The sequence below is a fragment of the Ursus maritimus genome, unplaced genomic scaffold (assembly GCF_017311325.1).
Source record: "Ursus maritimus isolate PB19 unplaced genomic scaffold, ASM1731132v1 scaffold_26, whole genome shotgun sequence".
Lineage (NCBI taxonomy): Eukaryota > Metazoa > Chordata > Mammalia > Carnivora > Ursidae > Ursus > Ursus maritimus.
The window spans coordinates 25,623,502-25,694,388 of record NW_024425119.1 but is presented as its reverse complement, the minus strand read 5'-3'; the positions used below and the strand labels follow the sequence as shown (position 1 = coordinate 25,694,388).

The following is a 70,887-nucleotide window of genomic DNA, read 5'->3' as shown; positions in this document are numbered from 1 at the left end:
ATAATAATAATAATAATAATAATAATAATAATAATAATAATAATAATAAAAAGAATCCACGACCACACATATTCTCCAGATTTTTGCTGATATAATTTTTTAAATCTTACTTTATTGTTGTGTAACATTCTTCTCCCAAGTGTGAGTCTATATTTTGCCATACTGGGATATAACTTGGCTTACAGATCCAAAGAAAATAAGTGGTAGATGAGGCAGACATAAGGATAAATGGTTTCTCCTTATAATTAATCCTGTAGGTGAAAGAGTTATGTGACCTACAAAGGAACAGTCTTATCAGAAAATGGAGAAGGAACTTGTATGGGTGACATTTTCTATTGTCACTGTAACAAATTACCAAAATGTATTATCTCACAGTTCGGTAGGATAGAAGTCCAACATGAGAGGCGCCTGGGTGGCACAGCAGTTAAGCGTCTGCCTTCGGCTCAGGGCGTGACCCCAGCGTTATGGGATCGAGCCCCACATCAGGCTCCTCCACTATGAGCCTGCTTCTTCCTCTCCCACTCCCCCTGCTTGTGTTCCCTCTCTCGCTGGCTATCTCTATCTCTGTCAAATAAATAAATAAAATCTTAAAAAAAAAAAAAAAGTCCAACGTGAGTTTCACATAGCTTAAATCAAGGTGTCTGTATTCTCTTCTGGTGACTGTAGGGGAGAATCCATTTTCTTGTTTTTTCCAATTTCTAGAGGCTGTCCACATTTCTTAGCTTGTGGTCCCCTTCCTCCATATTCAAAGTCAACAGGACTGCATCTCTCTCTGACCCTTTGTCCATGGCTCTGTCTCCCTATGGCCACACTTGAGAAAGGTTCTTCACATTTAAGGATCCACGTGATTAGACTGGGCCTCTCTGGATAATCTCCACATCTCAAGGTCCTTAACCTCAATCATATCTGCAAAATCCGTTTTGCTCTGTAAAGTAACATATCTGTAGGTTCCAGGATTAAGACGTGGCTGGGAGTATTATTCTATCTACGACAACTAGCAAATGGAACTTACTCAAGGCTGGATATTCATTGCACCCTGACCTCTCTGGTCAATTCTCTGGATCCCGTTCTTTCCCAATGTACATCTTTATTATTAAATAAATGATCTGGTAAGTTCGCAGATTCAATCAAAGCTGTAATTTAGTAGAACCCAGACCAAATCTGTGTAGGCTATAGTAATCTCAGCTCTGTAGCTAAAGTAGATAAAAAATTATTTTTGCACAATCACAGAAATTCCCTAAATTTCAGGCTGCAGTTCTAAGCTAATAATTTAGGAGCCTGAACTTCACGTTCTTTTTCTTGAAGTCATCCAGGGCCACTAGAAGTAACTCTCTAATGTTTTGGCTCTTGAATTTCTCATGCCCATCATCCTGGTCTATGGCAGTGGCCTTCAGTGCACACTTTATTACCCATTGTATTAGTTATTTCTTCATTGTATTTTTTTTAAAGATTTTATTTATTTGAGAGAGAGAGAAAGAGAGCAGAAGAAGGGGGAGCAGCAGAGGGAGAGTGAGAAGCCGACTACCCACTGAGCAAGGAGCCTAATGGGGACTTGATCTCAGGACCATGAGATTATGACCTGAGTCAAAGGCAGACACTTAACCGACTGAGCCACCCAGGTGCCCCTTTTCATTTTATTTCATGTGCTACAGTTTGCCATCCCTTAAATTTTGCTGGATTTTTCACTGTTTTTAGTCCAACAAGACTCAAATTCACCTGCACTAATCTTGACAGTTTGTGGCCACTCCTTGTACTAATAGCTCGGGTGCTTTTTGTAAGCCACAGAAAGCACTTCTCATCTCAGCCAAAAATAAAAATGTATTAAGAGATAAGAGGTTGCCCCCAGAATTGCTGAAGAGTCTTGAGGACAAACTCAGTAAACTAATAGGAACAAAGAGTGCCAAAGCAGCCTGAATCATAGCTAGAATTATCCCGAGAACCAGTCTGGTAATGAAAATAATGGTACAGCAGTCAGCACCAGCACTGGTCAATGGATGCTGCCACTGACGTTCTTAGCACTGCAGTAAACCTGCCTAAATCGAATTCTTTCTTTCCTAGTTTATTTGCTTCACTAAATCAAGATCCCAAGTCCTGAGGGGAGATATCTGACTAGCCAAATCTAGACATTATTATGTCCCGGTTTCCTGGAAGAAAAAACAAGCAAGGAGCTGGCCTCTTTGGATCAACGCAGTGATGGATTCATACTTCTTGTTCATACTTCTAAATGGAGTTCTTATCACATTATACTATAATCTGTTCATCTTCCCCACTATACTGACACTAAAAGATAGGTATTATGTCTTAACTTGGTGTCTCCAGAATCAACCACAGTACCTGGCACACAATAGGCTCTCAATAAGTGAAATATCTGAAAAGGGAAATTAATTCCAGGATTTTCTTTTGACCTTTTTAAAAAAAGAACTGACCAGGGAAATAAGAAATCAAGGATGGAGGGTGTGGACACTAATAAGAAAAGGCAAGTCTGTTTGATGGAGGTGGGGAGGAGAAAAGGGAGAGGGATACGTGTATATGTGCACAGGTATCCTCAGATGGATGTGTTAGAGACGGAGAGAGGCAGAGACAAAGTAAGAGAAAGTAAGAAATTGAAAAGAGCAAATAAGCACTAGACTCAGCCAGCATGCTATGTATTAACACAGCTCCAAAGCCCAAGTGACCTGAAAAAAAGTACCCCAAACCTAAAAGAAATTATTATGTAGGGAATTAATAACAGTCCATAGCACTGATACACTTTGGGGGACTAATGCCCAATATCCTCAGTTGAGTTTCCCTAAAACAATGGTTTCATCATGTAACTCCTCACTCAGGAACTTTCAACAGCCCTCCAGTGGCAAAGACTAAAATCAGTATTCCTTAATGCAGTACTCAAGGGCCTACCCAATCAGCCTTCCAAAATGAGAAGTCAACTCTCTTTTCCAGAAATGCCTTTCTTGTTCCTATCTCTGTGATTTTTGTTAAGCTGCTTTCCCATTCTGAAAAGACCTTCCATGCCTCCTCAACTATACAAATTTCAATCATCTTTTGAGACCCCAATTAAGACTCTCTTTGTCCCTCAACTCCTTCAAGCCCTCAGCACTGTAAAGTTATTCAGCTTTGGGATTATGCACGTCACCACTGCCTTAAGACTAGAAAATCTAATTGCAAAACTGTGACTTTCTTTATATTCTCATGTTTTGATAATGCTAAAAACTAGCTTTAATAAACGGTGGTACTGATACAATTCTATTTTTTTTAAAAGATTTTATTAATTTATTTAACAGAGATAGAGACAGCCAGAGAGAGAGGGAACACAAGCAGGGGGAGTGGGAGAGGAAGAAGCAGGCTCATAGCGGAGGAGCCTGATGTGGGGCTCGATCCCGTAACGCCGGGATCACGCCCTGAGCTGAAGGCAGACGCTTAATGACTGCGCCACCCAGGCGCCGTGATACAATTCTATTTTTATACATGAAAAGGAGAGAAAATAATTCTTTACCTGGGAAGATGATTTAAACCTATATGTAAAATTTTGGTAGGTATAGATTACACAGTCTGAGAAATGATCATTCCTTCCAAGCTGGGCTGAAATTCCAACTCTCGCAGAAAGCCCAGCAAATCTCCCCTCACATTATCTTTGTATCTGGACCTAGGGATGGGGTGAGTATGCAGGTGAGAGGTTAAATGAACAAAATTAAGGTCTTTTGGGAAAGAGAAAGGAAAATGGTGCTGGGCAAGTAACTAAGAATGTCTGCAGCCTACCACCCCTCACTATGATTGATTCTTTTTGAACACTGAAGTTTGAGTTCCCAAGGATTATATTATAAACCCGAAAGACAGACCTTATTTCTAATCATAAGTACCCTAGGTCTTAAAACCTTTTCCTGATGTTTAATAAGATGTTTATTAATTTAAAAAATCAGAATTTCAAATAAAACATCCATTCTTTGTTTTTAACCAACAAGTCTTGCAATAATAAATTGTGACTCTAAGAGGCCACTGCCCAGCCCTGGAGTTCTCCTTTCTTTAATATGAGTAGTACCCCTGGGCTTGGCACAATGCTTGATAACTTTACATAAGCAAATCCAATTCTCCCACGATCACATTTTACTGATAAAGAAATTGATAGGGGATTTGCCTAGCATCCCATGACTAATAATTTCTGGGCCCAAAACTAGAATCCAGATCTTCTGATAGAATAAGAAGTGGAATGGAGGGGCACCTGAGTGGCTCAGTCATTAAGCGTCTGTCTTCAGCTCAGGGCGTGATCCCTGAGTTCTGGGGTCGAGCCCCACATCGGGCTTTTCTGCTGGGAGCCTGCTTCTTCCTCTCCCACTCCCCCTGCTTATGTTCCCTCTCTCGCTGGCTGTCTCTCTCTCAGTCAAATAGGTAAATAAAATCTTAAAAAAAAAAAAAAAAAGAAGTGGAATGTCAATAAATGGAGTTTGGAGTTTGCCTGACCTGGGTTCAAATCCCAGGTCTGCACTTAAACCGTACAATGTTCAGAAGTGACTCACCTCACCAAGCCTTTTCTCCTTTGTAAAAAAAGAATAAACGAGGTGTACGGAATAAGGACAGAGAGAGTAAGAGAGAGTATGTGAAAACTGCCTGGTACTCAGTGGGGTCTGATTAAAAGATAGATTTTTTTTTCCTCCACAACCTTGTGTTTCTCTCCAAAGTCACCTGCAGCCCACCACAGAGGGCTCATGTAGGGTGATCACCTAGGCCTCCAGAATAAGGAGAGACGTTCACTTAGTCTGGTGGCTATAGATGGTCAAAAAGCAAGACCCTAGGCCTCTCCACCTATCCCTACTGGCCTCCCCTCCAACAGCAACAAAAATCAAGAGGGAACTCTAGGTTTTGGCTTCCTGGAGAGTTTACTAGGGCTGTAGAAGGACTTCAAGATGATTCTCATAAAAGCTGTTTTCCTTGTGATTAAGTTGTATTTGCCTGTTAACTATGTGGTAAACAAACCCTCAGCTCCCACCTCATGGTTCTTGCATAGCCGCGTGTTAATTGGGACTTGGAGGGTAGCGGGTTGGCAAGGCTACCGGGGACAGGAAGCCAAGAAGCCCAATTTGGTTATCAGTTCTGTTGACACGAGCTGAGCCCTATGTGGTTGTGTGGCATGTCCAGCAGGTCTAGCAGGGGTTTTCCCAGCTATGAAAGGCCTGCTGTTTGACACGCTTGGCCTGCAGTCAAACAAGGGCTTCGGATCAGGATTCTCCCTGCCTTCAGCCCCATCGGCTCCACTAGCCCGGTCTGCCACTTGGGCAGGGGGAAGGGCAGACCAAACATGTCTGGTCCTATACTTGGTTAGGAACAGAGGAGGGAAGGCAAGAAGTGAAACAGCTGAACCTGGAGCTAATCTGCCCTTCTTAACACCGCACCACAACCCCAACCCAGACAGAAAACTATCCCTTTCCCTGCAAGAGGCATCACCAGCCCTGAAATCCTCTCCCTCTGTGTCACTTATCAGGGCTGAACTCAGACACACTCAATCCCTGAAATAAGACTGCCAGGGGATCAAATGGGTGGGAGAGGCTTGCTGGGAAATTCCTCCCAGCCAGTGGATACATGACTTGAGAAGAAATTGGGGCAGTTCCTAATGTAACTTGCTACCCCTCCCCCAGGGGCAATCACTGTCAAAAATGATTTATTTTAAACATTTTGTAATTATTTTAGCCAATGGGGTGTGTGTGTGTATGTGTGTGTGTGTCTACAGAGAGAGTGTGTGTGTATGTGTATTTAATCATTCGTGGTTAAGTCTGCTTTCACTAGAGTCTTTGAGTTCAGTAGAGTCCAACCACCAAACCCACACCCAAATATTTTGTAGATAACAGAAGAGCCATTGCTGGGTTATACTCGTATGTACACAGACAAGCTCTGTGGTGGAGTGGTGAGGACCCTGAAGTGGGGCTCGGGATGTGAGGACTTTGCAGTAAGAGCTCCAGCAAGTCATTCAGCAGCATCTCAGAGAAACAATGTTTTTGAAACTTCCATGAAAACCATTCATTCTGCTTCTTAGTAAATGAATATAATTAAGCACCTAATGGGTACCATAACTGAGTTAAGTACTGTTGAGCAAGGTTAGCATTTATTATTAGGGTGATGGTTGCTCTTATCCCCCATGTTAAATGCTTACAAGACCAGAAGTAATTATGTCAAGTGTTAAGTGGAGTTCATTCTGTGGGGTGGGACCCCAAAGGTTATTTTCTCCTTGTACATTTCTACAGTTTAGACATTCCTATAAATAATTTTGAATGCTTACTGTATGAATGAATGAACGAACAAACCCAGGTAGGTCCACTTAAAAATAGGCCTAGCTTCTGCTTTCAAAATGCTTCTATTCCTAAAGACATAGGATGGATAATAACATCCCAAGCATCTGTTTCTATGGGCTTTTTGTGTTTGTTCGCCTTCCACTTTCTTTTCTTTTTAGGGTATTAGAAGAATAAAGAGCAAGAGGCAACACACACATTTGGGATAGCTCAAAATGGGGGGAAAAGGTTGAAAAGTTGTGAAGAGAGAAGAAAGCCAGATGATAATCATTCAGTTTTAATAAATGGCTTCCTTTAAGGAACTTGGAAGGTTGCAGATGGGCAACAGAGGCTTCTGGCTGGTCAAATGCTCAGGTAAAAAGGAATATACTACAGAAGTCAACATTCACCAGAATGTACGTTCTATCAGACAGGGGCTCCATTTCTTTCCCACCCCATCTCCTGTCCCTAGAATACTGTCTAGTGCGCAGAGCATACTCAATCAATAACATTTAAATTATGAGTGAATGCACTTCCTTTGAAATCTAAAGAGAGGAGGAAATAGCTTTCAAATTGCAAGATTTAGAAAAGGTGAATAGAACATACTTCTGACTATGAACACTTTGCCCCATTATCAAGAGTATCAATGTAAACGATGAGATTTCTAACACCTAGAGCTTTGTAAGAAAAAAGACTAAGATATTACTATTAATGGTAGTGGCAGTAAGGTTAGAAAGTCCTATGTACAAACCAAAGAGACTTCTACATTCCTGTCCTTGCTCTTATTTTGGTTTAAAAGTGGTGCTACAGGGTGCCTGCGTGGCTCAGTCAGTTAAGTAGCTGCCTTCAGCTCAGGTCATGATCCCAGCATCCTGGGATCCAGCCCCATGTGGGGCTCCCTGCTCAGCAGAGAGCCTGCTTCTTCCTCTCCCTCTGCCTGCTGCTCTGCCTACTTGTGCTCTCTCTCTCTCTTTATATATATATATAAATAAATCTTTTTTTAAAAAAAAATAAATAAATCTTTTTTAAAAAATAAATAAATAAAAGTGGTGCTAGGGCTGTCTTGGCTATTGCCCAAATACTGGGGGCAATGACTGGTTCACTGCAAATTGGTTCTTCTCCCAACCCATATTTTGCAATGGGCCCCAAGTTAAATCTTTATCTTCATGAACTTGACAGAACTATTTCAACTCCAACAAGCTATACAGGATTAGGTAAGGTTTTATGATTTCTTTAGTCAGTAGAATGTGGTCAGTTATAAGTAAATGTAAAGCCATACAAGGCTAAGCTGTCAGAAATGTGATTGAAAGTTTTAAAATAAAGGCACCTGGTCACATGGTTTCCTAGACCATGGGACACGTGAGGACATTCTACAGTGTTCCTCTTAAAAGGTCTTGCCTGAGCAGTTCAAGTTTGTGAGGACCATATACAATGGACATGAGGCCTGCTGTTATGTCTTTAATAAGTCCCCAGGACCCACTTTGAAGTGATGACTCACAGAGAATATTTTGTCAGGCCAACTAGGCCATAAAAATATTAAGTGCGGTTTTAAGTGGTAAAGATTTTTATTATCCTGCTCACTTCCTGTCATGAAACATTGCACTAAATTGTACTTTAAAGGGATTAATGACCTGCATGCTATGTTTCACAAGAAATTCATTATTATAAATATTCTAGAAGCATTGATATTAACATGAGGGTTAGTAAAAAAAAAAAAATGGAGGTGCTCAAAAATATTCACTGATCTGAACTGGGACCCATAAAACATATCAGCATGATAATGTTGAAGTGAAAATTTATTTGAATTTGTTTTCAACCAGAAATTATCTGACATCACCCTGTCATCATGGAATTGTTGAAGCTAACATCAGAAAAGGACAAATTCCTTGCTTAGGACTTCTTACAGCTCTGCAAGGCAAGGTGCTTCGTTCCGGGTGGTTGCAACCCAAGGTAATCATCCCACCTCTTTTAGGCCACTTAGCTCACAAGACTGACCAAACCCCGTCTCAATGCTATTGCCTTTTAAAAATCCAGCAAGAAAAACAAATCTCTTTGGTACAATTGTGCTAACTGGGAAATCTCCCCGACCCTTAATCTACGTTTGTTCTTGGTTGAATTCAGTCCATTTCATTCAGGTCACATTATCTTACAAGGAGGGCTCAGGGGCCACGTCACATCCAATGGCAACCACAAACTGAAATCATTTTGGTGCCTGGCTCATTCCTTCCTTAGATTCGATACTTGTCTCTCATACTTTCCCTTGCTTGCTCAGCTTCCTCTTCTTGAAAGTGAGAATTAATACTATGGATTGCTTGGGCTATCTAAGATAAATAATGTTTTACAGCAATTTGCCAACAGCCAAATCTTTTGAAAACAGCTAAACTGGTCAGCGTGTATTACCATTCTCTAGCCCTAACTTCGGCAGCATTTCAAACGCGATATTTCTATTTGTATCTCAACTGCTGGTTGGCTGAAACATGTTCATTTGACTGGGGAGGTTTAGAAAAGAGACCAGGTATCTCTAAATTCATATTGTTTTATTCTGCCTTTTTGCAGAAAAGGTATTTAATAGTACTTCCAGAAGAGGGCAATGTTCCTGAGGTTAACTTCGCTAATAAATTTTCCAAACACCAAAAATTCACACCAACTCCAGATTATTTATTCAAAAGCGCTCTCAGGCTGAAGTCTGAGAACTGATGACTTTAGGAAAACACTGGATTTGTACAGATTCCCCTTATAAATATTACTGTAATTTTCCTTTTCTCAAGAAATCTGAAACTGTTCTATCTGTTTGACATAACTCTTCTCTGGGGCCTAAAGTTTCTGGGAAATGTCTTTGGACTATGCCAGACTCTTGGTTTAATTATGCTGACAATCCACAAATGTTTGAGACTGGTTTGCCCCTCGAGACTGAAATATTGATGTTATTTTAGATGGGTGCCTGGCTACAGAGATGACCATTTCATCTGTGAAGAGAAGGACTTAGGAAAACAGACTTGATTGTTCTTCCCTCGCTCAAGCACTTGAGTCAGGCCGACTCCTGAAGCTTTGGGTCATAAATTGCTCTGTTGGCTGCCCTGCAAACTTGAAATGCATGACCCTGAGCCCTCACAGGAACCTGGAGTAGAGAGCTACACTTTCTCCCCACTGAAAACTGTAAGATTATGTCAGGGACTCTTCCTAGAAACGAACTGTTCAAACTAGAGTGCAAAAATAATTAACTAACTAATTCAAATAAATCAATAAATCCGTTTCTTCCTAGAAAGATTTCTTACTTCCACTCCAAAGAATTCTAGCCCAAAACAGCCTATGGAAACCATTTCAAGAGGTCTTCCTCAGTGAATTCAGATGAGTTTTTGGTGGCAAGTGCACTGTGTCTCTAAGTTCACAGCCTGTAACAAGCAGGCACACTGTAATAAAAGTGACCTGCCAGTAGCCCTAGCACAGGCCAAGGAGAATTTTGCCTGAAAGATCTCAAAAAAGCAAAGCCAGCTTCCATTAACCTTTCCAACCCTATAAAATTATCACCTGGGTGGACATCTATTTATTTATTTGCTTTGTTTTGCCTGCCAACAACCCTTCCCCTTCTTTTGGCTAAGAATGCTCAAGCAATGGGCCTGTGATCCTGGTTTGGACAATTGGATTTTTTCTGCTTAGAATCTGACTCTTGAGTGAAGTGACAACACAACAGGGGTGGTTGGGGCGCAATCCTCTCAAAACTGCCCAGGAGCTCCTGCTACTTAGATGCTTAGCCCTTCCCTAGTCTCGGCCACTTCTGAGACCCGGCCGCTCAGCTTGTCCTTAGATTTTGTGAGCTTAAATTATCCATTCTTTGCTACTGAAAAGCCCGAACCAGAACATCTCTTGAATGTAAAGAAATCCTATGAATCCCTATGGATGAAGGACCACTTGGACCGTCGCACCATAGGCTGCAGGCCAGAAAATAGAAACAAAGCCTTTAACGGTATATAGTCAACGGTACTGTAATAGTGTTGTTTATGACAGATGGTAGCCACACTTGTGGTGAGCCTAGTACAGCACAGAGAAGCTGAATGACTACATTATGCACTTAAAACATTGTGTGTAAACTATACTTTAAAAAAAAATAAGCCTTTAAAAAAGTCTATAAAAGACATCCAGTTCCAGGTTGGAAGAACAAAGCTCCAATCACTTCTCAAAAATAATCTCAAAACAAGGCAAATAAAAAGCAAACTACTATATATTTTTGATGAAACTAAAATCACCTCTAGTCCTAAATCAGAACAGTAATGGTGAATAGGAGAAATGCAAATGACTTAGCAGGGGAGAAACATCAAACTCAGAGAAATGGTAAGGCAGGGGGCACGGAGGGGAGATATGGCTTTAAGAAAAAAACTCCTGGAAAACTTCAGAAATCAAGGCACCTGTTAGAGATGAGGCCAGTGACTGAAAAGAGAGGGCCTCGCTAAAAGTCTACATAAGAAACACTTAGGCCTTGGTGTTCCTGTTCCCACCCCACCCTGCCAGGGTGCTCTTCCCCTCCCATCCCTGCCATAGAAGATGCAGGTTGTACTCTGGTAATGTTTTCCCCTGGAGAAACTGACATGAGCCTCAAAGAAGCAGAGGGTAACGTACACAGTAAACCGATGCTGCCTTCAGAGCCTTCCTCCTCCAGTGGAGTTGAAAGGGATAGAAGAAAGAAAGTATCTGGCAGGGGCGACTGGGTGGCTCAGTCAGTTAAGCATCTGCCTTCAGTTCAGGTCACAGTCCCAGGGTCCTGGGATGGAGCCTTGTGTGGGACTCCCTGCTCAGTGGGGAGTTTGCTTCTCCCTTTCCCTCTACCCCTCCCCTTGCTTGTATGCATGCTCTCTCTCTCTCTCTCTCTCTCTCTCTCTCTCTCAAATAAAATCTTTTTTAAAAAAGTAGCTGGCAGGGTTACTATGCAGAAAAGGTAGTGATAAGCTTTCTGTGAAGCTATTGGGAGGTAGAGGGAGACTTCATCAGGTGTTCTTAGAAAACAAAACAGATGAAATTACATCATTATGATAATATTACCTCCGAGTAGAAGGAAAAGTTGTTCAAAAGGAAAATAACCATAGCATACTACTAGGCTTAGTGGACAAATATTAACACGGTCATAACAATGGAAAGACTGTTATATTTCCGCAGAAATTGAGGACTATACTGAAGGAAGTCAAATAATATATAAAATTGAGAAGACATTGAATTTTAAGATAATGCCAAAAAATCCATATAAAAGAGTTCAAAATTAATGCTTCTGGGGATCAGGACCGGGTAAGGGTGGAAAAATAAGCAACTACTATTTTCCATAATAAGCCAGCTAACATTATTTGACTTTTCAAAAGCACCTTTAGATAATATTTTGATAAAAAATTTTCAATCCACTAGAATTAATTGGAAGATTAATAATGTCATGAGCACTAATGATTTTTTATGAAATAGAAATTATAAATCATTAAATTATACCAATAACTATATAAACATGACCATTAGTATCCCAGATGTATCCCACAGATCCCAGTTTCCATATTGGTAATATGGTGATGATAAAATTCTTTGAACACTAATTTTACTGACAGTTATCTTTTTTTTTTTTAAGAGAGAGCACACATGAGCAGGGGGAGGGGCAGAGGGAGAGAGGATCTTAATTAGGCTCCATGGCCAGCATGGAACCACTAGGAGGACCGGATCTCATGACCCTGAGATCATGACCTGAGCCAAAAACAAGAGTCAGCCATGGGGTGCCTGGGTGGCTCAGTTGGTTGGCTCTTATTTTAGCTCAGGTCATGATCTCAGGGTCATGAGATCGAGCGCTGTGGAGCCTGCTTGAGATTCTCTCTCTTCTCTCTCCAGAGGCACCTGTGTGGCTCAGCTGGTTAAGCATCTGACTTAGGCTCAGTTCATAATCTCAGGGCCTTGGGATGGAGCCCCTCATGGGATTCCCTGCTCTGCAGGGAGCCTATTTCTCCCCTTGCCCCCCCCCCTTGTGTTCTCTCTTTCTTGCTCTCTTTCTCTCTCTCTCAAATAAACAAAATCTTTTAAAAATTCTTTCTCTCCTTCTGACCCTCCCCACCCCCCCAATCTCTCTTAAAAAAAAAAAAAAGCCAGATGCTTGCCCAGCTAAGCCACCCAGGCGTCCCTGACAGATATCTTTTTAAACTTTGAATGAAAATTATTTGAGTAGTGGATTGGACCAGAAATAATTTTTGAAGTCAAATCTCTTTTAAAAATCAAAATTATCATATTTGTGAGCATTAATCAGTATTGATTACAATATGGGACAAAATGACAACATCATATTTGTACTCAAATTATCTCCTGTAAAATGTCAGTAAAACTATAAAATACATTCAAATGAACATTTATAAACTAAAATCATCTCCTGTAAAAATTTATTTATATAAATGTAAACATTAAGTACACGTTATCATTCTAAAATAAAGTACTTCCAAATAAATTCATGCTCGAAAACAAAGTCCCTAACATGAAAATGAAATCATGTAAGGAACAGTAAAAAGTTAAGAAATTGCTATTATTTAATATTTTTAAATGCTATTTTTTAAAAAGCACCTTGTCATCTTTAAATCACACATCCATTTTCATGCAAAATTTTCCAGCTTCTGAAAAAAGCTTTTTCTGACTCTGGTAGTCTAAAGATTAGAGAGGAGATAATTATGAGCTAGCTTCACATATTTTCCTTTGGTTTTTACATCTTCAAAATACTATCTCCTGTTTTATAATTTTAAGTTCTTTTTTGAACTTTTTTTTTGGTAAAAATGTTTTATTGATACCAACCAATAGCTTTTGTTTCAAAGAATGAATTTGTGGCTTGTTTCAACTTCTTTGTTTCATCATGTTTAGAAATCAGTACTGCTGTGTTCATATTCCACTGGTTTAAAAAACCTTTCAACAAGAATCAGAAATATTCTTGCAACAAAAGTTTTCAACACAATACAGTTACTTATTGCATCTTGCTCAAAAAGATCTGTCTAGACTTGTAGACTGTGCATCAGATGGTCTTTTCCTTTCAATTGAAAAAGTGAGTCATTGCTCTTGATCTTGAGACAGAATTGATTCAGATTTCAACTATTTTAAATAATAACATACTATACCAAGTAAAATGTGATGATTTGGTACTTTGAAATAGTACAATACAACAGACTACTGAATACTAAAAACTGACATGTAATCCCTAGTAGAAAGTTCAAAGAATTCTATATATTGGTTTTCAGTTTATCAAAACAGTATTTGAACCATTCATCTTCATTCATAATCTAATAATTTTCAACAGCTGACTTATAGATATCAATTTGTATCAGATACAAATATCTGATATAATTAGAAATTCTCAGAATATACAAATTGGAGAAAGAAATATATGCTTAATACCTGATCATAATTAGAGAAAGCAGTAATTCAAAAGTCTTATAACCATAGTGGGAGTGCAGAGAGGTGATTTTGCCAGCGATTACTCAATACTAATTTGCCAACACCTCACTAAACGCCTTCATCTAAGAGAGTCTGAGATCCACTTCCTGGAAATCACCAAGTAGGTGTTGAGGTCACCCAGCAGAAAGAAATCGGCATAAAAACCAGTGATGGTGGCCAACAGACACATGAAAAGGTGCTCAGCATCACTAATCATCAGAGAAATTCAAATCAAAACCACAGTGAGATATCACCTGTCAGAATGGCTAAAAACAAACAAACAAACAAAACGTAACCAGCGCTGGTGAGGACGTGGAGATAAAGGAACCCTCCTACACTATTGGTGGGAACACAAATTGGTGCAGTCACTGTGGAAAACAGTATGGAGGTTCCTCAAAAAATTAAAAATAGAATTACCATATGATCCAGTAATTCCACTACTGGATATTTACTCAAAGAAAACAAAAACACTAATTTGAAAAGATATATGCAGCCCTATGTTTATTGCAGCATTATTTACAATAGCCAAGATATAGAAGCAGCCCAAGTGTCCATCAATAGATGAACGGATAAAAAAGATGTAGTATAAAGAGAGAATGGAATATTAGTCAGCCATAAAAAAGAATGAAATCTAGCCATTTTTAGCAATATGGATGGACCTAAAAGGTATTATGTTTATGCTAAGTGAAATAACTCACACAGAGGAAGACAAATACCATATGATCCCACTTATATGTGGAATCTCAAAAATAAAGCAAATTAATAAATAAGCAAAAACAAACCCATAAATACAGAGAACCTGTTGGTTGCTAGAGGGAATGGGGTGGGGCATGGGAGAAATGAATGAAAGGGTAGAAGGTACAGGCTTCCAGTTATGGAATGAATAAGTCATGGGGATGAAAGGCACAGCACAGGGAATACAATCAATGATACCATAACAGCATTGTATGGCGACTCACAGAAGCTACAGTTGTGATGAGCACAGCATAATGTACAGACTTGTCAAATCACTATATGTTATACACCCGAAATTAAAGAAACATCGTGCGTTAACTTCACTTCAGTTTAAAAAAAAAAGTGATGGTTTCCATGAGAAACTGAAAGAAACAAGGAAGGATTCTCCCCTAGAGCCTTCAGAGAGAACATGACCCCACCAACACCTGCTTTTGGACTTTGAGCCTCCAAAACCGTGAGAATACATTTCTGTTGTTTTAAGCCTCCGCCCTCAAAAACAAACAAACGAACAAACATCAGTGATGGTTCCTAGTCTCTTCTTAGTCTCTAAACTCAATTCCCTCAATTTCCTATGTCTTAATTAGTGGGGAAGTTGCCAATTTATTGTCCATCTTTATGTCACACTGAGAAATAAAATATATGAAGCTCTGACAAATGATCCGAGTGGACAATTCTCTAGTAGATCTTAGAACTCACTGAAAGTCTGCCCTTCAAACCACCTTTGTTGACTAAATGCCACAAGAATCAAAGTCCATCATTAGACATTTTCTGCTGGAGTTAAGCAGTGTCCTCTGCACTCAGTACTCTTTCTACCTCTGAGGCCCCTGGGAAGGAAGACACATTCCATCACTGTGACCTTAGGGTGAACTTGTTTCAAATGACGGCAGGACAGAGACAGCACACAGAACTGCTTTCTGTGTGAGAGGAACAATGCAGAAAGGTGGAGAAAAGAGACCAAAGACCTGGTTTTCAGGTTTTTTCCGTGGGCCCAGGTTTATCTCCAACTCTCTAGTTCCGTGCTGCTCTCTACCTTAAATCCTAGCCTTATTTATTCTAGGTTAATCTCCACTCGGGTTGTATTTGGAAGGATTAACTGCCTACTCCTAACTTTGAACCAACAAAACCCTGCAGTCAATGATCACGGGTCACAACAGGGAAGAGAAACCACTCTGAATACTAGAACTGACAACGCTGAGTACAGAAGGAAAGGACCACAAAATGAACAAATGTGCAGAGCAGTGAGTTCAGGGTTTGATAACCACACACTCGAAGTTTGGGAGTTAAAAATACTTCTCATGGATGTGCCCTGACTTCCAGTCTGTCTCAGTGCTTCCTGTTTTATACATTTAGGCTTTGGAACACCACCGTTCTCCTCAAGGAGGTATGGAAAGTTGGAGATACATCCTTTTAACCCTCTTCCAATTGAACACCCTGTCCAGCCTAAGAAGCTGTCCCACTGCACAGAGTTCACTTCTCGGGACTGGCCTGAAAGACAAAATGGAGGCTCACAAACTGATCCTGATTTCCATAGGTCAAAAGGGTGGCAAAAATTTGCAACAACATGGATAGATCCAGAGGATATAATGCTAAGTGAGATAAGTCAGCCGAAGAAAAGACAAATACCATATGATATCAGTCATGTAGAATTTAAGAAAACACATGAACAACAACATAAAAAAGACAAAAGACAGACTTCTACATGTAGAGAACAAACTTGTGGTTATGGGGGGTGGGGGATGGGTGAAATAGGTGATGGGGGTTACAGAGTGCACTCATCCTGATGAGCACTGAGTAATGTATAGAATTGTTAAATCATATTAATATGTGAAACTAATGTAACATTGTGTGTTAATTATACTTCATTTAAAAAAATGAATTTTTAAAAGGGTGGCAAAAGATTATAATTCATTTTGAAAAGGTAATTTTGCACAACAGACAAATCCATATGAAACATTTCCATCCATGGTGTATTCTTTGCAGCACTATGCATAAATCTCTCTGGGTATCCCCAAGTTTGTTGTTTATTATTCATACAGAGTTATATAATTTGAGTCTGAAATGAACACATCTCAATGAGATATTACATTCTGTTTCATCATGTGGTTCCAATTCTAGAAATAATTATCAGAGCATTTTACTAGAATCTTCTGAAGGGGATATGTGAATAAAAGGGGTGGGAGGGAGGCTGAGCAAGGTGAAGTATCAAGGAAGACCTTTAACCAGGGGGTTGGTCAGAAAGTACTCAGAGGAACTGCAGAACCCTGATGATGTAGGGTAATTTTATCTAAAGCTGGGCCAAATTCAGGGTCAAAGAATTATCCTGGATTTTAATTCTCTGGGACGAAAGAGAATCCAAACACAAGGAACTAGGGAGGTGTTCAGCTATCCAGCGGGTACCAGTGGGTATATGTCACCATATACCAAAGAGTCTCTTTAGACCCCATGGGTGAGAGGGGGTGGGAACACTGAATTACCCACATTCCCTTTCAGAGGAGAGACATCAGAGTTGTCAGAGTTACAGGAGGACTTGAGTTTCCCATATCAAATGTGGGGCATATATCCTAACCTCAATTACAGTCCCAGCAATATGGTTGTAACACACAGTGAGCCCCCCACCCCTGCACTGAATGATAGAAAACCAGTTTCCACCAGTTCTGATTTTCTTTCTTTCCTTCTTTCTTTCTTTCCTTCTTTCTTTCTTTCTTTCTTTTTCTTTCTTTCTTTCTTTCTTTCTTTCTTTCTTTCTTTCTTTCTTTCTCTTTTCTTTTCTTTTCTTTTCTTTCTTTTTTTCTTTTTTTTTTTTGGTTATTGTTATTGTTGCTGCTGCTAATCAGGCTTCCTACTTTAAGAATAATCAAAGCAAAATGAAAACTGGGTGGTCATGAGACATTTGAACTGCTTGCTCCTGGTTCTCCACTGGTGTTTTTTTGACAGCTTTCAAGGCTGTGGCCCAAATGTTGCGTTTCATCAACATCACTCCTTCCAGACCCAAGCTCTGAATTTACAAACTGGGCAGAAGTGTTTCTTCGTCTGGGGATTCTCAGGCTGCCAGGCTTGGCCAAATGGGAGCAGCTTTCCTTCTAGACCACAGTCTTGTGGCCCACCTTGGAGGCTGAAATAAACTTACTGTACTCAGCCTCCCAACCTCACCCAAGGCCCACTAATAACATCTGCTTTATAGCCGACGTTCCTGCAACCTGCTCTCTCCTTGGCTCTCCTGCCTTCTCGGAGAGGATGTGCTCTACTATGCGGCAGGTCTGGTGGAAAGTTGACAGTCTCCAAGCCAAGAGTGAAGCCAGCCAGCACTGGATAAATGACTTGAAGTGCTTTCTCAAGGGACCCTTTCCAGGTACAGGAGCCCTTCTTAACCAGATTTGGCCTGTGCTGGCAGACAGCCTTGTTCAGGAGCACATTAAAAATCAAAATACAGACACCGTTTGGAAAGCATAGAAAGCTTGACTCTAACATCTTATGTATTAAAACATTGTTACATAAAAATGACCGCAAAGCTCCAAATTCATACTTTCCTACCTTGTAAGACCAGTTGCCACCAGGAATAAACCCGTGAAAGTGTGAGGCTGACTGCGGAGCCTCCAGAGGCCTGGGGACAAGGCTGGAGCCACATTCCAAGCCTTGGGGGCAAGATCAATGCCCTGGCCCTTGAGGGCAGCCGAGCCTGAAGCGAAGTGGGTGAGCTGGTGCCCTCATCTCACCACCCGGATCTAGGGGCAAACACCCAGCCCGAGCCAGGGTGCAACTGATAGTCTCTTCCGAGGCCCCCTTTCATCTACCTCATAAAGCCCCAGACAAATTGGCACAGCTCACAGTTTTTAATGAAGCGCGGGCTCCTGGCTGGAGCCAAAGGGGCATTACAAACTCAGAATGAGGTTCTTTCATACCCTCTGAGATGGTGATATAGAAGGCCAGACTTCTGGAATAACTTTCTGCTGAAGAACTCAATAGTAGTCATGTAACTCATTTCATTTTTCCTTGTCAAATCTCCATGATGTTCAGAATGAATCATTTCCTCTTTGTTTTGAAGCATATCTAGAGCAGGGCCTTGAATATTTGAGGTAAACAGCCAGTCCTGGGGCTACCATACAAATCTCCTGAGTACTGACTATATGAGGACACTTACAGAAAGCTTACAACAGTCTGAGCGATGCTAAGCTTTATATGCATTGCCTCATTCACTCATGACAATACCCTATTTTAGAGATGAGGAACCCCAAGTACAAATAATTTAAGGTCATATATTTAGTCTCATTTTGTCCCTCCTTAGCGAACATAATGCTTTTGACATTAATTTAAATGTGAATGAATAAGGTGTGATGTGCTTGGTCGGACACTTGGAAGAAGACACTTGGAAGTCAGTTGAACCTTATCTAAATCTTGACTCTACTAATTCTTAGCTGTGTGATCATGAGAAATCTGAGTTTCTTCATTTATAAAATGGGTCAGCTATAGACCAGGGCTCTGCACTGAAAAATAAAAACAGTGGAATACAACTGTTTAATGGTGCCACCTAGAATTGTGTAATTAGATGTTCCTGTCAAGACTTCAGCAATTCCACATTGTTCATAAATTGTTTCCCTTTTTTCTTCCAGAGAGAGCATGGTACTATGAAAAGATGAGCTCTGGAGTTGATTATTCTTAAGTTTGAGTCATAGTGCTTCCACAACCTGGCTGTGTGACCTTGAGCAAGTCATGACCCCCTGAGTCTTCATTTCCCAAACATGTTGGGAATTGGGAATAAACATATTCTTCTGAACTGCTGTTACAAAGATTTTGTTATGGGGAAGTGGAGTACCAAAGCAAAATCTAAAATGTGGGAATGGCTTTGGAATAGAGCAGTGCTTGGAAACTGGAAAAGCTGTAAGGATTTTGAGGAAAGTGTTAGTAAAGAATTACAGTGCCTTGGGGTGCCTGGGTGGCTCAGTCGTTAAGCGTCTGCCTTTGGCTCAGGGCATGATCCTGGCGTTCTGGGATCAAGCCCCACATCAGGCTCCTCCACTGGGAGCCTGCTTCTTCCTCTCCCACTCCCCCTGCTTGTGTTCCCTCTCTTGCTGGCTGTCTCTCTCTCTGTCAAATAAATAAAAATCTTAAAAAAAAAAAAAAAGTGCCTTGAATACACCATTCACATCATTTTGGATTTTGAGGATACTGTCACTGAAGACTTAAAGGAAATTGAAGAAAATCTTATTAGAAACAAGATGACAGGAGAACTTTGTTAGGATAGTGGCAAGAAGTTTAGCAACACTGTCTCCTGCAGCTACAGGGGAAGTAGAAAAGTACACAATGAAATGAGGGCTCTAGCTGATGATAGTCCCAGCCAGAGTGTTAAAGTGATACCAGGTTTCCTCTTGCTGCTTATAGGAGGTAAGGTCGTTCTATGAAAGACAATTAAATTGCACACACTGGGAAACCATAAAAAAACAATGGATTTGAACATTCTCAGACCTTCCAGATGACAAACAATGATAAATTTGGGAAAAGGGCTTTCAAGCCCAGATCAAATATGGAATACTTCCAGGAAGACATTGTGCCTCAGAGTACTGTTCATTCAGACTAAAGGTTTCATAAAGATTTTAAGAGTTTTACTCACAGATTCATTCAAACTTCAGGACTTTTAAGCTGCTTAAAGACATTGTCTTTCACTAGAAGTTTAAAGCAATGAAGGGTGTTTCTCTGAGAGATTAATGGGTTTTTATTTAATGAAGTAAAGCCCAATAGCATTCATAGAAGGCCCATAAAATTTTTTAAAGAATGATTTTGGCTTGACTAAAAAGAGAACACAGAGAAGGGGACAAAGTGACAAGAGGTCATCAGACCCCAAAATCTCTACTGACAAGAAGCAGTTGAGAAAAACACTCAGCTGCAAACACATGCTAATTCTCACGAACAAAGGAGGACTGGGGGTACAAAACCGAGAGTCCAGAAGGCAGAGCCAAGAGTAATGTAGAGTAACTCTAGTCAGAACTTACACATTTGCCCAGTTGGATTTCAGAACTGCTAAGGACTCCTGTTTGCCTCCCACTTTCCCCATTTTTGAGCAGAAATATTTATGGTGGTTATCGTATGGCTATCTAAACATTGCACGTTGAGAGTGTGGGACAGATAGCTTATATTTTAGTTCACAAGTCTGCAAAGAGAGAGGAACAGCACTCAAGGAGCTATACATAGGAAACTACACCTGACAAGCTTCCTCTGCACCCAGACCTGATTTAGATGACAAGATTCTAGACTTCGAGCTGATGCTATGATAGGATGAGACATTGGGGGACCTTAAGAGCAGGAGGAGTGTATTTTGCATGTAGAAAGGATGTGAATCATTAGGACCCAGAGGATGGACTGTGGTGGCTGGATTCCAAGATGGCACTGTAGCATTCACACCCAAATACAATCTCCTTCTACATTGTACACAGAATTTGTCTGTGTGACCAACAGACTATAGAAGTGGTGTTGTAGCACTTCTGGGATTAGGTTATAAAGGACACTGTGGCCTCTGTCTTGTTCTGTCTCTCTTGCATCACGCACTCTGGGGAAAGCCAACTGCCATGTTGGGAACAGCACCATGGAAAAGCCCATGTGGTGAAAAACTGAAGCCTCCAACCAACAGTCATGTGACTGAGCTTAAGAGCGGATCCTTCAACCCAGTTAAGTTTCTAGACAACTGCAGCCCCAGCCAACATCATGACAGAAACCTCACAAGACGTTCTGAGTCAATATTACCCAGCTAAGTTGCTCCTGGATTCCTGAACCTCGTGAAGTGCGTGAAGAATAAATGTTTGTTGTTTTAAGTTGCTAAGTTTTGGAGTAATTTGTTATGCAGCAACAGATAACAAATAAAGATAGCCAATACAGAAGAACTTCTTTGAAGTGTTGCATTAATGTGGTTAAAAACAAATGTCTCTGTGGTCAAAAGGATTTATTATGTAAAGATGCACTTTACTAAAAGACATGGAATATAATCATGGAGACTCATTTGCTACATGTCACTCTCTGTACATAAAGGACGTGAACATACAGAGTCATGAACATCTAGAGTCAAGGCGCCACCTCTGTTCAAAGGAATATAGGCCCACACCCCATTAGTCTTCAGGTAGGCAAAAATCCTTTGCTCTTACTGGTGTGCCAAAATGTCTAATGAATAAACTCCTCTTGAGATACATCTGGTGCCAGAACAGCTCTACAATTGGAAAACATGCTGGTGTTTATTATTTTGCATGCTCCCAACCTGGGAGTAAAAGGGAGACTGGATTTTCATCCACTTAAAAGAACCCAAGAAAAAATATGGGAGTGAGTGAAGGCAGGAGGTGGGTGTTCTAATTGCCATAGCTCAAACTCTGGATCTCCAACCTCAGGAAAGGGTTTTCAAACCCAATGTGACAGACAGTCAGGGTGGAGCCTGGGAGAAGAGAGACAGGGGGCTGGAAGAGCCTAAAAAGAGTGAATGCTCTGAACCAAAGTTTCCATTCTGTTGAGGATAACGGAGGCATCTCCCTAGTGCCTGATGTGACAAAACAAGCTGTAACTGACTGGAACTAAATAAAGCAACAGGAAAGGGAGGACATTCTTGTCAGCAATCCCCAGTTTCAGCGGGATGTTTTGACTACAGAGTGAGTAGCACCCGTCACTGAGAATTGACAAGAGCTAATCTTCTTCCCGGTCAAAAATGCGTCTCCCTTGGGTTCTTTTGTTTTAGAAAACTTCATCTCCTGCCTCATTCTGACCACATAAGAACCTGGGATTGTGGGACCAAATTTGGTTTTGATCCTATCCATGGAGCAGTTTAGAGGTCTTTCCTTTTCATTACTTTCTTTCTCTCTTTCTTTTTAATGTGAGTTGAGTGCCAGTAAGAAGAGCCAGATGGAAACTAAAGCTCTCTGTTTATGACTGAACAGGTACACCACAAACAGCAGTGTAAATGTTCCACCCCACTGCCTCCCACACACCCAGACTGCCCCAAGCCCCACCTGGAAGGACCAGCTTCGAGCAGGGAGATGATGGTTCCATTTCGATGCTTATTGAGCCTGGTAATATTTGTTTAAGGACAACACTTGAATAGAGGTCCCTCAGAAAACTCACATTTCCATATTTACTGGGGGATTTGTTTATTACAAATGAGGTTAAGAAACCATTCTGTATACTTGCTAAGTGAAAATAAGCAGACTACAAAAGAACATGCCACTCATCATAGCATTAATAACCATTTGTTAGCATTTACTATACATCAGGACCTGTGCTAGGCACGTAGGTCTATACAGATGAGTATATGTGAGATGAGCTTATAATGCCTGTTTTACAGATGAGAGACTGAGGTGCAAAGAGGTGAGGTAGCCAGTCCAACAAAGATGACTACCTCTGGGGAGTAAGGTAGAGGTGCAGGAGGAGGCATCATGTACTCTTTTACACTATTAAAAATGATATACCATATTTTACTATTTGATGCATTTTAAGTAACAAGAAAATAATTCTTTTTTTTTTTTTAAGTCTTTGCTTAAACTCACAGGGCTGTAAGTGGCCCAGGCAAACTCCAGAACTGGCATATTGGGCTCCCCAGCACATAGACTCGTCATCACTCTGCTCTGACCTTTTGTTGGAAAAAGGAATCTAGAGACATTGACTGACAGGAGCATGTAGTTACCTCTGGGAAAGAGGAGAATGGCCACATAAGCCATTGTCCTCAAGGAACGCTTCTGAGAGTGAAGGAGGTGCTAATTGGATAGGGACCGTCCTGAGTGCGCTAGGATGTATGCCCTAACTGCAGGCGACTGGTTTTATTATGAGCGCATACACCAAATGTTCTGCCTTGAGCACACACCATTTTAAGAAGAAGAAGGACAGCGCTGCGCACCATTTTTTAGACAAAGACACTTTTAGTTATAACTCTTGTGGCTATGCATTCTTTTCATTCGAATCATAAATCAAAATTCACATAATTCAAATTATTCACGACCACAATCATTGAGTGCTGACAGCCGTAAATGTGGCAATCGTTATTGAAATGCGATGTTGAGTCAAAGTGCTTGGAAACCACTGTGTAAATCACCCCTCCCCAGCACAGGACAGCAACCCTGGCATCATGGCTTTTACTGCACAGGTGGCAAACCCAGAGGTTACGGAACACCTCCCCAGAGGTTACGCTGCAAGTTAGTCAGCTTCTGCTCCACCTATCACCAACTTCCGCTGTTCCTCCAAGCTGAAAGACAGTTTCCAGTTCTCTGCGGCTATTCATAACTTTCTCCAAAAAAATACAAGCCAGCTCCGGAAGAACATATGTGTTACCTTGGCCACATGATGTACCAATACACAAACACCATTTACATCCAGGCAAGACTATCAGTAAATAATGTAACTTGACTCAAACAGAACATGAACATTGCTCAGTAGGGGCAAGCTTGTCTGGACCAATTCAGATGACTAAGGAACCTCAGGAAGTGGAACCGTGAATCAGAAAGCGACCTCCTTTCCTCTGACTCAATGCTGAGCTCATGAACATAGGTGGTGTCGGGGATGGTGTTCCTGGAGGTGCTGAACTCCTCGCAAATAGACAACAACTAAGTAAAAACTTACGACCTTTGCCATTGCTCCCTGAACGAGGCTTTGTGATCACATTGTACTAATTGCTTTCCATATGTGAATCTCATAACAGTATATGTTCCATATCACTATCCCATTTTAAAAATGAAGAAACTGAGGCTCAGAGAGCATGCCAAAGCCCTCCAACCAAGTTGATGCATTACCAGTGCTCTTTCTATCACATTACACTGCCTCCCAATAAGAAGCAATAAGGAAGAATTTAAATGGTATAAAACATCCTGCAGGCTGCCTACTCCTAATTTTTACAATGACCTGGCGCTGCAATTTAGATAAGCTCCATCACTATTAAATACTTTTCATTTCTTCTATTCTGTTCACAAACTTGGGAGAGTACAACATAATTTTGAGCACAGTCATGATAATTAGAGTGTTATCTATTTTTCTCCCATACACAGGGAGGTCTAACACATATTATTGAATTCTTTTTTTTTTTTTTAATTTTTTATTATGTTATGTTAGTCACCATATGTCAGTGAATTCTTAAGGGAATAAGCAGCGTACTTTTCCAGGAGGTATATTAACTCCAACCTCAAAGGCAGGGCGTGAGTAGCCCACATTTCTTTGGGTCCACTGACCCCACAGAGGAATGACAGAACTTCAGGTGACCACACATGGCCCCTGTGGCTACATAGGCCGGGAATTTGTCTGGCTAACCTGTCAGAAGCGGTTTGCAGCCTCTCAATGTTAGCATAATGCTTGCAATCCAGATTTTTACCACTAGGTGGATGGTAGTGCTTTGTATACTAATGGTTTCGCTGAATAACTGGTAAGCTTTCCCTAGGAACTGATAAACATTTAAGTTTATAAAGTCAGTTACACGAGCTTTAGTTAAAGACTACGAGTGCCACTGGAAAACAAGACTTCATAATTTAAAAGGGGTGTGAGAACAAAACCATGTAGAATGAAAAACGTCTCGTTTATAACACCAAATCCCACTAAATTATGCTATCTGATACAAACAACCTCTTTCTTAAGTAAGCATAAGAACTAATCCGATTTTGGACAAAGAGAAACCTTTTTCAAATTGCTGTAATTTGGTACCTTTCTCACTAAAATTCAATTATTGCTGATTAGTGCTGAATCTAATCATGTCTTTCTTCAATTTTTAAGAGGGAAATTCTAACCAAACCCCCCCGCCCACCTTTTTTTTTTTTTTTTAACTCGGAGTTTCAGTTGTCAGGAGAGTCTCAGACTGTAAATGTGGCTGAGGTTAGAAGCCACTGCAGCCTCTCATGCTGAGAGGTTAATCCACATCCTGCCAACTCCAGAAAGATCTGACTCCCCAGTCCCTCCTCAGTCTTCGATGGTCACTGTGAGGCAGAAGGCTGCTTTAAGAAGACACAGCTGACTATCCCCATGACTGTCCTTTATCAATCATGAACAATTTCTTTCTCCAAGAAAATCCTTTATATTCTAATTCCTAGACTTTGAATTCTAGAACCAGCATAAAATGTAAGAACAATAGTAATAAACATAAGTAATGCTGACATTGGGCTTAAAATATGCCAGGCACTATGCTAAGCGTTTTATAGGTCTTAACTCATTTTAAGCTAGGACACATCAAGTATTAAAGACTACCTATAAAACATCCCTAAATAGCATCATACTTCCTTTTTAAATGTTTTTGCAAAACATCAATTGAATGATGCCATTTTTAAACAGAGATGGTTTATATATATTCATGCATATCTTATACCTTCATATACATAAATATTTCAACACATGCACACACCTTTTCTCACCTCTTCCTGGTATCTTACTTTCCCAGGTGGTTTGTGGCTCTCTGAAAGGTAATCGTCCCTTTTAGCTCCGTCATTCGTCCACTATACCTTTCTACTTGAGAGCATGGGTCTCTGACCAGCATCTGTATCAACTAGGATCTTACTAGAAAAGCAGAATCCAAGTTCAAGGTCAACCTACTGAATTAGAATCTGCATTTTGGTAAAATGCCCAGGTCAATTAGACGCACATTAATGTCTGAGAAGGGCTACCCTTGGCAACGCATCTGATGAGGAAGATGATCACATGCTTGAGGAGTGACTGTGCTTGCAAGGACAGAAGAAGTTGACAAGTGACAGTGGAGTGCCAATTCAGCAGTCAAATGGGGCCACGGATGCAATATTGCTGGTACATTAAGAAGAATCACACTTCTCTAGAGTGAGTTTGTAAGGAGGGGTAGAAGTAGGACCTTTTTTTTTTGGTCTTGGGGGTAAAGTAAATCTCCTTGTCCCAATGCAAAAGAAAGCATAACACTAATAACAAAAAACAAGAAGTATTTTCCTCAAACATCTGATCCTATGGACAAAAGAGTACATGTCGGCAATTTTCCTCTTTTCCAAAGATACCTATTCAAAGTTATTCATCTCCCCTTTTCAGATTAATCCATAACGAAATGAAGCAGGAACTATTCATAAGTGGTCACATATCATGAATGGCATTTGTTCCTGCAAACATCTCCTGTTTGGACTCGATTGCTTTAATTTGGAAATGTGAGGTGTAAGGGTGGGAACTTCAAGCTCCTTGAGCATGTGGGCACTGGCTCAGCAGCAACGTCAGCAGACTAACTGCTTTACTATTTGAGATACTTAATTAATTAAAACCAACGAGTGCTAAAATGCATTCTTTAGATGCCAAGAAGCAATGTGAGTTTTTAGCAGCCGTGGAAGTATGTGTTTGTGAAATTAAGACTCAGAGAAGGAGGTGATTTGCAAGAGGGGCCAGCTGCGGCCACCCTCACTCCTGCTGCTCTCTCTCCAGAGCGGCTGCTGAGTTGGGGACAGTTTGAACGGCAGCAGACAGAAGAGAATCCACTGGTCATAAGACAGTGAGCGAGAAGGGGAGAAGTGTAAAGGGAGTTGTGCAACTATTCCCAGCCCTTTCTTTACACTATGGTCAGAACCCTGGGGGGCGGTCTCAAATCCTGGTCGAGATAACATCTCTCTGGAACCCGTTTGATATTCATCTTAAAAAGTTAATGACGGGAATTAGAGTTAATATAGGTTTTTTGATGTTCTTAAATCTTGTTAAAGGCAGGAGAAGAAAGTAAGAGGATGAGAGGAATCTGCAGTAAATGCCTTTGCTGCCTCCTTGACTCTCGGTGAGGGAGAAGAGGTGGGTTTTACAATAAGTTTGCATTGTTATTATTTTCTTTTTAAAAATGTTTTTAAATTCAGGTTCTCAACGTCTCTACCAAAGGCTCTTCACTTTTGAAGGAGCAGCCCAACTTCCAACTAACGAGCCTTTGCCTATTCCTCTTGGCAGGCTGCTTCTCAGATCCATCTGCTCCAAGTTCCCCAGAAATGGGAGGTGTCCACACACTATGGTTAGTGAGACCCTTTTATCACCAAAACTGCTGAACAGGACCAGGGAGTCTTGATGGAGACAGTATCGCCCCACAGAGGGCATTTTGGAAACTGGCGGGGTGTTTTAGCCGTTCCCTTTCCGGCACTTAGTGCACACTAGTTCCGACATTAGATATTTCGCAATAAACAGAACAGTCTTATACAATGAATTGTCCAGCATCCTATGAAACTTCTTTGTGGTCCAAAAACATTCACAGGTGAAAAGTTCTGTGTATGATTTTCTTACCTAGAATTTAAGCTTCTTTTACAGGTAGGCATCACTATGTTTTGCATAGTAATTGGAGTAGTACAGTGAACTTTCCAGGAATACATCTACTGTATAAACCAAGAGAAGACTGTTCTTTTTTTCCGCTCAAAACTTTGCCAAGAGTTGTTTACAGTGGTGGAAATCCATGTCCCCAATGGCAAAGGCATCACAGGTGTCTGAGTCGCTGGTACTACACACCTTTATCAATCTGCATTTGCAGCTGTCACAGGGCAATGATTGTTGGTAGGCAGAATTCTCTGACTGCTTCACTGTCTCTTTTAGTGCAGTTGTGCCCCGACATTTACATATTGATAAATATTATTTAATTATAAATTGTTTTCCTTTTTTCCTTCTCTTACCAATAGGACATCATATTGATTTTTTAATGAAGTGTCAGGTGGCTATATTCTTTATAAACTACATCTCAAAGTAGTAAAGGAAATATTACAAAATACAATGCAAAAGAGGTGTTGAGTCTAATAGAGTTGCGGCCACTGGTATAGGAAATTTCCTCCAGAACCTAAGATCCAAAGGAGAGCAAAAGAGCAAGCAAATGTCCAGTAGAAACACCAGAATGAAGACTTGAAAAGGAGGATGTGCCTCTGTTCTGTGGACAGGTGGCCCTTGACTTCTCAGTCTCCGTCAGTGCCCTCTTCTCCTGGCTGCCCCTTTGTTAAATGTAGCTGTTCCCAGTGTTCTCTCATTCTGATCCTCATCTTTGGAAGATGTATCCATTTAGAAATCTTCACCCACCATTTCTGTGCAGCTGATTCCAAGTCTACACTCCAGGTCTGACAGATCTGAGCATTGAATACTGCCTTCAATTTCTTTTTGGGATGAGCCACATCTATGTTGTATTATACTCCAAATACATGCAGCAAATCATATTCATCATCTTTCCCTCAAACTTGGTCTCCCATTGGTGTTCCCACTATTGGCTAACAAATCCTAATCCTCCTGATCACTCAGCATTACAAGTTCAGATAAGAAATTCAGAGCAATCTTTAATAATTTTCAATCCCACATGCACCTTAACCAATTATCAAGTCCTGTCCATTCTACCCCAGCAACTCTCTGAACTCTTTCTCAGTGGTGTGCTAGTAAAATCACTTCCAAAAAAATGAGATTTTTTTTAAAGGCCTAATTTGTAGTATTTGCCAATTTCTGTGATGCAAATATTCCCACTATGGCCAATTTAAAACTACCAAAAGCTTAGCATCTGGCTCATAAAATTCCTGAAAATTTCACAATAAGCTCTTGAGAGCCGGGGCTCCTTGCTATTTCTACTGCTGCCACCCTAGTTCAGTCACTTGTCATGTATTTTCTAAGCTATTTAGAAGCTTATAAATTAGTCTGTGTACCCCCCGCTCCAATTACATCTGTGCATAAAATTCTTTTACATTTCTTTGTTGCATATAAAAGAAATGCCAAGAACACTCACCTTGTGTGCACAGCCTTCCATAGTATGGCCCTAGTCTATCTTTTTCATCTCATCTCCACTATGCCCCTCATCTCCCACCATCTCCTACACACTCGCTGACACGTGGCTGCATAGGTCTTATGCTCCAGCCCTATAGGGACACTCAGCAGTCTCTAAAAAACAATGCGCAGTGCAGTTCAGTTCATCAAACTTTTACTAAATGCCTACTATGTACATAATACTGTACTAAACTGAATAAGACATGCCCTCCAGGAGCAAAGAACCCCATGTGCTTCAACTCTCTTGTAGTTATGTTTGTACTGTTACATTAGTCAGAAACTCCCAACTCTGTCTTTATTCATTTAGGAAACATTTACTGAGTACCTCCCAACTGCAAGACCATGCTATATTCTGGAAATTCAACAATGGAAAAGACACAGTCTCTACCTTCTAAGTCAGATATAGTAGGTGATGTGCAGTCATAGTGGAGAGACTCCAACAGTCTTCCCTGTTGGATTCAAGGAAGGATTTGCTGAGAAGAGTGCTGGAACTGAGAATGAGTGAAGGAAATGTGGCTCAAAAACACCAGATTGCAAAGGGCTCAGTATACCACATTTCCCAGCTGACACTCCTTATAAGTGTAGAATTTATCTTGCTCAAGCAGAGAATTGCCTATGAGGATACAGATGCTTTTCACGGAATCCAATGAAAACCTAAACAGCCAGGCCTCAGGGCTGGAACTTAACTCCAGGAACTCAGTTGCAGAAGTTCACAAACCTTTACTTCAAGCTCTGGAATTAATGTGACTCAACTCTCAACAGCTTATTCTTGTGTCTCTCAATTTAAATGCAAAATAGAATCAGATTGGCCCAGTTTGGGTCAAGAGTGCATTCCTGGCTCAATCAGCTATGACCAGAGCCTAGCTGGTCATTTTCATATGCCAAGATGCTCAGAGAACAGAGACCCCAGTCTCAGTGGATATCCTCAAAATTGTCTACTTTACTCAGACACATAGTTACTCAGAGCTGAGGGCAGAAAAATCATGGCCAACTATATCAGTTAGGAATGCTTTGGGCTGCAAGTAACACACATAATTAAACAAATTATTCTGATATACAGCAGCTCATCAGTCCTAAGGCTATAATCTCTGTGATTCTCTTGGCCTCTTGCTTTTGGTCCTGTGCCGCTGTAGTTTCAGTTATCACATATACATATGAGACTTAAAAAGGAGAAAGAGTGATGCCAACTGCATTCTTTGCCATTTATAAGAGGAGCCCAAAAGATTTCTCAGAACCTCCAAGGAGACTTGTACTTAGTTGTCATTGCCATACATGGTTCATATGACCCCTTCTCACAGCAAGAGAGATTGAGAAAGCAGGAAACAGTATGACAGTTAGCTTAGATCAACCATGATCTAGAACTAGATACATGAAGATCCCTAACAAAATTGAGGTCATTAAGTATAGCAGACAGACTCTGAGGTAACCCCCAAAGATCCCCACCTTCTGGGTGGAATCTGTGACTTGCTTCCAGACAATAAAATATGGAAAAAGTGATGGAATGTTAGCTCTGCGATTATGTTACATCATATACGATTCTGTCTTGCTAAGATTCATTCTAGAGACTCTCTCCTCCAAACTGGATTTGAAGAAATAAGTGGCCATGCTGGGAGGCCCACATGGCAAGGAGCTGAGGATGGTCTCTAGGAGCTGAGACAGCAACGAGCCAGGATTCTCAGTCCTACAATCATAGGAAATAAGTTCTGCTAACAACCTGACTGACCTTAGAAGTGGATTCTTCCCCAGTCAAGCCTCCAGATACAAATGCAGTCAGATAACACCTCGACTCCAGCTCTGTGAGACCCTAAAGAAAGGACCCAGCTAAGTCATACCCAGCCTTCTGATCCACAGAAACTGTGGGATGATAAATATATGTTGCTTTAAGTCACAACTTTTTGGTACTTTGTTACACAGCAATAGATAACTAATACATTAAGGAAGAACAAAGGAATATTTATGGTGGAGGTAACCAACAGCTTCTACCATACCAGTCATGATTGATTTCATTTTGTGTTTTTGTATATAGACCATTTTTAACCTTCTTCCATGTTTTATTATCTTCCTTATGTCTAATCTCTAGGCCTGAATCTTAAATCCACAGAGATCATGAATTCCATCTTCTTCGACACCACTCCCCTTGGAAATCCCTTTCTTGACTTTGACACTGCCCTGTGTCATTTATCCAGCTCCCTGTTGATAGTCTACTGTTATTCTGAAGTCAAAGTGGCTGAAACCCACTATTCCTTCTCTCTCTGTCCCATAAACCAGCTCTCCTCCCCAGCCCTCATTCTCTGTTAGTAGCACTTCAGTACTTTTCATCTTTCAGAATCAACATCTTGAAATAATCATTGATTCCCCTGCCACCTCTCATCAAATGCTGGAGATCTTCCCTCAAAATGTCTGCAAAAACGTCCATTTCCTCCACTGTCTTCCTGTTTCAGGACTTCAGAACCTCTTGTGGGTATTACCTCAAAGCTTGCTCATTGATCTTCCTGCCTCCACTTCTCTACACCTCAATCAATTACACATCACATGCTCAGAGCTTTCATTTATCTTCTATCTCCGAATCCCCTTTATTGTTTATGCCAGTTAATTCTGAATTTTCTATGACAGTCAAAAACATCCTGGCAAATGCAGTCCACATCCCATATTTAACATACTTTTCTAGGCTCTACTGCACCCATTTCTGGATCAGAACATAATGAAAATATATGGACACTCTTTTTTCTCTAATTGCATTAATGTCCAGGTCTGCCCCTGAACTAGGTTGCAAGCTTCTCCTAGGAGATAGGTTTCTATTGAGTTTGTATTCCAATGGCAGTCATGATTATAATATACAGTTTGACCCTTCAATAATGTGGGGATTGATGGCACTGACCCTCCTCCAACCTCACATGGCCAAAAATGTATGTATAACTTTTGACTCCCCAAAAATTCAACTACTAATAGCCTACTGTGGACTGGAAGCCTTACAAATAACATAAGCAGGAAGCCTTACCAACTAAATAAGCAGTCAGGTAATGTATGTTTTGTATTTATACATATTACTTATTATATTCTTATAGTAAGTCAGAGAAAAGAAAAGGTTATTAAGAAAATAAGGAGGAAAATACATTTACAGGGGTGTACTGTAAAAAAATCTGTGTATAAGTGGACCCACACAGTTCAAACCTGTGTTGTTCAAGGGTCAACTGTCATTGCAACAAATTCCACATGTTGAATAGGAATTTACCATATTCGAGTTAGCACAAAATATGCTAGAACTTAAGACGCTGACAGCTTTGGAACAATTAAGTATCTAAGGAAAAAGGGCCAATTTCTTCATTACATGGTAGAATATACTATTTCCTCACCAGTTTTATGGGTTGAATTATGTCCCCCAAAAAGATATGTTGAAGACCGAACCACCTGTAACTCAGACTACGACCTTCTGTGGGAATGGGGTCATTGCAGATGTCATCCGTTAAAATAAGGCCATCCTAGAGCAGGATGGGCCCTTAGTCCAACATGCCAGTTGTCATGATGAGAGAGAACACCACGTGAACACAAATGCAGCTGAGCGTCAGAGCCACAAGCTAAGGAACGCCAGGGATTGCAGGCCGCAACCAGAAGTTCACAGGGGCAAAGAAGGACTCTATCCAGAGTTGCAGAGAAGGCATGGCCCTGCGGAGACCTTGATTTGAGACGTGTAGCCTACAGAACTGAGACAAAATAAGTTTCTGTTGTTTTAAGCCACACAGTTTGTGGTACTTTGTTACAGCAGCCCCAGGAATATGCAGATTTTTAAAAATCATATCCAAACACCAATTTTAAAAAGCTTACTCTATCTCAGGGCGACCTGAAGCCCTGCATGTGCTGCCTGTTCCCCACACCTGCTTATTAAGCCAAAGCCCACTTTGTCCTTTCTGCTCCCCTAATTCACCAAGGCCCTACCTTCCTCCAGGCCTTCAACATGCTGTTCCATCTCTTGGGTAACAGAGTCTCTTTTCCTGGCTGGCTCCTTCTCATCCCTCGGCTTCAGTGTCCCTTCCTAAAAAGGTTGATTTCCCTCCTATTATTCACTTTAGTAGCATGGCTTTCTTTCACCTTATAGCATTGCTCACAATTTGTATCTCCACCCCCACCCCCAACAAGAGTGTGCCCCAAGGGCTGATGCCATGTCTGTTTGGGACACTACTCAATGTCTGACACCCAGCAGAGCACCTGGCACACACTAGGACACCACATGATTGAGTCCAAGATCTTGAGATATATGCCCAATGTCAGGTGCCCAGGTATCCACATACCTACACTCTGTGCACTGAAAATGGCTGTAGTTCCTAATGCCATGGGTACAAATATACTGCAGTAAACCTCTCACAGCTTCTTGCTTTCCCAACCCTTCAAGGGAGTTCTTGGGCCCGGTCATTGGGTCACTTTGGTTCTGAGGAAGTGGACTTATTGGAAACATCCGAGGGAGAGGCTAAATGAGTTATGTTAGTAAGGGTTTGGAGCTACCTGTTGAAGAAGAGGTAAGAAGATGGGAAAGAGAAGAGAGACTGAGGAAATAGGAAGATTAGAAGGAGACAGATGAGATCAGGACACAGGACTGCCATGTGGTACCCTGGCAGAGGCAACGGTAAAGACAATGGTCAAAGTTTCATGGTACATTGTATGGTATGCTCCTTCCTTTATCACCCCATCTCCAAGAATATCTATATTAAAGATTTTCATGATGATGATGATCATTATTATTATTGTTATTATTATTATTATCATCATTATTCACCAAGGACTTTGGTGTCATATTTGTGATTCTTCTGGAAAGGCTACCACATACACAAGAAATCCCAGATTAATCCAACTGCTTTAAAAATCATCCCTATTCCAATTTATTCTCCATCTGCTCACACTTCTCTTTCTGCTGCTTAAGCATCAATCCTTTGTCGTTATCAGGAAAATGCAACCCTGACCCCTCCATTGTCTCCGACTGAGCAGTTCCTCTGGGAATCACTCAGTAGTTGAGATAATGGGCTTTGGAACCAAACAGGGTTCAAGTCCTAGGTCCTCCATGTCCTCAGAGCCATTGTGGAATTTTGAGGGTGAGGGGAAAGCATAAAAGTAATATTTTCAGTTAAGGAGGTTTTTGTCACACAAAGAGGACTAGGGGTCCTGTGACTAATGAAACCCCAAGTCCTAAGCTTTAAGAAATGGAAATACAGAGTCCTCTTTTGACCACACCCTTGCTTCTCTTCACTCCAAAAGGAAGAAGGACACAGAGCAAAGACACACTGAGGGCAGAGCTCTTAGTAGGGGAGCAAAGGGGCCAAACCTCCCTACCCTCCTCTGGACACACTCCATCCTCCTCTCTTACACAACTGGATGAGGGGCCGGGGGGCTTCTCCTTGGGTGGCTCCCTCCCCATTAAAACAACTTGGACTAGCAGAAAGACAGCTTGAAAAGCTGCTTGACTACAGACCTCCAGCTGATGGAACAAAGATTTCCAGAGCAGGAAAGGAAGTAGGGGGTCAGGATATATGGTTTGGCCAAGGACCCCAATCGTGAGAGACACTAGTGTTCTCCATATTAAAGGTTTGCAAGAACCTAATCTTGGCCACAGATGTCTGCAAGGAGTTAGGTCTCACCAACCTCGGCTTCTAACACATCCAACACATTTGGGGGTTTTAGCGCATTGAGTCAAAGACTGCAAGTTGCATATTCCAAAACCTATTTTTCATTTCTTCCATAGTAATAGATTCTATATTAGTTTTCATTTGTTGTATAACAATTTACCACAAATTTAGGAGCTTAAAACAGCCCCCATTAACTCACTCACCGTTCTTTAGGTCAGATTTCTGGCAGTATCTAGGTTCACTGCTCAGGGTATCACAGGGCTAAGATCAAGTTGTCAGCCAGGCTGGGCAGGCTCTGGAAGCTCGGGGGAAAAACGCACTTTCAAACTCAGCATCTTTATTTTTGTCAGAATTCAGCACCTTGTGGTTATAAGACAGAGATCCCATTTCCTAGCTGACCACCTTCAGCTCCTAGATCTGCCCGCATTCCTTGTCTCAGAGCACCCCCCCCACACACACACACAACCTTCAAGCCAGCAATGACAGGTTGAATCTTTCTCGAGCTGCTGATCTCTAACTTCCTCCATCTCTGACCTCTAGACCCGATTTAGAGGTCAGGACTACCTGGATAATCTCCCTATCTTAAAGCTGATTAATCTGGAACATAATCACAGGAGTGGTATCATATTTGCAAGATCCACACACAATCAAGCAGAGATTATATAGGCTAGAGAGCCCTGGAGTATCTCACAGCTCTGTCTACCACAGACCCCTACCTTTAAGCTTGACAGGTGGATCCCCAAATAAAGACTACATTTCCCAGCCTCCCTTACAGCTAGGTACAGCCCTGTATCTAAGTGCTGACCAAAGAAGTGCTGTATAGCAGCTTCCCAGAAACCTCTTTAAAATACTAGTGCTGCCCAATAGCTATACGTCCCCTCTTTTTTTTTATTCCTTCTTGCCAGCTGGATTATAATTTAATGTCTGGAACTTTCGCAGCAACTTGGACCATAAGAAGAGGAGCCACATGCAAGGATGGTGGAGTAGTAGGATTGAAAGAACCTGGGTCTCTAATCTTCCCAGAAATGTTAAACCGCAGGCTCTCGGGACGGCAAACCCCTGATTTGTAGCACTTGCCAATTTCTGCGATATCAATACTCCACCCTGGCCAGTTTCAAATTGCCACTGTGATGTGACTGTACTTAGAGGTGGGCAGGGATGCCAGCAATCGGTTCTCAAAAGCTGGAACAAGCCAGCCCCAGCCCATCACTGGCTGTAGCCCCTCAGGGCTGCCTGCCTCCAGGCTTCTGTTTCGTCAGAGAAAAAAGAACCTTCACCTGATTTGAGGTACTTCATTTTAGGGTTTCTGTCGCGTGCAGACAAACCTGCACCTAGGGTAATTTTCTCCGGTTTTCTCTCTTAACACTGAGTTTTTCTTCACGTGGGTTTTTCCATGTGTTGGACGGGTCCGGACCTAAACAGAACAGCGGATTACAGTGCCAGGGTTTTCTTCGCGTGCGAGCCCAGCGGCGGCCGTTTCACCCCAGCTGCCTCTCCGGAAGATTCACCCCAGCTCCTTCCACAGTAGAGCCTGACCCACCTTATAAACCTCAGAAGGGAACAGAAGAGTGACTGCCGGGGAAACAGTAATCACCATGCTTGACAGCAACCTCTGGGCGGGCATCGTGAGGGGAAACGTTTGAAGCAATGCAACAAAGCCAGGAGGACACGACATGAACGCCCTTCTTTACAAAGCTGCCTCTGAAGACTAGGGAAGTTCGAGACCCGCAACAGAGCAGAAGAGACTTCAGAACAAATAAACCTCAGCATGACCAAAAAATACCTCTGAAAATGGAGCTGAGAAAACACCAGAGGCCAAGACTTTTTCTTTAGATTTTAGGAGCACAGATCACTGTGCCTGAATCAGCCACAGCGAAGGGGCTGGACATTTACCCACCAGCCCGCAGCCCGCAGCCCGCAGCTAGCCGGAAAACGGCACCCCCCCCTTTTTGTAACAGAAATTTGTACCTGGGCACTGGCTGCTCTGTGACAGGACAGTTTGATGTCCAGTTTGATGGCGCCGGCAATCCCAGCAACAGTCTCATTCACTGCTTCCGCTCCTGCGTTCCAGCAACTCTTCAAAATATGACGTAGGTGGAGGAGTTAAGATGGCGGAGGAGTAGGGGTCCCCTTTTTCAGCCGGTCCCCTGAGTCGAGCTGGATAGGTTCCAGACCATCCGGAAAACCCACGGAACCAGCCTGAGACGCAGGAAGATACATCTGGATCTCTACAAATGAACATCTCCAGCGCTGAGTATTGAGGTACGAAGCGGGGAGCCGTGAATCCTTGCACGGATATCGGAAGATAAACGGAAGGGGGAGGGAGCCGCCGCGTTCGGGCGCCGGGAAGCGGTAGCCACCTGCACGGGGGAGCGGGCGAGAGAGCCGACTGAGACCGTGAGCCCGGGAACGTGGGTGCGTCCATACTGAAAACCGGAGCCCCTGAGCGCTCACTCGAACTAGACTGAAACCAAGAGCTTGGGAGTGTGCGCGACCTGACAACCGGAGCCCCGGAGAGCTCATTGGAACCGGACTGATACCAGGAGCTTCAGAGCGCACGCGCAACCAGACTGGAAACCGGAGCTCTGGAGCGTGCGCGAACCACACTGGAACAGAGAGCTCGGGAGCACACGCAGGAACCAGGGGCGGCTGGCGGTGTTAGCAACACAAAAGACAGAGACATGCCAGCCCTGGAAGTAAGGGCTGGGAGAGCGGCTGTGGGGCACGCAACCCGGGACGCTGCAGTGTTTTCAGCAGCACCAACAGAAACAGAGTTAAAGTGGCCAAGAGAGCTCAGTGGAGAGTGGCCTGCGATCTCTCTGTTCTGAGACAGAGGCTGGGATTCGGCCACTGCTGCTCTGACTCTCAGAAGAGCCACAGAAAACCACCAGGGAAAGCTGCCAGAGAACAAAAGCCCAGAAATACCGGCTCACAGCGTGCCCATCCCCATCCCCCCTCGCAGGGGACGGGGCAACTCTACCCAAACAGGGGTGCCTGAGTATCAGTGCGGCAGGCCCCTCCCCCAGAAGGCAGGCTGAAAAATCAAGAAGCCCACATCCCTAAGGTCCCTATAAAACAAGGACACACTGCCTGGGTCCTGGTCAATAATTTGGGCTCTGGACAACCCTGCAACCTCTCCTCATCAGAATGACGAGGAGGAGAAATCCCCCCCAGCAAAGATGAGTCTGTGGCTTCTGCTACAGAACTGATGGATATGGATATAACCAAATTGTCAGAAATGGAGTTTGGAGCAACAATGGTCAAGATGATGTGTAGGCTTGAAAAAAAATATTAATGAAAATATTAACGAGAACATAGAATCTCTAAGGGTGGAAATGAGAGTGAATCTGGCAGAAATTAAAAATGCTATGAATCAAATGCAGTCAAAACTAGATGCTCTGATGGCCAGGGTGAATGAGGCAGAAGAAGAAGTTAGTGAATTGGAGGATGGGATGGTAGAAGAGAAAGTTAAAACAGAAACTTGGCTCAAAAAAATCCAATCTCAAGAATGTAGGTTACAGGAGATTACTGACTCAATGAAACATTCCAATGTCAGAAACATCGGCATCCCGAGGGGGTGGAGAAAGAGAGAGGTCTAGAAGAGATATTTGAACAAATTGTAGCTGAAAACTTCCCTAATCTAGCAAAGGAAACAAGCATTCATGCCGAAGAGGCAGAGAGGACCCCTCCCAAGTTCAAGCATATCAAACCTACACCACATAATGTCATAGTGCAATTTGCAAATATTAGATCCAAGGATACAGTATTGAAAGCGGCCAGGGCCAAGAAATCTCTCACGTACAAAGGCAAAAATACCGGAATTACGTAAGACCTGTCTACACAGACCTGGAATGAGAGAAAGGGTTGGCACAGCATTTTTAAAGCTCTATCTGAGAAAAACATGCAGCCAGGGGCCCTTTATCCAGCAAGGCTGTCATTCAGAATTGATGGAGAGATAAGGACCTTACAAGATTGCCAGTCACTGACCAATTTCGTAACCACGAAACCAGCCCTACAGGAGATATTAAGGGGGGTTCCATAAAAGTAAAAAGGCCCCAAGAGTGATGCAGAACAGAAATTTACAATCTATAGAAACAAAAACTTTACAGGCAACATGACATCATTAAAGTCATATCTCTCAATAATCACTCTCAATGTGAATGGCCTAAATGCTCCCATAAATGACACAGGGTTGCAGATTGGATAAAAAGAAATGACCCATCCATTTGCTGTCTACAAGAGACTCATCTTGAACCTAAAGATACATCCAGACTGAAAGTGAAGGGATGGAAAACCATTTTTCACGCCGATGGACCTCAAAAGAAAGCTGGGGTAGCAATTCTCATATCAGACAGATTGGATTTTAAACCAAAGACTGTAGTTAGAGATACAGAAGGACACTATATTATTCTTAAAGGATGTATCCAACAAGTGGATATGACAATTATAAATATCTACGCCCCCAACAGGGGAGCAGCTAGATACACAAGCCAACTCTTAACCAGAATAAAGAGACATATAGACAAAAATATGTTAACAGTAGGGGACCTCAACACTCCACTATCAGCAATAGACAGATCACCTAAGCAGAAAATCAACAAAGAAACAAGAGCTTTGACTGATATACTAGACCAGATGGACCTCATAGATATATATAGAACACTACACCCCAGAACCAAAGAATACTCATTCTATTCTAATGCCCATGGAACATTCTCAAGAATAGACCATGCTCTGGATCACAAAATAGGTCTCAACCGATACCAAAAGACTGAAATTATTCCCTGCATATTCTCAGACCACAATGCTTTGAAATTGGAACTCTATCACAAGGAAAAATTTGGAAGAAACTCAAACACTTGGAAACTAAGAACCATCCTGCTCAAGAATGATTGGATAAACCAGGAAATCAAAAATCAATTTAAACAATTTATGGAGACCAACGAGAATGAAAACACAACAGTCCAAAACCTATGGGACACTGCAAAGGCAGTCCTAAGGGGAAAATACATAGCCATCCAAGCCTCATTCAAAAGAATAGAAAAATCTAAAATGCAGTTTTTATATTCTCACCTCAAGAAGCTGGGGCTGGAACAGAAGAACAGGCCTAACCCACGCACAAGAAAGCAGTTGATCAAGATTAGAGCAGAGATCAATGAATTAGAAACCGGGAGCACAGTAGAGCAGATCAACAGAACTAGAAGCCGTTTCTTTGAAAGAATAGATAAGATTGATAAGCCACTGGCCAGACTTATTCAAAAGAATAGAGAAAGGACCCAAATTAATAAAATTATGAATGAAAGGGGAGAGATCACAACCAACACCAATGAAATAGGAAGGATCATTAGAAACTTTTATCAACAACTTTATGCCAACAAATTAAACAACCTGGAAGAAAAGGATGCCTTCCTGGAAACCTATAAACTACCAAGACTGAAACAGGAAGAAATCGATTTTTTAAACAGACCAATTAATTATCAAGAGATTGAAGCAGTTATCAAAAACCTCCCGAAAAACAAGACTCCAGGGCCTGACGGATTCCCCGGGGAATTCTACCAAACATTCAAAGAAGAAATAATACCTATTCTCCTGAAGCTATTTCAAAAAATAGAAACAGAAGGAAAACTACCAAACTTATTCTATGAGGCCAGTATTACCTCGATCCCCAAACCAGGCAAAGACTCCATCAAAAAGGAGAATTACAGACTGATATCCCTCATGAATATGGACGCCAAAATTCTCAACAAGATCCTAGCTAATAGGATCCAACAGTACATTAAAAAATCCAACAAGTGGGATTCATCCCTGGGATGCAAGGGTGGTTCAACATTCACAAATCGTTCAGTGTGATAGATCATATCAACAAGAAAAGAGTCAAGAACCATATGATCCTCTCAATAGATGCAGAAAAAGCATTTGACAAAATACAGCATCCTTTCCTGATTAAAACCCTTCAGAGTGTAGGGATAGAGGGTACATTCCTCAATCTCATAAAAACCATCTATGAAAAGCCTACAGCAAATATTCTCAATGGGGAAAAGCTGGAAGCCTTTCCCTTAAGATCAGGAACACGACAGGGATGCCCACTCTCGCCATTATTATTCAACATAGTACTAGAAGTCCTTGCAACAGCAATCAGAAAACAAAATGGGATAAAAGGTATCCAAATCGGCAAAGAAGAAGTCAAAATGTCTCTCTTCGCAGATGACATGATAGTCTATATGGAAAACCCAAAAGAATCCACCCCCAAACTACTAGAAGTTATAGAGCAATTCAGCAATGTGGTGGGACACAAAACCAATGCTCAGAAATCAGTTGCATTTCTATACATGAACAATGAGACTGAAGAAAGAGAAATTAGGGAATCCATTCCATTTACAATAGCACCAAAAATCATACGTTATCTCAGAATTAACTTAACCAGAGACGTAAAGGATCTATATTCTAGAAACTACAAATCACTCTTGAAAGACACTGAAGGAGACACAAAAAGATGGAAAAATATTCCATGCTCATGGATAGGAAGAATTAATATAGTTAAAATGTCTATGCTACCCAGAGCAATTTACACTTTCAGTGCCATCCCGATCAAAATACCAATGACATTTTTCAAAGAACTGGAACAAACAGCCCTTAAATTTGTGTGGAACCAGAAAAGGCAGCAAATTGCCAAGGAATTGTTGAAAAGGAAAAACAAAGCTGGGCGTCACAATGCTGGATTTCGAGCTCTACTACAAAGCTGTGATCACAAAGACAGCATGGTACTGGCACAAAAACAGACACATAGACCAATGGAACAGAATAGAGAACCCAGAAATGGACCGTCGGCTCTTTGGGCAACTAATCTTTGACAAAGCAAGAAAAAACATCCGGTGGAAAAAAAGACAGTCTCTTCAAGAAATGGTGCTGGGAAAATTGGACAGCTACATGCAAAAGAATGAAACTTGAGCACTCTCTCACACCATACACAAAGATAAACTCCAAATGGTTGAAAGACCTCGATGTGAGACAGGAATCCATCAAAATCATAGAGGAGAACATAGGCAGCAACCTCTTTGATATCAGCCACAGCAACTTTTTTCATGACACATCTCCAAAGGCAAGAGAAACAAAAGAAAAAATGAACTTGTGGGACTTCATCAAGCTAAAAACCTTCTGCACAGCCAAGGAAACAGTCCCAAAACACTAAGAGGCAGCCCACGGAATGGGAGAATATATTTGCGAATGACACTACAGATAAAAGACTGGTATCCAAGATTTACAAAGAACTTCTCAAACTCAATACATGAGAAACAAATAAACAAATCAAAAAATGGGCAGAAGATATGAACAGACACTTTCCAATGAAGACATACAAATGGCTAACAGACACATGAAAAAATGTTCAAAATCATTAGCCATCAGGGAAATTCAAATCAAAACCACATTGAGATACCACCTTATGCCAGTCAGAATGGCAAAAATTGACAAGGCAAGAAACAACAAATGTTGGAGAGGATGTGGAGAAAGGGGATCCCTCCTACATTGTTGGTGGGAATGCAAGTTGGTACAGCCACTTTGGAAAACAGTGTGGAGGTCCCTTAAAAAGTTAAAAATTGAGCTAACCTATGATCCAGCAATTGCACTACTGGGTATTTACCCCAAAGATACAGATGTAGTGAAGAGAAGGGCCATATGCACCCCAATGTTCATAGCAGCATTGTCCACAATAGCTAAATCGTGGAAGGAGCCGAGATGCCCTTCAACAGATGACTGGATTAAGAAGATGTGGTCCATATATACAATGGAATATTACTCAGCCATCAAAAAGAACGATTTCTCAACATTTGCTGCAGCATGGATGGGACTGGAGGAGATAATGCTGAGCAAAATAAGTCAAGCAGAGAAAGACAATTATCATATGGTTTCACTCATTTATGGAACATAAGAAGTAGGAAAATCGGTAGGAGAAGAAAGAAGAAGAAAGGGGGGGTAAACAGAAGGAGGAATGAACCATGAGAGACTATGGACTCTGGGAAACAAACTGAGGGCGTCAGTGGGGAGGGGGGTGGGGGAATGGGATAGCCTGGTGATGGGTATTAAGGAGGGCACGTATTGCACGGTGCACTGGGTGTTACATACAAGTAATGAATCATGGAACTTTACATCAAAAACTAGGGGTGTACTGTATGGTGACTAATATAATATAATTTTAAAAATATTATTAAATATATATATATATGATGTAGGCTTAGAGGTCCTTCTCCACCTCTTTGTGTAGGAGCTGTTATGGAGGAATGGCATTGACTACATATGATCCACCTGGACCTCCTCATCAAAACCCTTCTGCAGATGTGTCAGGGCAAGGAAGGGGTCCAATCATCAAATAATCAACCAGATTTCCTCCAGGGGCTCCTTCTGGGGGGTTATTACACTCACAACCTAGGAAGAGCGGCCACATGAAGTACGTGCAGCTGTCATACACAAGGTATCTACCACATGTGAGAGCCTGTGGGGGGGGGGGGTGAATACCTGCTCTCAGGTGACCTTGGTAAGAAATCAGTGAGGTACCTGGTATCATTACCTACGCTCCACAAACGAGGACACCGAGGATGGTGGGGCTGAGGGCAGGTCGTCAGCTGTTTGCGTTCAGGCTGCCTGAGCACAGACTTCTCGGCAAGGGGCCTTGGAGTGTGGGTTCCGGATCCTTCACAGAGCAGTGCTGAGGCAGAGAGATGAGGCAGGCATGTCTCAGACTGAGTGAGAACAAGGCTGACTTTCCCAGGAGGCACCCTGAGCTCAGTGTCACAGGGCTTTTAGCCCCTGATAAAAATGTTTTACTTGTGGGGCGCCTGGGTGGCACAGCAGTTAAACATCTGCCTTCGGCTCAGGGCGTGATCCTGGCGTTGTGGGATCGAGCCCCACATCAGGCTCCTCCGCTATGAGCCTGCTTCTTCCTCTCCCACTCCCCCTGCTTGTGTTCCCTCTCTCGCTGGCTGTCTCTATCTCTGTCAAATAAATAAATAAAATCTTTTAAAAAAATGTTTTACTTGTAATTTCTTTTAATATCAGAAGAAAAACATATAATAATGACCCCATCCTGGATTATATTTGTCTTTATACCAACATAATCAAAAAATATAATTTTTAATATCTTTTATGGAAAAGGAGGCACATGAAGGCAAGAGCGCCAAAGCCCTATGAAAGTCATAAAGCAGCCCAGACTAAGGCAGTAGAAGGAGATGGCATTTCTGTGGGCACCAACCAGATGGAGAAAAGGTCAGATGTGCCCTCACAATTGGGCACTTTTGGTTAAAGAGAGTGTGTTCCCATTGAAAGTCCCAGAAGATTATCAGAGTTTGGGCTATAGAATATCCCAGTGAGGATAATAATAAACAGGGTTGATGAATACTCTTTATCTGTTCTTTATCCCCTGACTGGCTATTCAGATAAGAAAACTGAGTAACTCCACGGTCATTGTTATGATAGCTAACACACTAGAGCCCAGGCATTGGATCTGTTTTTTAAATTTTCTTCAACTAGTTCTGGAACAGGCCTCTGGTGACCTCTCTTTTCCCATGAGTGCCTCCCCAGAACTAGAGATCTACCATGTCTGGTACTTGAAACATATGACAAATGTGCCAAATGGTTCTTAGGATGGGTGGGAACAGGGTGACTTCCTAACATGGCCATGAAATACAAGGAGAACACCACGTAAGGATGACGGCAGAGACTGGATTAATGCAGCTGCACACCAAGGAGCCCCAGTTTGCTGGCAAACCACCGCAAGCTTGGAAGAGGCAAGGAAGGAATCTTCTACGGTTTCAAAGGGAGGCTGGCCCTACTGAAACCTTGATTTTGGACTTCTAGCCTCAAACTGTCAGACAGCAAGTTTCGGTTGTTTTAAGCCACCCACTTTGTGATATTTTGATATAGAAGCCTGGGAAATGAATACAGTACCCTCCCCAGACTTTCAAAAAGACATTGCTTCAGTGGCAGAAACTTTGATAAAATAAGGCAAGCAGGCAAACATACACATGCACACCAGACCATGAGTAAAATAACCTCTAGCCACAAACTGCTCGTATCACAGTATCTCTTCTTAGATCCCTTGTCCTGCCACCAGCACCACCTTGACATCTGCCAGGGCTGGAAGGGTTGTGAGCAGTACACTCTCAAGAAGCCCATCCCAGGCCCGGGGGCGGGGGATCAGACCGCAGGTGGGAAACCGGCCCTCTGCCACTGAGTCAACAGACTTTCCAGCAACAATATCTGTCTAGTTTTCTACTTCTCTTTCCATCTAGTATTCTAATTCTGGAAACTGTATATTTGTGGCATTCGATTCAGAATTTACAAAAAGAAGTCACTTCTCTAAGTGACAATACTATCGCTCAAGCCTTGATATTGATTCCATTCACAAGAAGATAATAAAGTGATGGGGCTCGATTCCCATTTTCCCGCAGTGCTCCTGGGCTCCTAAGCATTGGCATCACTCTTGTTTGTGGCCAAATTTCCTTTCCAGCGCCAACCAGAAGCTGAAACTTCTCCCACCTGTTTGATGGGTTATGTACATTGGTAGAAGAGAAAAGTACACTGCAAGTTACTTCTAATAAAAGTTGCTGATCAAAAAAATACTAAATTAATTCCTTTAGGGAAATTTTATGGTTGGATATACCAAAACCTACATTTCTTTTTAGAAAACCCAACTAGGCTTCAAGACCTTCCAAATTCAACAAATATGTTAAGAATCTGCTATGTACAAGGCTTTGCTGTATTCCCTGACTTAGGATGATAAAAAATGAATACAAGACTGTATCATCAAGAAAACAGCAATCTAGAACAGGAATAAGAAACACACGTAAGAAACTATTATGTAATTGTTGGGGTGGCTGGGTGGCTCAGTGGGTTAACTGTCTACCTTCAGCCCAGGTCACAATCCCAGGGTCCTGAGATCAAGCCCCACATCGGGCTCCCTGCCTAGCGGGGAGTCTGCTTCTCTCTTTCCCTCTGCCTGCCACTCCCCCGCTTGTGCTCTCTCTCTGCCTAATAAACAAATAAAACCTTTAAACAAAAAAAGAACTATTATGTAGTTGCCACAAGGAATTATCTTTCATAACACCATAGGGAGCCAGTACTTGGCTTCCTTCACCAAGACTAACAGCTGACTCACCAAGGCTAGTGGCAAGATCTCCCTGCAGTATGCCTGCAAAGTGCGGCGCCCAAAGCTCTCAGATCATAAACCGCGCAGTCTCGAAGTCTGCTTTAAGATCACCCAGCCCAGGCCTGAAAACCTGACTTCCTCTTTCTGAGACATGGCTAAGAGGCAAGGTGATGTCCCTCCCTCACTGCGGTAAGCACAACAAGCTTAGTCTGCTCAAACAACAGACTGTTCGGATGGTCTTTTCAGGATACAATAGTCGACACCCCTTTCTTCTGGCAGGAGGAACCCCTCTTATCTGGTATTCATTCATTCCATGTGATTGAGCCTGGAGCTTTCCCTCCAATCCCCCGGCTTACCCTAGGGATGGACACATGACCTGAGCTTGGTCCCATCAAAGTCTTGATAAAAGGTTTGGTCCTTGGGATGGGACTTCCAACTACCTAACATGGAAATATGGGACCAGCTAAATAAAGATGAGGGGTGGAAGAGGTAGGAGTCCCCGTCCCTATCCCTATGAGAAGCAAGGTAACTGATGATACTGCTCTATCTTGGGACTCAAACTCTTCAAGCCAGTTCTTTGGGAGAAATGACAGAAACACACCAGGATCTTGGAAGTTGTTAGCTACCTCTTCATGGCTCCAGTAGGGTATTTTAAGAAGGGCATAAGCTGCTGGCCACGCTAGGGGCATGGGAAGGTATAAAGAAAACAGCCAACAGCTGTGGTAGTCATAACAGCTCATGTTCACGGAGTGCTTCACATGGATTTCCTCATTCAACGTTCACAATAGTTCCACAGAGTGGAGACGGTGGTCATCCCTACTTTACAGTTAAAGCAAACCCTGAGGCCCAGGGACATACAGTTACCTGACCAAGGCTATATAGCTAGAAAGTGGCAGAATGGAGATGCAGACTCAGCCAGTCTTGCTCTGGCGCCCAGGCTTTTCATCCTTCTGCCTGCAGCCAGGCAACGGCGAAGGGTCAAATAATGTGTGCCTTGCAGAACTGCAAGAGCCAGAGCCTCTGTTTCCATCAAAGGTGCATGAACAAACAGGAATATAGAGCAGGACGGGCCTTCGGAACAGGCAAAGAAAGAAACAGAGTGGGAATTCATGCCCAGAATCCCTCCCAAACACCTCCTGCCACAGAGAGGCAAGCATTTCTACGAAAGCAACATTCCTTGGGATGCACCCTGGCAAGGGCAGACCTCTATTGTCGTAGGTTTTCCCAAAGCTGAGGAAGAGTTTGGAGCCATTAAGCTAAGGGTAAAGAGTATGGTCAGGGAGACAGATATCACAGAGACGGGCTTCAAGTTTGAAAAACCAGGGTCTACTAGATCTGGGCCTTTAGCCCATGGAGTTGCCAAGCTCTAACTGGGTTCCTGAAGGGGTTTTATCACCAAGGAAATGTTAATGGCCTGTGAACAGAGGATCCCCAGCCTCTACCTAAATTCTCAGGTTCTCTCCACACACCAGCCGCTTCCACTAACCATTCCAATAGGAAGAGGGCTATCGCATGGGCACAGCACCCAGACAGGGCCATGCAACGTCCTGCTGCAAAGGCAGAAGCAGGGCTTCCCAGATTAGCTGACCAGGAACCCACTCCTCCTCTGGAGCAGGGAGCCCTTGCTAGCCCTTACCTGCAGGAAGAAGTATACAGTTTAGACCAGTGACGACAGTTGTTCCTTCTCCCTTTTCCCGAATAGCAATGTGTGACCTGCAGTGCCTCAGGTTTCCCGATTGTAACGTGGGTGCTATTTGTATTTACCACATGGGATTGTTGTGAGGATTAAATAAGTTCAATTTTAAAAATGCTTAGAGCTCCTTACACAGAGTGGGAGCTCAGTTTGGGTTGGTTGTTTTGGCGTGTCTTGGGTAGGTAGGAAATAATTTGAATTATTCATGATAGATTGTCAGAACCGAGTGGTCACCCATGGGGTTCGGGATGGACATCCCCTGACAACCCTGGACTTGGGTTGCAGTAAGCTGTGACGTCACCTTTGGATGCAGTGGCTGGATCTGATTTTTGACTGTTTCCCTTGGTGTAAAGGTGGGTATGTCAGGTTTCTTATGAGGTAGCAGTGGTATTTTAAGTTGGATCATTCTTAAAATTGTACGTATAAGGAGGGCATGTGTGGGCAGGTGGGTTCCGGCATGTGGGGCAAAGGATGGAAGAGAATGGACATCCATGGGACGTCATCTAGTCACTGAACCCCATTTTGTGATGCTACCTCCCACCACCACGCCCAGCCTCAAAAGCAAGGAGTTGTGAGGCATGTGGGTGGCACAGTTGTTTAAGCCTCTTTCTCTCGGGTTCGGCTCAGGTTGTGATCTCAGGGTGGTGAGATCGAGCCCCACACTGGGCTCTGCGCTCAGTGGAGAGTCTGCTTGGGATTCTCTCTCCTCTGTCCCTCTCCACCCCCTCCCCCACTCTCTTTAATAAATAAATTCTTAAAAAAAAAAAAAAAAGGCAAGGGGTTGTTTCAGTTTTCCTAGAGTGGGGAGTGCTTCAAGGAAACAGTGGGAAACATTAGAAAATAGGGCAGAACAGATGGTGGTGGGCTGTCATTGCCGAATGGCGGGATTGAGACTTCAGAGTTCTAAGGATTCAGAGATCCTCCTCCCAGATTCCTCTTCTCCAAACACTAAAGGCTCTGGCAACCTCTGCTACCCCATTCAGCCCATCTTCCAACAGGACTACCACCTCTCTAGGTGGTTCCTATGTGTTGGTCCAGCCTTCCCTGTGAGTCAGGAGCCCCCACCTGAGAGACCTGGGTCCTCTCTGCTCTGGCACAGCCCCGACCACACAGTTGGTACACCGTACCTAACGGACAACAATGTGGATTGTTAAGATTTTGAACTATTTTATTCGAAGAGATTTTCTTCTGTGGTTCTAGTTATAAACACAGAACAAATGCTATTTGAGTGAGTGCATCATAGGCATCATTGTATTTGAATGAATCATATCAGAACGTTTACATTTTAAGCCACACTTGAAGACACAATACAACCCTTTTAACAAAGTGTCAGTCATAACAAAACATAATTGTTCATTCTACAGATTATCAATTTTCCTAAAATGACCACTAGATACGAAAACATTGTAGAGACATCTACAGAACCCCTATCAGGATTTTTCTTAGAAAAATGACACAATAATGCAAATTACATTTTCCTTTTCTTTACTAGTAATAAACTATGACATCCATTTGAGAAAGCACCAGCCAACTCTACCAAAGTCATCTAGCGGCCTTTTGCTCCTCAAAATTAACCCTCTTACATTTAATGTGTCCTGTAGGAATGGATAAAAATGGTTATGTCAAGTGCAGAGGTTAGCATTATGTCAATCGGTGTGTAATTTATACCATGTTCCTAAATTAACACATGAAAATGAAAAACAGCAAACATTCTTACATGAATGAAACATAAGGACAGAAAACCACCCTTTGATAGTGATCACACAGGCAACGTCAACTGACTTTCCGTCAGGACTAGTGTCTTAATGACCATTAGTAATGCTTTCTATGGAAGTGTTTTAAAGGCATAAGTACAAACACACACGTGAACAGCTCGCCTCTCTCCCAATACTCACTTCCCTGACTTTGCTCCCCCTCTTCATGGGATCAGGCTGCTGAGCCCTTAGCCAAACTGGCTGTGGTGCCTAATAATTATCTTCAACAGATCACATATCATTTTTTTTTTTTTTTGAAAGATGAAGTACAGAGAAGACTATGAAAAGTAGTGAGAAAAGAAGCATACCACTAAAACAGAAACATAGGTTGTGATGTTCAAATTTAGAGAAAAGCTGGTTCATTAGAACTGTCAGTGGATCATGAAGCAGTGGACAGATTGGGTCAGGACTGAGAGGCGGCCAGGCCAGAGAGCCGCAGTATGCCTGACAAAGTTGGCCATCTTTGAAGACATGGGTTACAATGATTATGACAAACATTTTCACAAGGCTATAATCTCTTCCAGATCAGGGGACACAGCTCATTTACATCTATACCCCTAGTTCTTAATATTATCCTGCGCACAACAGACTTTCAGTAAGTATTTCTGGGAACCAGGGAACGGAGCTGAATCAGCTCAGTGCTTTCAAAGCCATTCTGGGTGGTATCTACTCACCTAATTCATTCACTCCTCTGTCTAAGGCAGGATGGGAAATAGACTTCATTCATCTCACGCTGATGGATGGGCAATGGATGCCTGGCAGCACTGATGACATGGACTGTGAGACCAATTCCTGGCACAGAGGAAAGGAGTGCTACTCATTCATGATGCCACCATCAGAGAATGGTGGCACAGATGTTATATATTCCCCATCCCTGGTCTAAGAAAAAGGCATCCGACAACTCACCCATACTCCCTTTCTGTCACTATGCTGCCTCACGAGTGCTCTGCATTAAGCCACTGCTCATTAGATGCTGGTTGATCAAGGCCAAGGCCTTTCCACTCCATTTACCTGTGTGGCCAAACAGGTAGGGTCATGACTTTACCTGGAAATCTGAAAACATGGCATCCACAATGCTCATTAAGAAATTCTTTAGTGAAAGAAAACAAGCATTTACTTCTAATTCCCTTTGGAGAAAAAGAGATTCGTCCATCTCAGTACAACTTTAATTGACATCTAAGGCATTAGGAATTACTTGGGATTTTGGTTCAAAAAAACATGGCCAAGTTCAATTCTCTTTGGTATTCATGCTTAATCTTAATCTATTTGTTTCTTAATAGAATCCATAACCTTCTCAGTACTTCATTGTTATGACTTAACCCACACTGTTGAAATAATCAACTCCTACAATTTCATCAGAAAAACTGGCAAGGATGCTAAGGGGAGAGGCCTCTGAAACCAAGGATATTAAGAAGAAAGCCAGAAAGAATGACAGGGAGAACCAACCCCCCTCTACCAATCCACACTCAGGACTCACTCTGCCACTCAGACCATTCTTGGTAAAACAGGTTGCGTCTGGCAGAGTGGCTCCCGCTAGCAGGGATCCTCCCCCTAGCCCCCCTCTCCACAGTGGAAGGCGGGTACCCCTCAGAAGCATGTCAGAAAAGAAGGATGAAGCATTTAGAGAAAGGAAGAAAACAGAGGGATATTATCAAAGAGTACTATATTGTACACCTGAAACTAATATAACACTGTATGTTAACTATACTGGAATTAAAATAAACAATTAAAAAAAAAAAGCTAAGTCCTGGGGGATGACAGGGATTTTCAAAACAACATTCCCTCATCATAGGTAGAGTCTTCACTACAACATTGGCACCAACGTGAGAACAGAGCTAAATTAAAATTATCCTCAAAATGCCAACATAGCTGATGTGCACAGCAGGAAGGATGATGACCAAATCCACAGATCTGTTCCTATTGCACATTCTGCCTTGCCCAAGTACTGCTAGCAGACCAGAGAAGCAAAAACTTTGTTAGAAGTCTGTGTATCTTAGAGCTATAATATACCAGGACACACGTGCACGCACACACACAAATATGCACATATACACACACATCAAACCTGGTTTGTAAAAAAAGCTTTGTGGATCAGAGTGAGCCTTCACTTGGTCCAAGGATCTAATTGTTGGCATAAGGAAAACAGACCCAAAGAATGTAATCAGGAAGAGAACTGGTTGGCAGCAATAATATTACATTTTATATGATGTGTTTATTTACAGGCTAAGGTCTAATTGTCCAGAACTAATTCAACTGGCTAGAATCTTCTGAATATACAAAGTTAAGCTTTAAAAAAGTTAAGATCTGTAGCAACAAAAGTTAACACTATTTAAAATAAATTAGATTTTAAATATACGCAATGAAATTATAGGTCACTGGAAATTCAATTCCATAATGAATATAAATTAATATAAATCTATTATTAAAGTACCATCCCCAATAAGATTTCAGTTCAGAGTTTAAGGGGAAAAAAAGGCTAAGTATTTGAGAATAAATGGGTATGGCTTAGAAACCCTTAAGTAGTGTAGCTAGAGTACTGATATGATTATTTGGTGACAAGAACCAAGAGCTGTCTCCAGGTCCACAATAAAGGCTTGCCTCAATTTAATTAATAGAAGTATTCCTGAAAAGTTGTGCAAATAGAACTTTTACAACCACACCCTGATTTTTACTCTACTCGCAGGCCATGGTCATCAAGAAACCCTGTAGTGACTCTTGTGAGAACCTGGGGAACTCTGCCGAAGCGTTCAACCCTCTGCACCACGTCTGTGCGGCGAATGCCTGCAGGAGGCACTGGGTAATGTCTGTGGGACACACGGACTTGCCACGGTCGTTTTTGGTTTTCTGCGGGACGTTCTTAAAGTGAGGCACACTGTAACTGGAATGTTAGAGCAGAAGGATGGACTCCAGCTCCCAGCTTCACTGATTCCATTACAAAAGATCAGAGAAGTTCAAAAAGAAAAACATTTCCGTAAGTATACGTTTTTAAAGGGATGGACCTATGATCGGCAGAAGCCTTCTATTCTTGCTAACAGACTACTGACAACTGCTGGAGCTGGGTTCCATCTGATTCAACGACCAAGGCAAGCAGAGCACCTTACCGAATTTCAGAGATACCACCACAGGCCATTCCTCTTCTACAAGAGCTTCTTCCCTCTCCAGCACCAAAGCTCCACAGCTATCCTCACCCTACCTCATAAAAGCAAAGCATGAATTAAAAGGCTACAATTAAACTAGAAAGATGCCTGATCTAAACATGATAAAGTTATCTTTTTTACCTTAAAAACAGAACTAAGTCAAATACATTCACTAAAAGTAATTCTTAAAGGCAGTTTTTTGTTTTTTGTTTTTTTCTTATTTGGTCTTCCCCTTCCATTTAAATTTAAGACTTGATTTCAGAAAAATATATATATATCCATCCTTCTAAACAATATATCCTCTCTTTTAAACAATACAGAATGCCTAGCCATGCAACTTATCTGACCACATATATTTGCAATCTGCCACCTAACTGAAATGAGGTTACATCTGTCTATCTAGTCAGTCCACAGAATTGCAAAAAAGTTTGGAAAAATAGCTGAGAACATTTTTAAGAAAGGTTTTGGGAGGACTGGATGTTTGCAAGGACTCACTGTAGGGCTCCATCATTGTAAGTTTCCTGGAAAGTAGTGTGCAAATAAAATATAAAACCTTCTTTTTAAACCACTGGAAGTATATGTGTGTATGAATGGGGGAGAAAAGGGTGAATGACAGTGTCACTATAAATGTATCAAGTAAATGAATAACAACAACAACAAAAATCTCTCACTTAAGGTATTAATGATATTTCAAGTGACCTAAATAAAACTATTTTAAAATGATCTTTACCATTCACGTCAATTATTGACTTTGGCCCTTTACTAAAGCAGGCACAACGAATCTTCTTTTTGACGATCAGTTTCAGTCACTGGCCCAAGGGTACCATATTTGGATGAAAATACGATCATGGATTTGCTCCCACCATTTAAAAATCAATAATTAAAAAAATAATGAAGTTGGTCTCTTTTCTCCACAAGTTTTCAAGTAATTAGTTCGAGAAGCTTATTTACAGCTATTGTACATGTGCCCTACTTTAACCCACGTTTTCGCTTTAGAAATCGGCCTCCCTGGAAATGGGACACTACATTTTTTTTTTCTCTTTCTGTCTTGAACCAGGTTTCCTTTAAATCCCAAGGCAGTTCAGTCATGTTTCTGCTTTACTGGGCAGGTAAAGAGAGGAAACCAGCAAGTTGTGTCCAAAGGCCGGGAAACGCCTGAAAGCTTCCCAACTATCTGAAAAGATGTTGTACTTGAGGAAAACTCGATGCTCCAGGCTGGTGGACAGGGTCACGTCTCTGCTCATGATGTAGATGCCATCGTTGTGAAGCGCGCATGTCAAGTTAAGACCCGATTTGGACGTGTTCTCCTTGAGGTAGAGCCACTGCCGCGTGACCGTGTTATAGGACTGCACGGTGAGCATGTCCTCGCTCTGGCTGCTCCTCCGGTTGGGCCCCAGTTCATGCAGACAGCCGCCCACGATGTAAATGGTCTCCTCAACAGACACCATCTGCTGCTTGCGAATGTGGACATCACAGGTTTCAAAGAGGGTCCAGATGTCGGCCGAGGGGCAGTACTGCAAAATGTTCATGTTGCGGTCTGAAAGGAAGAAGCCAAATGAGGACACAGCCACAAGGAACACCACTGCCTGCCTATGCTGTGATAAACACTGCCCCCAGCTGAATCTTCTGGTCACAGAGAGGCAAAACTATTGCAGAGAAGCAGAGGTCGGGACAACAGTTCTCCAAATGGCTGGGAGGAGATCTGTTCAGAATCATCCCCCTTACCCGCATCAGGCATGTCCCCTCCCTGGGAGGCTCTCGGAATCAAGAGGGCCAGGCCACGGCCAGCTGGGACTGGAGCATCCCTTTCCTCCTCCCTGGTACCCCTAAGCCTTTTAGAACCACCAGTCCAATGGAAAAAGAATCAGAGCCTTGGAACTCTCCTCAATATCTACAGAATTACTGACTTCTTAATACAGATGACAGGCAGAGCTCCAAGGGGATCTACTCTTGACAACCGACTCTACTAAACAAGACAAGTGAGCCAAGCAAGATCTTTAGGGGTTAGTCTGAAGAAAATAACACACAATTGCAAGTCAGGAGAAACCCCAGGAAGTCTCACGTGTGGCCTTCAAGCCATAGAATCACTTGGCAATTCGAAGTCCCAACTGTAACAGCCTGTAACTCACAAAGGCCCTTCCTCTCGCCATGCCTGCTTCCCAAGAGATGACTCGTTCTTGGGTGGATAAAATAGAAAGTAGATCAAAGGCTACTCTAAAATTATCTTGAATTCATAGCTGCTTTAAGGAAAAATATTGCCTACTTTGTTTTTGAAAAACGCTTGTGAAATTTAAAAATATCTAGTTCCATTTTTCCTTTTTTAATTGTTCTTTTTTATCCTCTTCTCCTCTAGGAAAGAATAAGTGGAATATTTTAGCCTCAGCAGAAGAAAAAATGCTCTGAGTTATCAGAAAGAATGAACTTTCTGTTTGTTGTTGTTGTTTAAACAAACAACAAAATCCATCAGTGTAGGAGACAAGTCAGCTTGGGAACAGACGTGGAACCAAAGGGTACCACACTTCCTCCTGACACAGAAGGACCCAGCCCCAGCTAGCAAGGACAAAGGAGCTCCATCGCCACCTCTGGTACCAGGTCGAGTGCCTCGTAAGAGGGCACAGAAAGAACAGGAAGGAGACCGAACCCTGCGCGTGCGCATGTCCCCACGCCTGTAGAAATTTCAGAATGACTACAGCTTTAGAAAACTGTCCTTCTCTTTTCCGCCCACACTAATACCTCCCTGTATTTCTTTTTATTGTCGCTATTGTGATAAAACTCATTCTGGAGACAGTCCAAGGGAGTTTGGCTCCAATCTATCAATAAGTGCTCCTTAGTAAGGCTTCCCAGCTCACAAATAAAGAACTTATTCTAGTGAGGCTTCCCTGTATTTCCCAGTTCCAGGTCTCAAGGTCTTCCCAGGTCTTCTGTAAATGTTTTCTCTCCTCACCCAACAAGGGCTCAGACCATGATGAAGTGGTTTGAGTTGGTGGAATAATCTTTTGCTTTTTCATTGAGAGGTGATTCTGAACCTTAACAAATCACCCTTCTTCCCTTGAGTGGTTACTATTGCTTCCTATTGAATTTCTCTTAATTTCCTCAGTGCCTGCTATGGAATTAATATAATCAAACAGCTATTATAAAAACTGTGTTAACTATTACTTACTAAATTTTAAAATCTAACTTAAGAAGCCAGCAAGCCAAGAACTCAACTTTGAGCCCTGCATTTTGTTTTATGACAATTATGACTCCTTATTTTAAATCCAGGCAACTATTAGGAAGTGCTGGGAAGATCCCACACAGAAGAGGAGGGGCATTTCAGAGTACAAGGAACTGTCCCGCCCTCTCATCTCAGACAACCCATTTTCAACCCTTAGACAAACATCCATCCATCCACATCACCCAACCATCCCATCACAGGTATTTGGCTTGGGGAATCCGGGGCAGGAATCACCGTGGGTGGCCCAAGTGAAGAAGGTACATGAGTAGTGGCTTGAGAAACTAGAAAACACACAAGCAAGGGTTTTCCAGGTCAAATCTAAAGAACATTTGCTCAGCCAGGGTCATGGAAAAACTAGGAAATCTACCAGCAGAGTACTCCCTGGGTTACAGTGCTGCCTGTCAGTGCTTCCCAGATCCTGGTCACAAGAGAAGCCGAAGGATATGTGTGCATTATGTCAGTCCACACGGTGCATTCTGTCTTAAAAAATCTAGGAAGGAATCAGAATTCTTAGAAATGTTCAAAAGTAAATAACTGTATTTACTTTCCCAGGAGAAGAGGCACACAGACACACACAGAGGTACATATGCACACACAGGAATTCTCTGGGGGCTATGGTTTCATTAAGCACATGAAGTTGACCATTGTACCCAAACACCAGTGTTGAAGGTAAAAGAAATGACTGCTAGTGGGCGCCTGGGTGGCACAGCGGTTAAGCGTCTGCCTTCGGCTCAGGGCTTGATCCCGGTGTTATGGGATCGAGCCCCACATCAGGCTCTTCCGCTATGAGCCTGCTTCTTCCTCTCCCGCTCCCCCTGCTTGTGTTCCCTCTCTCGCTGGCTGTCTCTATCTCTGTCGAATAAATAAATAAAATCTTAAAAAAAAAAAAAAAAGAAATGACTGCTAGGTCTCTCTCTTTTTTTTGTTTTTCAATTATTTGTCACCAAAAAAAGCTGGCAATTATCTTATCTTCAGTGAAAAGTCACTAGGGAGGGACACTGGGAATAGCTCCACAGTGACGAAAACTTGAGGGCATTAAAAAAAAAACCTCTCTGCTTCCCATGCACTCCTCTTGGTCACTTCCTCTCTTTAAATGCATAAATACAGCACCTCGAGTGAGTTCAACGGTGGCCCCCAAAAACATATGTCTATCCCTATCCCCTAACCCCAAAACCTTTGAATGTGACCTTATTTGGAAAATGGGGCTTTGCAGATGTCATGAAGTTAAGGATCTCGGCATGAGATCACCCTAGATTACCCAGGTGGGCTCTAAAATGCAACGAGGAATGTGTCTTTATAAGAGACAGAAGCGGGAAAGACACGGATATGCTCAGAGGAGAAGGTGCGTGAAAATGGAGGCAGAGACTGGAGTGACGCAGCCACCAGCCAAGGAGCACCTGGAGCCACCAAAGCTGGAAGAGACGGGGAAGGAATATCCCCTAGCGCCTTCAGAGGGGATGTGACCTCCCACAACTTGATTTCAGACTTCTGGCTTCCAAAAATGTGAGAGAACACATTTCTATTGTCTTAGGCCACCAAGTTGTGGTTGGTTGTTAAGTCAGCCATAGGAAACTAAAGCACCACTCACCACCCCCACCACCCCACCCCCCCCGGAACTGTTTAGAGACACTCTAAGAAGTGTTACTCAGAATCTTTGCACGCACACACAGTAGATCAGATGCTCATAAAACACCTGACATTTAACTTCTTCCTCTAACATAAATCCCCCAAACAAGACACATTCGGCTATGGGGAAGACTTTTTGGCACCCACACGCTATTAGCATGTGGATTTTGCTCTTTACAAAGTTACGTATCAGCATCCTTTCTCCACACTTACTGTATGGAGCTCTGTCCTCCCATGTTGTACCATAAAGGAGAAATAGGTTATTTCACTATGTCGGATATAATGGTAACTCTACTACTTCAATGTGGCTAAAAGTCCTAAGAGTCCAGTTATACCTTTTCTATAAGTTCTGGGCATTTTACAGTCAGATAAAACAAATGAAGAAATAAATTTCTTTGGCCAAGAGGTAACTTGGACACAAGTGAGGGAGAGAGAGAAAAGGAAAGACACACCGCTTCCTGGTAGCCCACCACTGCCTTTTCAAACACAACCAAGCTGTTTTTTATCACTATCATGTGAGATGCTTCCTACCAAGAACAGCAGTATAAAACCTACTGGAGAAACTTATTTCCAAATTATTAATACCAAATACCCACCCAAAAAAGTACAGTTTAATAACTAGCACTACCACCTCCCACCTCTGGTCAGGAGAGAATTCTCTTATATTCATGTGTCTTAAAATCCTCTTATGATATGTGAACAACAGCCTCGAGCTGAGTTTCTGGAAACTGTCTGATATGTTTGTGCTCAAGAAGGAAGAAAGTGAAAACAAAGACCTGCAAGGATGTTCTGGCCCTAAATTCCATAGTGTTAAATGTGTTTGGGAGAAGGATGGCAGCTACCCAGTCAAGTCACAAGACAGCTGGCCACAAGACTGCATTTCCAGAGCAGAAAGAAAATACATACGCTCTTCACAGCATCCTCTACCCCATTCAATTTTCATGCTCACACAAAGGCACCAAAAGTCCCTTCTGTCCAAACCACCGCTGTAATACACAGCTCTCTTCCTTCCAGCTATGTAAATATCCAGTATATAATGTGTGAGCTTACAGTATGTACACCGGAGTGTTTCCTCCGGCGCCCTCCTGCACTTCCCCAGGCTGCCGAAGCTCGCATACGAGAGGATCACTTACTTGCCCCTTCACTTACCTCTGGTAGTATATCCTCCAATGACATAAATTTTTCCCTTACACTCACACGCAGAGAACTCGGCCAGAGGATTTGGTAAGGGTGCCACAAAATTCCAGGCATCCTGCTCAGGATTGTAACACTCAACATTAGAAACAGCCTGCCCACCAATGGCATAGAGTTTTGAATTAACGGCCACAAGTTTGAAGTTAGACCTGAAAGACAGATACAAAGGCCCAGAGAGTCAGGTTTTTTTTTTGTTTGTTTTTTGTTTTTTTACCATTAAGAAGGCAATGGCATGAACTGCTAAAACAGAGTGAGGAATGTGCTGGATATCTAAAGAAAATTAGCTTTCCAAGTTGGGTGCCATTCTGCGGGACAGAGAAATGACCAAATGGCATCTCAAATTTCACTCCTACCCCAGAATTCACAAGAATGATGCATTTTCCAAATTTTAGCAATTGGAGATAAATAATAAATAATAAATAAATAATTTAAAATAAAATTTAAAATAAAAAATTTCAGCAATTGGAGATAAATAATAAATAAATAATAAATAAAACCAAGAGTAGTCTTGCTTAGCTTTATGCCAAGAACCAAAGATATTTTGCATATAGTAGGCTTAATATTTCTTTCAGCAGTGGGAGCAAGTGCTAAGGGAGGAATGCATAACCACCTCTCTCCCTTGTCTCTCTACTCAGAATGCTTCCCATTCTTCCTACCTAGTGGGTAGGCTCTATGTTAGGTACACACTAGCACCTCCCACACAGACACGCAAATGCTAAGGGTGGCTGCTAAAGGGTAGTTCAGAGACCCCTTAACCACAAGTGCACCAGACAGATCACTCGTCCCCCCCCCCACCCCACTCCATATGAGGGCATCTTATATATTGTTTCACAACACATAACATAGGGCTTCATAAGTACGGAACTAAACATATTTTGATCCAGCACTCTTAGGGTGTTTCTACGCGTTAACTTAACAAATACTTAAATCAACAAATGCTCACTTATCATAATAGAAAATAATTTTAGGGCGCCTGGGTGGCTCAGTCGGTTGAGCGTCTGCCTTTGAATCAGGCTTGACGGGCTCCCTGCCCGGCGGGGAGTCTGCTTCTCCCCCTCCTTCCTGCTTGTGCTCTCTCTCCCTATCTCTGTCTCTCTCAAATAAATAAAATAAAATAATTTTAGAAAGAGAATACACTGGTTTTAAGGCCCATACTCAACCACACAATTAAACACTGCTCATCAGCTTCAGATGCTAGGTAAAAGTCTCGTAACTTCTGAATTGAAAAGAAAAAACTAATTTGTTTCAACGTAGCGCACAGAAATTAATGGACTCCTTGAAGGCCAGACAGGGTACACATTTGGGCCAGTCTCCCTGATCGGTGCAGCAGTCTCAAGTTGACAGGAATGTGAGCAGAGCACGATGCAACAGAAAGACCTGAAGCAGTTCTCTGACCTGGGCCCAAACTCCCCACTTCGCCATCGCTGGTGTGGGGATAAAACACCTCACAGGATGGTCAAGACAATTACAGCCAACAGTTTATCAGTAAGTACTACACTGAGATAAGATACTATCATTATAATTTCTCAGTTTTCCAGTGTTTGAAATAAAGAAAGTAGACTAGGTAAACTTAGAGGCCACATCTACCACCAATACAACGTCTTCAAAGTACCAATATGGGGGCAGAGGCCACAGATGAAACATGCACGTGAGAGGGTAGATGAGGAAGAAACAGGGAACGAGTCACCCATGTGTGATCTCCTAACAGGTGTCTATCAACATGGATGCACTATGACATAGGACATGCTGGTAATGGTCACCTAGAAAACAGTAAGATGTTTTCAAAGGTGCCTGTAATGTGTACATATGAGTCTCAGTTTTGTTGTGTTTTTCAAATCAGAGAGTGAACAGGGCACTCTTCAATAAGAACCTCATATTGTCCATTAAACCTAGCCAGCCATTCGTATTTCATGCCAACAGACTTCGCTGGGGTGGCAGTTACTGGGGGGTCTCTGCTTCATGGTGCTTACTTTTCCTGCTGCCAATGGTCCTTAGAATCTGAACATGATGCTCTCTCTGTGTGTGCAAATCTGGGGAACCAAAGGAAATAAAGCTTGCAAATAAGCACTAAATTTTACCAGCCCGCAATTTGTTTTTGCTCCCCAAAGGTACACAGATAGTAAATTTTGTAAGATCAAAACAGTTTTTAATATTCATCCAGCATAATCATTTGTCCTAAGTAAACACATAAGGGCTGAATGAATAGGCAGTTAAAAGTAAACAATTCCATCTCTCCAGACCCAGCATGCTCAAGTTCACTTGAAGAGAAGAAGCTTTTCAATATTGAGTTGAAGATGAAATTGCCACCCCAAAACAGACCACTTAGCGAAGAGGCATACTGCTAAGGATTATGAGCCTAGGCTTATACAGGGAAATCTCAGCTCCACTTTCCAACAGCTGTGTGCCCTTGGACAAGTCACTGATTCACAGTTCATCTGAGCCTCAGTGTCCCCATCTGTGAAGTGGGGAAAAGCACAATACCACGCACAATAAGAGCTGAAAAGAGGAATACTTGCAGAAAGGGGTCACGAGAGGGAATGCTTTTCTACATGTTATAAACCTAAATTTCTTGACTCCGATAGGGTCTGTTTCTCATTTGTTAACTGCAACAGTATCTGGCTATAATGTATTCGGGAATTATATACACAGTGCTCTCTCATCCATAAATTCTCATCATGTAGTACCTCATTTTCTACTTTCTGAAAATAGCTCTTTCACTCTTCACCTCCTGAACGGTGAAAAGTATGAATCCAAGCTATTGATTTTTTTAAAAAAATTATCATCTCTAATGTTTTCTTAATATTGATCCCTGACATACTACCTTCAGGAGGGTAAAAAGAAGAATTTTTAAACCACATAATGATGTGTTGTAGCTACATACTTGACTGACTTACAGTAAAAAAAATAAAAGTGAAAAAATAGATGCTGATTTAATTACTACTTTGCTTCAAGGAAATAAAGAGCTCATTAAATCCTTAAAAACTAAGTGACATGAAACATGCTGAACACTGGTACACAGATTAATAGTAACTGTATACAACTGTAGGGCAGCAGGTGACACAGAGGTCTGAGTGGCTTCGAGTGCTGGCCCTATCAACTGTGCAAGCTTATTAAACTGAGCCTCAGTTTCCCCTTTGGGCAGATGGAGCCAATAATAATACTTAACCCAAAGAAATGCTGTGAGCATGAAATAGGAAGTGACATCTCAAACAGTGTCTGCAACATGCAGCCCAGAGTAAGAGCTCAAGAAATGGAAACCATGTTACAGCTTGCTACATAGAACAGTTTGTTACCATTAGAGCAAACCTCAGAGAGAAATGGCAAGATCTTTTCTCACATCTTTTCTCAACCACTCAGAAAAGGTTTGTACAATCTGTGGAGCACTCAGGTCCTTGTGTTCCCTCCGTCCCCTTCTGCTGCCTACCTTCTGCCACTTCCCTGTGGATTAACCTTCCCTGGGGACCAGGCAGGGGAGAGAGCAGAGGTTAGGAACAGAAGTGGTCATGGTTGCTACCTATTAGGTGTCTGAGAAACCAGAGCACACAATGCAACTATTGGCCAAAATCATAGTGAGTTGGGGGGACGGATAGATACATGGTTTTCTTTCCTTCACACTGTTCTCCGGCTCCACTGCAACGTTAACCAGAGACGACAAAATCTCTCCAGGGCCCCATGACTTAAGAAATGCCCTAAAATACTAAACTTTGGCTCAGAGAAAAAGGGGACAGCTAAGGCTGACGACTGTAATTCCACCTCTGCCAGACTTGTTCAACTCTCTCCTGGCTTTGCTGTATTCACATACACAACAATTTCAGAGCAAAAGTGCAGGGCAATCAAAGACACTAGAGATGTTAGAAATGGAGAAATTAATGAACCGACTGCTGCAACAATGGCCAGTTTCTGCACGTTTTCACCAATTAAAGTGAGGAAGGAGGGCAAGCAATTTTGTGGGCACACATGCTTCTACATGTGAAGAGTTACGTCCTGACAACTCCTGAGATCAAATCCACACACAGACCACTGGGCACTGTTGCATCCCTGGACTTCAAAGCATCCTCTCAAAGACTGCTATGTACTCATACTGCCATTCTCAAGTGTGCGGGCACAACACTAACATCTCTTTCTTCCTTTCCTTTTTTTTGGCGGTGGGGCGGGGGGGAGGATAGGGAGAGAGCACTACTGGTCATAGAGCACCATTTTCTCCAGGGTGCAAAGGGCTTTACAGAATCTCTCAACCCTAGCGTTCCTGCCTGTCCCTTATTATTTAAGATTCTGAGGTCACGGGGTGCCTGGGTGGCACAGCAGTTAGGCGTCTGCCTTCGGCTCAGGGCGTGATCCCGGCGTTATGGGATCGAGCCCCACATCAGGCTCCTTCGCTATGAGCCTGCTTCTTCCTCTTCCACTACCCCTGCTTGTGTTCCCGCTCTCGCTGGCTGTCTCTATCTCTGTCGAATAAATAAATAAAATCTTTAAAAAAAAAAAAAAGATTCTGAAGTCACCACCCTATTCGGTCGCTGGGGAATGTGGGCTGCTCTGTATTTGACCACTTTGTCAAAGTAACACAGTACAGGTACATCACAAAGGCAGTGGCTCAAGGTAGATGTGAAATGCTGTGTAAACAGAGGCCAAAATCTGCTTTTCCTCAAGGTTCTAAGTTTCCTCTGGTGTTTCCAGAAACTGTGCTAGACACATTTTCCAGGAACGATCCCATTCTAGGTTTCATTTTTACTTGTTTCATCATCTAAACTCAATTATAAACTCCTTGAGGACAGGAACAATGTCATCTTTGTTGTTCACCCAACAGTGACTAGAAAGATGCTAGACATAGAGGCTGTGGTGAAGTTGAAACACACGTAATGAGATTTTAAAAGCCAGCACAGCACCACCAAGCACCGGCGCTCCACTTCTCCGAAGAAAATAATTTTTAAGAAAATTTAAAAATCCACACGAAGATGGTCATTGCCAGTCTATAAGCCAAACTGTAAATACTTTAAATGGTTATATCTATTCAATGGGTATATACATTTTGGTTACTCTACTTATTACACACCTTAGCAATTTACTTAACTTTCTATGCCTCAGTGTCTGAATCTGTAAAATGGGAACCTCCCTGATATAGTCTTTGCGAAGACTAAGTGAGATAATACATGCAAAGCAGTTAAGAACAGTCCCTAGTACAGAGTAAATGTTCAATTAAATGTTACTTATTATTATTTTTCAGCTATTCTAAATAACTATAATGACTATTATAAGATAAAAATATTCACAATAAAGTTACATTAAAAAAATAAAATCATATTCACTTGTATTACAATAATATACGATATATTCCATAATTCAGAACAACGATGCATTTTAAACATCTATTATCTACTGGACACCATGTTAGCAGTAGGAGTATAGAGAAGCACTGAGCCGGACCTGATTGGAAGGGAGAGAAACAAACATAAGCAGAAAATGTCAACTCAAGGTGGAGAGTGTGCCAGAGAAGCACCGAATTTGAATAGTTAGCCCAACTGAGAGTTTAAGAAAGGACTCCCGGTTGACGTGACATCAGATCTGAGTCAAAGTATGAAAGAGATAAAGAAAGTTACAAATTCCAATATCATATCCAATTTTAAAATTTGGTGGGGGAAAAAAATACCTGTGAGAAAAAAACAATAACTCAGGTGTGCTTGGCTGTCTCAGTCAGTGGAGTATGTGACTCTTGATCTCAGGGTTGTGAGTTCAAGCCCCACCCTGGGCCTAGAACCTACTTAAAAATAAATAAACAAACAAAAGTTTAAAAGAAAAAAAAAAAACAATAACTAGAAAATACCTGAGAATCACTGCAATAAAAAAATATACAAACTATACAAAGATAATAAAATAAACCTTTCCTGAAGGACCAAAAGACCTAAATACACGGGAAAACAAACCATTTTTCCAACTGCAAAGTATTATGAAACTATAAATCTTCCTCCAACTTAATTGATAAATATAATTTAATGCCAATCAAAATTCCAACAAGACTTGACAACTGACTCTAAAGTTTATCTGAAGGAGGAAGTGTACAAAGAATAGCTAAGAGAATCAAAATAAAACAGAAAAAATGGGTCTTGATCCACGAGACAATAAGATAGGTTTACCAAGCTACAATAATTTAAAAGGGTGCTATTGGTAAAGGAATGGCCAATCTATAAATATGGAAACAGGAAAATTAGCGTCTGATAACTGCTTGTGCGAATCACAGTGAGGATTGAGGCCACCAGGACACTTAGAAGACATGCTATAACCTTACATTATACCTTATATAAAAATATATCCCAAACACATTCAGATAAAAATGTAAAAAGGCAAAACCATGAAAATAATATAGATTATAAGACAGATGAATATTTGTATATTCTTAACTTGTAGAAGCCTTTCCTGTGCAAGATTAAAAGCTAACAGGATATACATGACAAAAATTTTAAATTTCTTCACACAAGAATACACGATAAACCTGACGTCCAAAACTGGAGGCTCACAATGCCGGTGTTGTCCTACAATTTGTTCAGTCTGCAAGGTTTTGTTATTGTTGATGTTGGTTTTTTCAATGCAGTAAGTTGCCAGCATTTAAAAATCAGGATATCTGGCTGTCTGGCAACGCCATTCCTCATTTCTAGGTGGCACCAACAAGCTGTGGCTGAGAGGAGGGGCCCTCTTGGGTGGGGTGGTAGCTCCCTGGTTCATCATCACTCCAACCCACCCCTCTACTCAGTGACTTCACCTGCCTGGTCACTTTGGGGATTTCATTTTTGAGGTCTTATGATAACATGAAGGCAGGGAGAAAACAGTGCAACATTACCTAAGAGGCAAGAGATTAATTCTACATACGTAAATAGAATTTCTAAAATGAATCTGAAAAAAATAAACCAATTTTCTTTTTCAATGGTAAAGGCCACTTATAAAATACATACAAAAAAGAGGAAAAATTTCTCTTCCAAGCAGAAACATTCACACCAGTGTTTACCCACTGGATTGGTAAAAATAAAAAATGATGATAATACCTTGTCTTGGCAAGGGTATAGGAACTGGCAAGCTCAGACACTGCTGATAGGAGAGGTAATTCGAACAATGTTCTGATGCGCAATTTGGGAGGAGCTACCAAAATTGAAAACATATATACACTTTGGCCCACCTACCCAGGGATTCCAGGAATTTGCCACATAGGACTACTGATATATGCCTGGTAAGATAGGCACATACATGCCAAGATGTTCAATATAGCATTTTTTTTTAAATTTTATTTATTTGAGAGAGAAGGAGAGAGTGAGCAAGTGAGAGAGAAGGAGCAGGAGGAAGGGGAGGGAGAAGGTGACTCCCTGCTGAGCAAGGAGCCCAATGTGGGGCTCGATCCCAGGACTCTGGGATCATGAGCTGAGCCGAAGGCAGATGCTTAACCAACTGAGCCACCCAGGCGCGCCCATTATAGTATTGTTTATAATGGCAAATAGATGCAATTTAAATGCTCAGGAATAAGGAAATGACTGATTACATTATGGTACAGCCATAGGCTGGAATACTACATAGCTCTTAGTGAGAGTGAGATGGCTCTACATTTGTTGATATAGAAAAAACTCTCCAAGTAGAAATATCAATGGCCATAATCAGCACAGCCTAATCAACTCTAAGGTAAAAATATATATAAGATGCATACATACCCCTACATGTACATGCATACATACATTTTCCCCTGCAAACATTAACAGACTCATGTTTATATAAATGTACATTTATAACATATATTTACAAATGTATAATATATAAATATATGTCAGTAGACACACATTTTTTACTCTGTGGTTTTTCATGCCATTTGCAATTTTTCTAAGCATGTACTCATGCATTACTCAAATACCTTTTTCCCCCCCAGAGGACAGAAAGGATATTCCTATAAAGAAAAAGAAAAAAGAAAAAAAGACTACCAAGAATTTGTCAAGAAAGGAAACAGAGCACCTGGGTGGCTCAGTTGGTTAAATATCTGACTCTTGATTTAGGCTCAGGTCATGACGTCAGCATCATGAGATCGAGCCCTGTGCCACGATCTGTGCTGGACAGGGAGCCTGCTTAAGATTCTCTCTCCCTTTGCCCCTCCCCCCTTCTCTAAAAAAGGGCAGGGGGGGAGAAAGAAAAAAAAATAATTCTGTGAGGTGTTGTGTTAGAGTTGGGGCTGGAGTTGGGGGGGACCTCCAACTGGGGCTACTGAGCACCAGTTGATACAGCTGGAGAAACGTGTGTAGAGGTGACAGACAACCTGCGGGCCCTTGCATCCAGAATCTGGGGGCCATCCATCGCCACTGAATGTCCGTTTGTTACTTCAATTAAAGCTGTTAGAATTTGCTTAAAAATCTTAAATACGGTATCATCTCAGTGGTATAAATAATACACCACAAAGGGCTTGGAAGAAAACATGCCAACCCGCACAAGGTATTGCCTCTGTAAGGGAGGGAGTAGGAGTGATAGTCTCTCTGTTTCTTGATTCTTTTCCATTTTTCCACTTTTCTAGAATAATTATGTGTTATTTTTATCATCAGAAAAAAAAAGAGCACTTTCCAAAAATGAATTTTATGTTATAGTAGAAATAAAGCCACTGTTCCTCCCTGGCCTGGGGTACCCTTAAGTCGAGTAAGTACGTGTAATGGTCTTCCCATTCCTGTTATGACTTTCTTTGCCTGGTGGTGAGCCCACCAATTACTTGCTCCACACTCCAGGGTAGGGCCCATGTGGGGGGTGAGATGGATACAAGTCGACCAGAAGAAAGGGTATTCCTGTCCTTTCCTGGGTCACACTGATTCTTCTCCCCACTTGTGTGTGAATGGCTCTGGGCCATCTTGAGTCCTACCATCTTTCTTTCCTACCACCTTTCCCTGTATTTGCTCTGCTCCTTTTTTTTTTTTCTCTTCCTATTCGTTTCCTAGCTCCATTCCCTACTCTCCCTCCCCTCCTTCTCCTGCCTTCAAGTCACCCAAGGGCATGTTGGGAGGGATGTGAGGATGGGAAGGGAGAAGGTTGGGTGGACTGAAACGTTCTAATTCTGTAGGTGACCACTGCCAGGCTCAAATTTTGGATCAATGATGAAACTGGGAAGGAAAGGAGATGCAAACGAGAAGATATAAAATAAGAAAGACAATCCAATGTACAATTCTAATGGGGCACCCCAGTGTGGAAAGCTTCAAAGTCAATAACAACAACAAAATCTTCCCAAGACAGCATTACAGGTCACTGCCCAGTGTGTCACTGAAATCAGGAATAGAGCCTAAAAAATAAAAAAGATAAAAATGAAAGCAAACTTTAAAAAGTTTTCTTTTAAAGTATCCTTCTAGGAAACCACAGACAACCCCCCACCTCGGGAAAATGGCAATTTGCCTCAAAGCGCAAGACCCGCAAGGAAACTACTCAGCTAGCTGACCTCGCGCGGGCCACTTCTTCCTCTCAAGTTCTCAGTTCCTTGGGAACTTTGCCAGAGTCAAGGCCAGCGCCACTCCTGAAGAGGTCATTCCCACCTCAGCACAACCTCCTGTGACTGCCCCGGAAACGTCAGGGGAATGAACTAATGAGCGAGTGAATGAATGGGAAGGGGAAAGAAGCAGCACTGCTGGGTGCTTACCTCTTCTGGTTCATGGAGGCCACCTGGAGCCACTCGTTGGTGCTGGGGTTGTAGGAGTGCGCAGCCGAGATCTCCTGGCTGGTGATCCTATACCCGCCCACTATGAAGAGGTAGTTGTCCAGGATGGCGGACCCGTAACCCCTGACGTTCACCAGGTCGGGAGGAAGGTTGTTGGCCAGCGGGAACCAACGCTCAGTCATCTCCTCATACCTGAGCATGGACGGGGGCTCCCCTTGGTAGGGGTGAGGGGCCAGGGGTCCCCCCAAGAAATCCCCCAGGGCTACGAGGACAGGAGTCCCGGTCATCCGGGCCTCTCTCAGCCTCTGCTTCAGGCTGACATCCCCGGGGGCCTGAGGAGGAGCCCCCAGGAGGTGGAACTGGGGCTTGCACAGCACCTCGTGGAAGTGGACGACCATGAAGCGCAGGCAGGCCTCCTGCAGGTCGGGCAACCCGTACACCTGCGCCAGGCGGTACAGCTCCAGGCAGTTGGTGAGCCGCACCTGGGACAGCAGCAGCTGCAGCAGAGACGTGACCTGAAGGAAGGAGGCCGCTTCCACCAGCTCCGCCAGCAGGCTCACCTCGTCCATCTCCTCTTCCTCCTCCACCCCACCGCCCTTGTCCGCCCGCGGGCCCAGGAGCCAGCCTTCGCGGGCCCCGCCGGCGTTGATGAAGTCCAGCACTAGGCGCAGGCCCGGGGCGCTGAGGCCGCGCAGCTGCTGCACCTCGGGGCCGCCGGCCTCCTGGCTCAGGGCCTCGCGCATGCCGGAGCGGTAGAGGGCGCGGAAGTAGTCGCTCTGCTCGATAAGCTTCCTCTTGCTCACCGGGTAGCAGCGGTCCTCCAGGCGGATCTGCACCATCTCCTCGGCCGACATGGCTGGGGGGCCGGGGGCCGCGGGGGCGCCCGCCAGCTCTGCGCGCTCGCCTCCCCGCCCCCACGCGCTCGCCGGGTTCCGGGTTGGGCGCGCCGAGGGATGGCGCCGCGGAGGAGGAGGGAGGCGACGGGCCGCCGCCCGCTCCCGCGTTCGCCCAACCTATCTGGGTCGCAGTGGCGCCCCCGAGGCAGCCCCTCCTCCTGGTCCCGGAGGCGGCGGCTCAGCCTTGCTCCCCCAAAAGCGGCGGCCCTGCCCGTCTGCTCTCCCTCAGCGCCAAAAAAGGCCCGGCTGGCGCGCGTCGGGCGTCGGGAGGCGGCCGCCGTCCTCGCTCAGGTTCTCTGGGCCGCGTCAGCCGCCGAGGGGATCCCAGCCCCCAGCCTGCAGCCTCCTCCCACGCCTCGCTTCTCACTTCCGCCCGCAGGACCCCTGCCGCCCGCCAGACCTGCGAGTGGATCCGGCTTTCGGGGAGGGCTGGAGGGCTGTGGGCCCGGGTGCCCGGGCTGCGGCCGCGTCCCCGCAGCCTCTCCCGCACGCCAGGCGCCGCGGCTCTGCGGCCTGCGGGGTCCGCAGCGATGCGCCGGCGGGGCGGGGGGGGACCGGAGGCGAGGGGAAGCCAGAGTCCGCTCTTTCTTCCACGCTGCTTTACCAGCGGGAAGAGACAAAAAAGAAGAAACAGGCGTGGGGCGGGGGGGAAGGGAATGAGGGGAGTCTGGGGTCCGGCGAGTCAAAATGACATCACATCTTAGATCGCCCATCTAACCCAATCCGGCGTAGTGTCCCCGGGGGGCTGAGGCACAAGGGCCGTCTCTGCACACGCAGGTGACACCTAGAGCTGATTCTTCGCCATGGTCATTGTGTAGGAGCCATCTTGCAGAAAGAAGGTCCAGGCAGACGGCAGCAGGTTCTGCAGGGCTCACTGGGTTGCACGGTACAGCAGACGAAAAGGGTCGGGAAGCAGAGGAGCTTGTATTTGCTGCTGGGGCCCGTTAATCCTTTTTATGCTATTAAAAGAAAGACAGTAGTGCAACTCAATTTAAGTTAGGACACGTGACTTCTTTTTAAATCTCTTCTAACAGCCATTGCTTTTCCTATTTCAATTTGGTTGGGCTAGCCATGACAGAACGTGATCCTTTGGGCAGAAGGTCTGGAAGCGTTTGGTCATACTGGCCTATGGAGGTAGATTTTCTTGCCACCCTATGTTCCCCTGCCCATCCCCCCCCCCCCCCCCCCCGGCCATCTNAGGACTACTTAAGGAGGGATCACTTCTTCCCGGTCTTCTCTCACTGAACGTTGCAAAGAAGTGCATAGAAAACTCACCCCCAATAATGAGGGCCTAGTGTCGCTCATGAGATATGAATTAATCTTAGAAGGGGGTGAGGGCGATACTGTTAGGTTAGCTTTGGGTAGATGGAGAGATAAGGATTGGGAGAGAGCAGGCACCTTATCCTACAAAAAACCATTGAAAATTTTCCCGGACCAAGATTCTTTTATAATAGTCCTCAACTTGGGGAGAAGATGTATTTGGGCTTTGTTTGTATTATTACAAGCTTCAGCTGTCTTCTTGAATGACAAGTTGTTAAATGCCACCTTCATATTTCCGCCTTTTGAAACAAGATACCTCCTACAACGCTAATTAACATTTTACCTTAGGAAGGGGAAAGAGTTAAAAACCAGAGAAGAAAGTCATTATTGGTAAAGCATGAAATCCTTTCGGCACCATTTTGGTTAATTTGTGCTTCTCACCATGTAACTTAGCTGCCTCATAGTGAGGTGTTGTCCTCCATCATTTTCTTTATAAAACACCATGAATAGGGAACTAAAATTTTAAAAATATAGAAAAAAATTCTAGCAGATTCTGGCCTCCCTAAAAAAAGTGACGGAGACAAGGATGGATCTATTTTTTTTTTTT

The 70,887-nt window shown here is 42.7% G+C and overlaps 1 protein-coding gene across 3 annotated transcripts; it reads right to left on the bottom strand.

Annotated features, from left to right (window-relative positions):
- Positions 1-48,779: 48,779 nt before the first annotated feature.
- Positions 48,780-68,984, bottom strand: KLHL42 (kelch like family member 42). Of its 3 annotated transcripts, none has more exons than XR_005837889.1 (4): positions 68,107-68,984; positions 58,431-58,624; positions 50,211-53,978; positions 48,780-50,096 (listed from the first exon to the last, which is right to left on the bottom strand). XR_005837889.1 is itself a non-coding variant. In XM_040642278.1 (3 exons), exons 1-3 carry the CDS (start codon positions 68,976-68,978, stop codon positions 53,527-53,529), a joined length of 1,518 nt encoding a protein of 505 aa, XP_040498212.1. In that variant the 5' UTR covers positions 68,979-68,984; the 3' UTR covers positions 48,780-53,526. The 3 variants fall into 3 exon arrangements, 1 of the variants encoding a protein (XP_040498212.1); XR_005837888.1 differs by having other exon boundaries at positions 48,780-52,493; positions 53,172-53,978; XM_040642278.1 differs by having other exon boundaries at positions 48,780-53,978.
- Between the last annotated feature and the right edge of the window lie 1,903 nt (positions 68,985-70,887).

What these genes read in the sequence shown, in the direction of transcription:
- KLHL42 (XM_040642278.1), bottom strand. Translation starts at nt 68,978, where the DNA reads ATGTCGGCCGAGGAGATGGTGCAGATCCGCCTGGAGGACCGCTGCTAC. An exon ending in GCCTCCATGAACCAGAAGAG is followed by an intron (nt 58,625 to 68,106) that starts GTAAGCACCCAG and finishes TCTGTCTTTCAG; the next exon opens with GTCTAACTTCAAACTTGTGG. An exon ending in TGGAGGATATACTACCAGAG is followed by an intron (nt 53,979 to 58,430) that starts GTAAGTGAAGGG and finishes TCTTCCTTTCAG; the next exon opens with ACCGCAACATGAACATTTTG.